The sequence below is a fragment of the Peromyscus maniculatus genome, chromosome 8, assembly GCF_049852395.1.
Source record: "Peromyscus maniculatus bairdii isolate BWxNUB_F1_BW_parent chromosome 8, HU_Pman_BW_mat_3.1, whole genome shotgun sequence".
NCBI lineage: Eukaryota > Metazoa > Chordata > Mammalia > Rodentia > Cricetidae > Peromyscus > Peromyscus maniculatus.
In genome coordinates, this window is record NC_134859.1 from 87,050,428 (window position 1) to 87,119,363 (window position 68,936).

The 68,936-nt window shown below is 49.5% G+C and overlaps 5 protein-coding genes across 5 annotated transcripts in view; all 5 read right to left on the reverse strand.

The window, feature by feature from the left end:
- Nucleotides 1-13,097: 13,097 nt before the first annotated feature.
- On the reverse strand, nucleotides 13,098-20,755 carry Krt32 (keratin 32). The gene is made up of 7 exons (XM_006992859.3): nucleotides 20,191-20,755; nucleotides 19,175-19,257; nucleotides 18,852-19,008; nucleotides 17,464-17,625; nucleotides 17,260-17,385; nucleotides 16,347-16,567; nucleotides 13,098-13,529 (listed from the first exon to the last, which is right to left on the reverse strand). Exons 1-7 carry the CDS (start codon nucleotides 20,731-20,733, stop codon nucleotides 13,400-13,402), a joined length of 1,422 nt encoding a protein of 473 aa, XP_006992921.2. The 5' UTR covers nucleotides 20,734-20,755; the 3' UTR covers nucleotides 13,098-13,399.
- Nucleotides 20,756-27,004: 6,249 nt separating this feature from the next.
- Krt35 (keratin 35) lies at nucleotides 27,005-30,567 on the reverse strand. Its single transcript, XM_006992861.3, has 7 exons — nucleotides 30,097-30,567; nucleotides 29,263-29,345; nucleotides 28,913-29,069; nucleotides 28,532-28,693; nucleotides 28,129-28,254; nucleotides 27,420-27,640; nucleotides 27,005-27,152 (listed from the first exon to the last, which is right to left on the reverse strand). Exons 1-7 carry the CDS (start codon nucleotides 30,565-30,567, stop codon nucleotides 27,005-27,007), a joined length of 1,368 nt encoding a protein of 455 aa, XP_006992923.1.
- Nucleotides 30,568-36,336: 5,769 nt separating this feature from the next.
- LOC102916456 (keratin, type I cuticular Ha6) lies at nucleotides 36,337-40,090 on the reverse strand. The gene is made up of 7 exons (XM_006992862.3): nucleotides 39,443-40,090; nucleotides 38,705-38,787; nucleotides 38,314-38,470; nucleotides 37,672-37,833; nucleotides 37,445-37,570; nucleotides 37,062-37,282; nucleotides 36,337-36,697 (listed from the first exon to the last, which is right to left on the reverse strand). Exons 1-7 carry the CDS (start codon nucleotides 39,899-39,901, stop codon nucleotides 36,502-36,504), a joined length of 1,404 nt encoding a protein of 467 aa, XP_006992924.2. The 5' UTR covers nucleotides 39,902-40,090; the 3' UTR covers nucleotides 36,337-36,501.
- Nucleotides 40,091-50,183: 10,093 nt separating this feature from the next.
- On the reverse strand, nucleotides 50,184-54,430 carry Krt13 (keratin 13). The gene is made up of 8 exons (XM_006992863.4): nucleotides 53,888-54,430; nucleotides 52,847-52,929; nucleotides 52,516-52,672; nucleotides 52,183-52,344; nucleotides 51,943-52,068; nucleotides 51,630-51,850; nucleotides 50,818-50,843; nucleotides 50,184-50,520 (listed from the first exon to the last, which is right to left on the reverse strand). Exons 1-8 carry the CDS (start codon nucleotides 54,368-54,370, stop codon nucleotides 50,444-50,446), a joined length of 1,335 nt encoding a protein of 444 aa, XP_006992925.1. The 5' UTR covers nucleotides 54,371-54,430; the 3' UTR covers nucleotides 50,184-50,443.
- An 11,307-nt stretch (nucleotides 54,431-65,737) lies between these two features.
- Nucleotides 65,738-68,936, reverse strand: part of Krt15 (keratin 15) — a 4,466-nt gene continuing 1,267 nt past the window's right edge. Inside the window, exons 2-8 of the mRNA XM_006992864.2 lie at nucleotides 68,497-68,579; nucleotides 68,221-68,377; nucleotides 67,645-67,806; nucleotides 67,421-67,546; nucleotides 67,022-67,242; nucleotides 66,597-66,622; nucleotides 65,738-66,133 (exon numbers count right to left, since the gene is read on the reverse strand). Coding sequence (XP_006992926.2) covers nucleotides 66,021-66,133; nucleotides 66,597-66,622; nucleotides 67,022-67,242; nucleotides 67,421-67,546; nucleotides 67,645-67,806; nucleotides 68,221-68,377; nucleotides 68,497-68,579 — 888 coding nt within the window. The 3' untranslated portion in view covers nucleotides 65,738-66,020. The remainder of the gene's footprint in view (nucleotides 66,134-66,596; nucleotides 66,623-67,021; nucleotides 67,243-67,420; nucleotides 67,547-67,644; nucleotides 67,807-68,220; nucleotides 68,378-68,496; nucleotides 68,580-68,936) is intronic.

The following is a 68,936-nucleotide window of genomic DNA, read 5'->3' on the forward strand; positions in this document are numbered from 1 at the left end:
CTGTGGGTGGCACCATTCCCTGGACAGGTCATCCTGGGCTATATAAGAAAGTTAGGTAAGCATGAGGCTGTGAACAACCCAGCAAGCATGTTCCTCTGTGATTTATGTTTCAAGTTCCTGCTTGAGTTCCTGCCCTGACTTCCCTCAATAATGGACTCTACTCTGTAAGTTGAAATCAACTCTTTCTTCCTCCAAATTGCTGTTAGTCAGTGTTTTATCACGGCAACCAAAATCAAACTAGGACAATGTCTGTATCACAAGAATGCCAGCAGAATTCTTTTTCAGCTGCCTCTGTTGCCCACACCCTTCAGCATCATATATCTCATTTGTTCACTTGATCAATACTGGATTCTATCCTGTGGCTCTGGAACTCATGGACAGGACATGTGTTATTACATCCATTGACTAGATGGAAAAGCAAGGCTCAGAAGAATAAGCAGGTTGTTTTAGAATCACATGCCTCAACGCCAGCAAATGCGCAGACTCAAGCTAAGTATTCTGACATCAAATGCAAGGTTCATCTTACCATAGTAGGTACCAGGAAGAAAGATGGCCAAAAGAAAGTCATTCTCTTCCTTTTTCAAGTAATCATTACAGTTTTTGATACCAAGGCACACTGATGACATTTCTTCTCACTGATGATTTGGCCAAGCATCAGTGGCTTTGTCAAAAATCTAAGCACTCCGACAGTTTAATCTTGCAATGATTTCATTTTCTCCTGCTTACAAAACAAATCTGCGTTATCTTCTACATGTAAAGATGTTGGGGTGACATAGGCTCTAATCTAGGATATATGTCTTTATCTTTTTGCCTCAATCCTTTTCTTCTCTTCCATGCTATATAGTGTCCATTTCTAGAGATGAGCTAAATTAACATTAGGAAAGAAAAGAAGTACCTACTTTCTCATTGATTCATTCATTCATTTAGCAAAAAAAAAAATTGTTTGTTTTTTATTTTGGTTTGTTTTTTGAGACAGCATTTCAACTATGTAATCCAGCCTGGTCTCAAATTCATGATCCTCCTGCCTCTGCCTCCCAACTTCTAAGATAGCAGTCATGAAGCACCATACTTGGTCCTCAAAAACTATTTATGAATGCCTACTACAGGCCAAGAATAGTGGCAGGTGCAGGGAAATGGAAAAAGAAAAAGGAGTCCCAAGACTCCCTTCTCTTGGAAGAAGCTAGCTTGGCATTGTCCACTTATATAAGCACCCTGGCATCCTCAGCCTTACTACGTAAGATCTCAGAGACACAAGAAGACCATTCACATTCGAAGCATCATGTTCTAAGCTCCAAGTCTGAAAGTATCCACACTTATGTAGACTCCAAAAACTCAAAAGACAACTCAAGAAGTCGAAGTTCCTTGAACCTTAATAAGTGGATTTTGCCTGTCATGTCTTTCTACCCTCTTCAAACCCAGTTAACCCAAGTTTTTCCAACCTCACTTTGGACTAGAGCCAGATGTGGAAAGAGGACTATCAGTCCAACACCACACTGGATTCGTGACATTTTTTTGAGTCTTGGGTGCGTTTCTTCAGCTCTGCATTCTTCCTCTACAGATGATGCACCAGGTAGCTTCCCAGGCATCTTTCACGGATCCCATGGTCCCCTTCTCATGGCCTAGTAAGCTGTTTCAGTGTAATCTCACAGATTCAGATACTTTTTGGAATGTTATAGGTCCCTGGCAACAAACAAGCAGCTGTGTGGCAGACAGAAGCTGGATCTGCCTAGGGGGCTGAACTCATCCAGTCCTGAGCCACATGTGCTGAGGTAACCAAGAAGCCCAGAGACAAAGACAACATCAGTAATGGACATGAAAAATCTTGATATCTTCATGCATCTTGAGGCTGCCAGGAGGTAGGATAAGCTAATGCAGGAGGAAACTACAGGGCTGTGTTGAGATTACTCAAACCAACAGAGAAGGCCAAACCACTGGTCAAAACTTCCCTCGCAGGCCATTTATATCCCATCACAACTTGGCTGGCATTGGTGAAAATGTTTTGGTATCATTGTCTTAATTATCTACCTAGTCTACCATCACCTTGTTACTTAGGTATTAGGTTTACCACCCTAGTCCCTCTCTTCATTAAGAAATGGTGAATTTGAGGAGCCACTTGAGTTTCTGATGATATTAGATTCTCCATGGGAAAGTCAAATTTTTACATTAATTTTTAGAGAAGAAAATTCTTTTAGCATCAGGTCCTTGCACCTTGATTGGGTATTCACCTGTTTATTGATGTACCACATGGAAACATGAATATTTATTCCTGTTATCCTTATAGTGAGTGACAGAGTACTCTCTGAGACTAAGCCTCAACCAGCCTAAAACTTTCTCCCTAACCCTTCACTGAGAGTCCCTCTGTGAACTCGATGACGTGACAAGAGGGATGAAAATGGAGCATGAAAGAAGGGAGCTTGAAACCCTTCCTCAGACCTATGTCCATAAAGCTTTCCATGTGGGACCTGACTTCAGACAAGTCGGTCTCTGGGGGCAGTGGCTCAGTTTCTTTCCTGTTTCTCTGTTTAAAAAAAAAAAAATTAAGCAACTCAAGGAGGAAAGGATTTATTTTGGCTCATAGTTCAAGGATACAGTTCACCATGTTGAACCTGATGGCAGGAGCCTGAGGCAACAGGTGCATCTGTGCTCGGAAAACAGAGAACGATGAATCTCTGTGTCAGTTAGCCTGCTCGTTTTTATTCAGTCTAGGACCTAAGCCCGGGGAATGGCACTACTCCCTTTGCGAGTGGGTCATCCCATCTCGGATAACCTAATCATGATGCTCTCCCACTGGCATGCCCAGAGGCTGACCTAATCAAGACAATCCCTGATGGGTGTGAATCCAGATCCCACCACACTGGCAATCAACATCAATCACCACAAGCATACATCTACTGAAGACTACAGTGGAGACCTGGGACCTTGAGATGCTATTTTTAAAACACCATGCTGCAACTAGGTATAGTGAGGCTGAGGCAGGAAGAGAGCTACAAGTTCAAAGCCAGTAGGACTATGTAGTGAGTTCAAGAACAACCTAGGCTACTGAGCAAAACCCTATCTAAACAAAACAAAGCAAAACAAAACACAGTATTGGACCATATAGCTATATCTCAGCCAGTAGGAGAGAAAAGTATGGAGTTGTAAACTACTTCCTGGACAGGATGGCTACATTACAGCTTACATTTTTTTTTATCATGGCTCCTACTGCTGGAAGACACAAGGAGTTCTGTCCTGTAAAGAACATCACCCATCATGCATTGCAGTAGATGCAAACACTTACAAGAATTGCTAGAACATAGTCCTAGGTGTTAAGAAATGATACCCTGGAAAATCATAGGTCAAGGAAACCATGAAGATCTAACAACAGACCAGGCCGAGCAAATCAGTTCAAGGTAGCCAACTCTTTAAGCTATGCTGAATGGGAACACCATCCTTTCAGCTCAAGTTAAGTAAGAAGTCATTTATATTTTAGTATATGCTTATTTATAGTTAAGACACACATGCTGAACAAATAAGGAGATACTGTTTTCTCTTTATCTGATTTTTAAAGTAGGATAACAGCACACAGTGCTGGCAGGAGTAGAAGTAAACGGGTTCCATCACATTTTGTTAACAAGATGTAAATCAAGGCAATCATGAGCTTTCAATCCTACCCTCAGTTACAGGGCCCGGGGGCCCACAGAGGCATGCTGTGAGCCTCAGAGATGCTTCCAGAGGCATCCTTGGCTAATCTGCAATCCATCCATTGGGGAGAGGCTTTGTGAAACTCACTTCACTCTGAAGGGAGATGGTTAGAAGAGATTTCAGAAGATGGAGTGGGAAAGCTGGAAGATCCTTGTATTTAAGACTCTAAAAAGGTAGGAGAGCTGGGCAGTGGTGGTGCATGCCTTTAATCCCAGCACTTGAGAGGCAGAGGCAGGCGGATCTCTGTGATTTCAAGGCCAGCCTGGTCTACAGAGCAAGATCCAGGAAAGGCTTCAAAGCTACACAGAGAAACCCTGTCTCAAAAAAAAAGTGGGCTGTGGATCTAAGGAAACCAGGTAGGGCCTGGAAAGGGCGGAAACAGCTGGTTAATTCATGTGTCACTGGAAACAGCCCTTCTCTTCCAGTGATGTACACTTCCCTCCTGAGCATCCCCTACTGTTTCTAACACTAACACTGAGCCCAGAAAGATATGGATCCATGTAAGGTCACTAGCAAACATTGAGAAGATGAAGTCAATACAGTCTAGGAACGTAATACAGATGTAGGTTTGGTTTTGCACGTTACTGGGAAAGGCCTGTGTCTGGACGGACACTTCTCTAAGCAGGCTTTGTCATCCTCCAGGGCAGTGTTCTCAACTTTCAGTTTTCTAGCCATTAGCATCAATATTGCCTGGGAACTTGTTAGAAATACATATTCTCAGGTCCCAGCCTGGACCTATTGTATCAGGTTGAAGCTAACAGGTAGGATTTGCACAAGTGTCTGAGGAACTAATCGGTGATGAGATGTGATAACCACTCTCTGAGCACAGAGAACAGTCCTGCATACAGGGCCAGGAAACATCAAGAACAAAACAGCCTGTCTATCTGCTAAAATGCAATGCAAACCACTTTCAAGCTTGGGAGTGCATGAGACCACCCTGGGCAAGTTCTAAGAAGTCTGATCCCCAGCCATGTTAAGGTCAATGTCATCAGTATCCTTGCAAGTAAAATCCAGATGTCAGCTTTCCAGAGAGCTCCGACTCCAGTGGAAGCTGAAAAGCAGTGACTTGGAAGGCTGAAAAAGGAGGATGGGAAAAGGCCTAGAGCGGAAGGTAATTCTTTGAAGATTGAGAGTGCCAATTCAGGCCTCCTCAGAGATTTTATTTAAGCCGAGGAACTCTCCTTTCCTCTTGGGGCAAATGAGGATTATAAAATCTGATTCAGGAGATATGGAGGAGAATTCACATCTCACAGAGTGAGACTTGCTAATGGGGCTGCTTGTCTATGAACAGCAAAAGGCTTTTTTCCCATTACTCATTGGTCTTTAGACAGTGCCTATTTATCCCACTGGTATAAATAGCAATACACCGAGGAAGAATTAGTAATGTGTTTGCTTACAAGGTCTTCCCCACACCCTTGAGAAGTCTGGACTAGAGCCCAGACATTGGGGCTCAGCAAAAAACTGCTCCCCTTGCTGTGGGGCGGATATCTTCTACATGAATGCCAGGATTAGAGCGTTGATTTGGATGAATGATTGAGGCCTAGGTGGGTAGGGCCCACACACCTGTGATACGTAGAGACTCATCTAGTATGTCAATCATCTGCAGAGAACAGGCATTCTCAGAGAGGGAAGAAGCACGTTTCGCCTTAACTCTTCTTTGGTATAGACGTCCATCAAGGGTGGAGCTCCCAAAGCCTTGCAGGGTGAATATGACACCCTACATGCAGGTGAGAGTGGGAGCTGTGAAGAGAAATTCTCAGACAAGATCAAGCTCTCCTAGAACCGAGAGGTAGTTTAGGTCTGGGGAACTCATAAGCAATCTTGGAGCCACCTCAGCCAGACTCGCAAGCTATAGAACCCCTTTTCTTGGTTCTCACTAAGTCTCCCCTGAAGCACCACTCTCCACCCTGGGGTCCTCTATCACTCTTGACCAGTGTTACATTAGAGGGGCTCCCTAGACGGGGTCCTAGAAATTTGCACAGTTCCCAAGGCCTGGTGGCCAGGCTGGAAAGATGGGATTTTTTTCCTCCTTTGGTCCTAGAGCATCCCATTCTGGGTTGCTGAACAGGCTAAATTGGGGGTTTATAAATGCTCTGCCCTCAGCCCCATCACTCACTAGGCATAGAGTCCAAAACTAGACACCCTGGGTCCCCATCTAAAAAGGAAAGCTCCAGAATAGACTATGCACTTGAACTCCTGTGAGCACAACTCAAATAAGAATCATATATTGCATATTGAAACTCAGAATATATATACACATACACACATACACACATATACACATACATATATATACATACATACATACATGTTGAGACCTGAATTTCAGGTGAAAATATTTCTCTCCATTCAATTTCACTTCAATGCCTCTCTGTCTGTCTGTCTGTCTGTCTGTCTGTCTCTCTCTCTCTCTCTCTCTCTCTCTCTCTCCCCTTCTCTCTGTCCAACACATACACACATAGAAATTCCTTTTTAATTAAGGGAAGCTTTATAATGTGGCAAGGAATCAACAAGGAAATGCCACAGCCCAACACATCACGGGTGCTCCAGGAACCTGTGCGCCAGCTCCCCCCTCACCCTGTTCCTCTGCTGAGTCATTGGCTAAAGAAAAACCAAAAGGAAGACATAGGAAGAGCAAGGGGACTCTCTAGGGAGCCACGTCTGCACTGCTACAGCTGGGCACCTGTGACAAGGGGCCCTGAGTATAGCACCTGGTAGAGGGCAGCCAGTGTACATCTCTTAGTCTCCTATCCATCTACTTTAACACAACTGCTGAGCAGAACCGGGCTAGAGACCAGTGTGGCCTTCTCCAGCACTGCTCTCCCCAAAAGGTCTTTATCTAGGAGTAGAGACAAGGCCAGCTGATGGTTAAGAGGGCTCTGTCTGCTGAGGATGCCACTCAAGCACAAACCAAAGGCCTGTTGCTCTTTCTGGTCAACCTTAATAGGCTTCTACCGTTTTCTAGCAGCTTACCCCTTCTCACGGTTCTCTCTAAGCACAGAGTCACTCACTCAGACACCCCTGCTGAGCCTCTTGCCTACCTGGACCAGACTCATCCTCCAACACCTGGAACAGCTGTTTCTGTGGGCCCTATATCAGCTGGCACAGGGCTGACACACCCAGGACCTGCCGTAGCAGAGGCAGATGTGCAGCCAAAAGCGTTCTGATCAGCAATCTTCTCTTTGTTCTTCTTTGGCCAGGCACTGAGATGTCAGCTTTTACTGAGAGAGTCCACAGGTTTGAGGCCAGGATAATTCAATCGGTATCTGTCTTTGAAATGGGTGCCGGGCTTGAAGGCTGGACAACCAATGAGTAGAGTTCTGGGGTTGCTGCTTGCCCAAGGCTACCTGGAATGGAGAACCTTCAAAGAAGTCGTCACGGAGGAGGGATCCTTGTGACATCTAGAGCCGTGATCCTAGGAAAGTGATTTGCAGATTACAAAAGAGCCAAGTGTCCAGCTATGACATCTCAGAGCCTTTGTTCACCCACTGTGAGAACAGGTTCAATATGTAAGCCATACCCCCAGCACTGCATATTCAGAGCAACTCTTGAGCAGTTATAGCCTCCAAGCTCATAAAAGAGTAGGTACCAGCATTTGAATTTTCCATTGCTTCTCTCTTGATAAGGTGTCATATTACCTCCTTAAGGATAATCCCTTTTTCTCTTTTCTTTTCTTTTTGTTTTGTTTTGTTGTTTTGGTTTGGTGTTTTGTTTTGTTTTGTTTTGTTTTGTTTTGTTTTGTTTTGTTTTGTTTTCTTGAGACAGGGTTTCTCTGTGTAACTCTGGCTGTCCTGGAACTCACTCTGTACCCCAGGCTGACCTCAAACTCAGAGATCCGTCTGCCTCTGTCTCTCAAGTGCTAGGATTAAAAGTGGGTGCCACCACTGCCTGGCTTACAGGTAATTCTTATTGAGGAAGTTCAGCTGTATCCTTTGAGTCCCTCCTAAGGTCTAGTGGTTTTCCCTCAGATGAAGCAGGACACTCTGCTGGCCCAAACCCAGGGGCCTCTAGTCTCAGGGGGAGAACCCCCAAAGAGCCTGCACAAGAACAAGGGTTATAAGGCTAGAGAATCCAGTCAACCCCTGTAGGAGGTATTTTCCTCATTGCTGCAACCAAGCCCCAGACAAGAACAACTTCAGGAAAGAAAGGTGTGTTTGGCTCACAGTTCAAGGGTGCAGCCCATCATGGCAGGGAAGGCCTGGAAGCAAGACCTTGAGACGGCTGGTCACATTGTAGTCGTAGTCAGGAAGCACTGAGAGATGAACGTGAATTCAGCTGCTGGGCTCATGTTCTCCTTTTTATTCAGTCTGGGACTCCAGCCAATGATACTGGGCTGTCCAAACTCAGGATAGGTCTTAATTAAACCTCTATTGAAACACACTCACAGATGTCCCCGGGGGTGTGTCTCCTAGGTGATTCTGAATCCCATCAAACTGGTAACCAAGATTAACCATTACATCCACTTATGCTTCAGAACCCAACAAGGAGCTGTAAGTTCCTCGGGGGCATGGAGCAAGTCAGTCACAGAGCCAGGGCTGCTCTCCAGGCTCCTAACCCCAGCATATTGTTTCCATGATACCATAATGAACCAATATTTCCTGTTAAAGAGCCAGGTAGCACGCCATACAGTCTCGGCACTGCAGCAACTCAACTCCACCATCAAGACTCAGAGCTGGCACAGGCAATATGGAATTGAGGGCTATGGCTCTGTTCCCAGAACATTTCATTAACCAAAACCGCATCAGCAGCCTTTGAGAATCCGCTATCTTGTGTAGACCCTTGTTCTACACAGCATGATTAATAAGGGTGAAAAATCAGATCCCTCAGAGTATGTGGGAGACCTTCCATCTGATGTGGTGACAGAGGGCTGAGGGAGAGCCTGGCTCTTGGTCATCACTCCAGAACTGGGCCCTAAGCTGGAACACTGGGGTCTCCACTGAGACAAGACTGAAAGGACATCTGGGTGTTCTGAAGTCATGCAAGGCTGCCCATGGGCTACTCTTGATGCTCTTGAAGCTTGGGCTTCAGAGTGGCTCCAAAAGATAAACCAACTGTCATTGTCATTGGGGGGAATCAGGAGACGGGAACTTGGCTGCCAGAGTAGATTATCTCTAACCACCTCGTTGAGCATAAGTATTGCCATAGGCTTTTTATCCCAATGACTCTACAAAGCAAGTATGGTAAGCCTGGAGGCTATGGTGCAGAGACCAGGAGATTTACCAAATCCACACAGCTTGTGAGTAGCAAGATTGGTATTCTAGCCCAGGATTTCTCAAGCCAAAGCTACTGATCTTCTCCATTGTGCCGAGATGTCTGTTGTATGTATGCTTCCTCATTACAGCTAAAAAAGATACAGTTATCTTAACAAGTTGTTCAAAAAAACAGACATCAAGTGACATAAAGGACTTTCTAGTTAGCCAATGGAAATCATTGCATTAGAATGTTAAAATTTACAAAACTCCGTAAGAGAATTTGTTGTTGTTGTTGTTGTTAACAGACTAGCCTTCAACTCACAATCCTCCTGCCTGTCTCTCAAGTTCTGGTACTATAGGACTGTGCCACCATGTCCAGCAAGAGAATTATTTTATTATTAGTGATTTCCCAGTAATAACATGGGAAATGTAGTTTTATCATCTCTGAGACTTTGTGTCCATCTCCTGATCTTCCATGAAGTGTCACCCTCAGGCCAGATCCTCAATGCTGCCAACAGGCCCTCACCCCCAGAAGAGGGACTTTTCTCTAGGACACTGAATGCCAGAGCCAGGCAGAAACTAATGACTTTGGGGAATTTTGTGTCTTTGAGAAGTCACACCTTTTCTTCCTCCAACCCCACTCTAGAAGGACTCCAACCATCTGTGGGAATTTCTCCCAAACATCAAATATGACCAAGTTCTCATTACTTTACTGTGTCCCTGCCTATATTTCCTATAAACCAGGGTTATTGAAGCTCAAAAGCTTTGCTATGAAGAAAGAAGTTCCTCTGAGAAACCCAGGTGAGGGACGTGTCAGGAGGGCCTGGTGCTTGTGGGGCATCAATATTTCCCAAAGCCCATGCCCGTGGCTTCTTGACCCATCAATAAGAGAAACAGGATAGGCAGGATCACAGTCATCTTGGGGGTACCACCCAGCCATGGAGGGCCCCAATTGCAGGTTTACAGCAGGAAGCACATTCCAGGCCCTGGTCTGTGGGATTTGGTTTCGCACTTTTAAAACTTTAATAGGCATCTGGGTGGTCAGACAAGTCTTGGCGAGTTGCACTGGCCCAGGAGTGAAGACGAGGGCCTGGTTGGATTAGACAGTATATGTTGGGGAAAGGAGCCTACAGAAGTCCCCAAATGGTGTAGAAGGGCAGCGACTCCTGGCTTACCTAGACTCCTATGCAACTGTTCCTGCTCAGCTCTCAGCTACAGCCTAAGGGATGTGCTTGCCCTCAGCCAAACATGCAAGGATCTGAAGGGGGTGGTCTCTGATTTTTGTTGTTTTATTTTGCTTTTCTTCTTTTAAGGAGACTATACGTGCAAGGAAGTTTCAGCATCTTGGAAAGAATATCTTCATTCTTAGGGAACCAAAGGACGGCAAAGGGGAAATGTTTATTGCCCTGAAATAATAATAAGCCTCGGGTTCTTGGAGAAATCATAAAGAACTTGGAGACATGTTGGACTTGGCCTAGAATCACTTGGCTTCCATTCTGTCCTGCTGGTTGTGTGTCTGTGAACATATCTTTCCTTCCCTCTGGGTCTTAGACTGCTCGTCTGTGAAATGGGAGAGGCTGGGTCCCATGGTCTGTTTGCTAGGCTCCTTCTGGTCTGGCAGTCTGGGGCAGCTCAGAGCAAAAGCACTTTCTGTGATTGTGAGAACATTGAACTTCTGCACTGTTCTCATCAGTAGCATTTAGGACAAGGCACACACAGCCACGTGGGGTTACTGCAACAGAGGGGCTGATTCCTCCCCAATTTATTTAATTTTACCTAATTAAAATTTTAGTAAGCATGTATGGCAAGCACATTGGACAAAACCGGTCAGGATTACAGAACCAAAGCTTTGGTATACTCTATGTAAGTGTCTCAAGCCAAGGATGATGTAAGAAAGTTTTGCAGAGAAAAGATTCCTGATCTGTGTGCAGTTATGAAGAATTCCAGCTCTACAGTCACCCCTCTCCCTCAGCACCTCAGCACATTGAAACTTTATCCACTTACCACAGCTAGTCCAGCAGTGTATTTGTGTCTCTGCTGTCAGGCTAATGGCCTTGTCTGCCAGGCAAACATGCAGGATCATGTCTAGAGAGCCCCCAGGCTGCTATGGGAGCCAGTCCACGTTTCATGATTTCTTGGCAAAGCCAGAGAACAAATACTTAATAAAACCCCACTCGGCTCATTAAGGAAGAGCTGTATGTTCCGAGAGCGAGATCTTGGCTCTTTCCTCCTTTACCTGCCATGGCCAGTTCACTGCCAAGGTCAGTCCCTCACAGAGTCTCTTACATTGAATCCTTCCCTTTTTCCAGGGTTGTCTTGATTGCCTTGTTAAAGACCCTGTTAATTCCTCCATAGACAGTTGGTGCATGGCCCTGTCTCTCAGCCATCCTGTCTATACTCTTTGGTGAAATGCTCTAAAATACCACTCGGGTCATGTCATTCTTGGACCCAAATCCTGCAGCAGGCCTCCCACTGTCTTTGAGAGAGAAGGCAGATTCTCTATGGACCCCCAAACCCCCGCTCAGCCCAATATCTTCTTCCCTTTGAGTTTTATCTCTATTAACTGTTCACCGAGGAACCTGCTGCTCCATTTATGGAGCTCTCAAATTATAGGTCTCTCAAATATAACCATTGGCTCCCTGAAGACGCTCACACTCATACTTATGCTCTATAGATCCTGTTCAACCTCCCCAGCCCATCTCAAATATCATTGGCTACAAGAAGCCTTTTGGTACCCCCAACTTACTTCCTCCCACCCCCAACCTACTTCTTCTCCCATCTTTGCCAGTGTTTATTCCTTCTTGGTAGGAATTTGCGTGGTACTTAAAACAATGATGCCATACAGCTAGGCTTGGGTTCAAAACTTTTTCCTTGCATGTAACCCTCAACAATGGATCTACTCCCTCTCTGTGCCCTGATTTCCTGTGTCTCAAATGAACACAATAGCAACTGGCCTTATGAGGTTGTCATGGGAACTACCACACACATTCATTTTGATGATATCCTCAGCAAATCACGACAGATAAATGCATACTAAGTGCTCCATGTGATGCTGGTGCAGGCCCATAATCTTAGCTACTCAGGAGGCTAAAGTAGGAGGGTGGCAAGTTCAAAGCCAGCCTGAGCAATTTAGTGAGACTTCTTCGTTAAAAAGGTTGTTTTTTGTTTTTGTTTTTAGAGGAGGCCTGGAGGTGCATATGGCTCCACAATGGAGCACTTGTCTAAGATGCATGAGACCCTACATGCAGTTGCCAGTAGCGCCAGAAAGGAATGGAGACAGCAATCACTGATGCTGTTCTTGTGGTTGCTTGGTCCTTGCTGAAGGAGTGGAGCCTCACATGCTCTGCTCTTGGCTCCCTCTCTAATTATAAGTGTCTAGATGGGGAGGAGCACTTGCATTGTTTTTCCTGGTATCCTCCATACCCAACTGTAGTTTGCAAACACTGAAGACTCTGAATGTGAGTTGATCAAGCATCTCTCAGTAAGTGTGTGACTTCAGGACAATCTTTTAACCCCTCTGGCCCTTGGTTTCCCCCACAAAAAAAGTGGAGGGTTTTTTTTTTTTTGCAAGATTAGGTGAGGCGAAACTAGAATTGTCTGGAAACCATCGTTTGGTTTAGCCAGTCTCTGATGCAGACCCCACACCCAGCAGCACTCCCTGAAGACCTTATGGGTATATGATCATATCATGCTGGCTAGATGGGACCAGGAGGTGGGTTTATTAGGGTATTATTCTTAATTGCAGTTGTTTGGCTTTGGTTTCTGGCACGGCCATCTACCTCCTTTCTCTCTTTATTCTTTTATTGCTTGGCTCTGGATTTCCTGGTTTAAACGGATTTGTGGCATGCAAGCTTTTTTAGTGAATACCCCTTGAGTCTGTGGAAACAAGAAGGGCCGTAGAGAGCTGGTTCAGTGATTAAGAGCACTTGATGCTCTCCCAGGGGACCTGAGTTGGGTTTCCAGCACCTATATGGTGGCTCACAACCATCTGTAACTCTAGTTCCATGAGGAATCCAACACCCTCCTCTGGCTTCCACAGACACCAGGCATGTGATGCACATACACACAAGACAGGCAAAACCTCATTTAAAAATAACTGATACTTTTACAAGAAGAGGCATAAGAATATAAAACATGGGCACTCTCTTCTTGAACCCAAATGAACAAAGTTGGCTCACGAATACACACCACCGTGAGAGACAAAGAAATACCAATTTTCAGGGCCATTGAGTTAAGTTTTATTTGCAGCTTAACTGAAAACAAGTGCACTCCAAGAAAGCATAGGAAACCGGAAACATCACCAAAGAGAACCTTCTGCCCATGGGAATAGAGGCAGCAGCTTTGAAGCAGTGAAGGCAAGGGTACTCCCTGCAGTATCAGAACGTGCTGCTAGTGTCTGCTTCCTGATTCTGTTCAGGGCTGTCTAAGCTGGCCCCACTCTTTTCATGGTCTCAGAACTGTGATCAGGCTTGGTGTGAGGAACTCAGGTCCCCCCAGGATCACCCGCGGAGGGATGCTCAGAGGCTTCAGTAGCGACTCTGAAGGCAGGGCGAGCAAGGCACACAAACAGTGCGGGGCACACAGACTGAGCGGGACACCCCAGGGGAGGGTGCACAAGGCTGGCAGGAGGGCGTGGAGCAAGGGTTGCAGGGGAGCCTGGGAGAAAAAGTCACAGAGGGGAAGAATTAGTGGAGGTGCCCCACTCATAACAGACCTTGACAATCCTACCCTCAGACACCTCTCTAATGGCTGTACATCTCCTCCACCTGACTTTCCATCTCCCTCATCTCTGCCTGTGCTACCTCTGTGGCCTCCCAACTGATCCCTACCCTCAACTCCGCTCTTACCTCTCCTTCTAAGCCCTGGCAGATGGATGGCCAGAGGGGTCTCCAGTAGACAGTAATCTAATCACGGCCCTCCCCTACCTCAGACTTTCAGTGGCTCCCACTTGTGCTTGAGACAAGCGTTAGCCTCTTTAAAAGACGTGTGTGTCCTACTCCCACCTCTCTTCACAATGCTCAGGTCTGAGCTCTAGCTTTCTGCTAATTCCTCCATGAGCTTTGCAGCTCAGGCTGCAGAACACAGGTCTCCTCTTTCTAGAACCCTCTTCCACGGCCACTCACTTAACTCCTTCCCTTCTTTAAAAGCTCAGCTAACTGTCACATAACCCCTGACCCCTCCCTATCTCAGTGTTAAATCCCCCAGTGGCACCATATAGTTTCTCCCGTGGTAATAGCTAATTATTTCGCTATGGTCCGTCTCCTCTACAAGACAGTTGTGGTATGTGCGCTCTGTACACCTGGCACAGAGCAGGTACTTCATAAGATTGTGTTGAGAAGAAATTATAAATGGGTGTGGGATGAGCACATGGCAAAAGGAAACAGGATGATCTCAGAGACTGAGGCTGGGGAACAAAACCAGGAACAACATACTAGACGCTGGGAAGTGACCAAACAGCTCAGAGGCCCAATGTGTAGCTTGAGGGCCACATTCACTCTTAAATGTACTTAACGTTGCTGGCACCTATTTTTTTTCCGATTTGTTAAATATATTTTAAATTTGGAAACTTTGAAGCTTGGAAAAGATACAAATCCCAGCTTCCCTTGCGCAGCTGGAAGACTAGCAGCACGGGATCTGCATCCTCTGTGTGGAAATGGCCTTAAGGAGACAGCACCACCCTCCCTGAGCACAGCACAAGCTCCCTGGCTGCCACAGTCCCCACGGGTCCCACATCCTATGTGGATGTTAACAACCTGGTCCTTGCAAACATGTATGTTTACGACACTTGCCTCAGTGGGATAAGATTCAGAGTAATAGAAAAACAAGACAAAATCCTGGACAAGAAATTGCTACAAGGGCTGGGGGATGTCTCAGTCAGTGAAGCGTTTATCATACAAGTGTTAAGACCTGAACTGGATCCCCAGAAACCTATGTATGATCAGACATAGTAGCATGTGTCTGTAGTCCTGGTGTCCCTCTAGTGTGAGGGGAGGCAGAGGCAAGACCATCCCCAGAAGTTTGTGGGCCAGCTAGATTGGTGTATGTCATGGTGAGCAAGAGACCTTGTCTCAAATGAATGGAAACCCTAGGTCATCCTCTGACCTGCTCATGCTCGCGCGCGCGCGCGCGCACACACACACACACACACACACACACACACACACACACACATTGCACACATGAGCTGTAACACATGCATTTCCACATTCATATATATCGACACATGCATATGTGCACATACATGCATGTCAATACACATTCAGGGATTTGGGGCAGGGGAGATTGGTCCAACAGCTGTTAGCACACACAATGACCACAAAACCCTATATCCAGACAGCTGCCAGGTCCGGCTGATCATGCTTGCAAGACAGTGGGGAGAGAGACTGCCAGTGATCTCCCTATTGCTCCTGAACACTGTTCCTGCCTGGCTCCCCTCCCACTCAGCCCTTCTTGCATCTCTCAGGATAATCTTCCCAAACAGGAGCTTTGAGTTTTCTTTGGCTCAGACAAGAAACGTCTAGCAGGCATCTGATAGTACCGAATCCAGGGAACCAAATCCTATTGTCTCTGCATTCCAGATGTTTACCAGCCAGTGGAGAGATGAGCTATTACTCAGGTTCTACCATTCTCTCAAACCATAAAGGCCTCTGATGTGCCACTGTGTCCTTTGCAGCTGTCTATGAATGAGCTACAGCTGGCCATTCCTGCCCTGCTGTCCACCAGAGTCAATCACATTAAGTTACCTCCTGTCTTTCCAACACCCCCAAACTTCTCCCACCAGAATATCCTCCAGTGGTCTGTCTGCCTGTGCCCTGACAGATGCAACAATCTGAAGGCAGATGCCCTCTCATCATCTACCTCAGTATTCTCCATGATGCCTGACACACAGTAGGCTCTTGAAAGGAGTTTGTGAGCTTGAAGTGAAGAAAAACGGACTCCTGTTGTGTGGTATTTTGTTCGTGTTCTGACAAATAAAGCTTGCTTAGAGTCAGAGGGTGGAGCTAGCTACTAGTAAACCATAGAGGTCTGGAGGTCTATACAGACAGGAGACAGGAAGTGATAAGGAAAGGCAGAGACAGGAAGTAATAAGGTGGGGCAAAGACAGGCAGTGAAAAGGCGGAGCAGAGACAGGATCTCAGCCTTTTCTGGTTGGAGGATTCAGAGAGGTAGGAAGTGACTGTGGCTGCTCCCTTGCTTCTCTGATCTTTCAGCTCTTACGGTGATATCTGACTCCTGGTTTTTATTGATAAGATTTATTAGATTTATGCTTCAGACTCCTCTGGACCAGATTAGGGATGGTGGCCTAAACATCATCACCTGGCTTCCTTTAGAGCCTGCCAGCTTTCTGGTGGCTCCTCAGTCTTGGCAGACTCTAAGCTCATGTCCCTTGAGTACTGGTAGATGGACCTGCTTCCTAGACCCTCAGCCAACCCTGGTGGACACACCCTACAGAGCCTCTCCCCAGATACTCACTTGCTGTCCTCGCTCTCCAGCAGGCCCCGGTATGTGTCGATCTCACACTCCAACCGGGCCTTGACATCCAGCAACACCTTGTACTCTTGGTTCTGTCTCTCCAGGTCACAGCGGATGTTGGCCAGCTGGGACTCCACGTTGGTGATCATGCATTGCATCTGGGACAGCTGGGAGGTGAAGCGAGCCTCTGTCTCCCCCAGTGTGTTTTCCAGAGAGTCTCTCTAAGGCAAAGGAAAGACACAACTATGAAGAGGCAGCTGCTTTCCATGGCCTGACGTGAGAAGAGCCATGTCTTTGGTGCTGTGAATGGCCCCTCTCCTCTAAGCCACTGTAGACACAGAAGTCCAGAAACAGGTCAAGTCATCTGTGCCAGGCTAAGCATCAGGTATGTGGTAGAACCAGAGTTTTAAACCCAAGTCCTGAATCTGCTCCTATATCCTAATTCCTTCTATTCAGTTTGGAGTTGGAGTTCATCAAGTATTCTAATATGACATTATGTTTTTCTGACACTTTTCACATGAGAGCCCTTAAAAATACCCAGGCCCAAGCAAAGCCTCCAGAGACTCTGGTTCCATTGGTCTAGACTCTAGACCAATAATCCCAACACCTAGGATTTTCTCTAGGTGTCAGAACTATTAAATCTCTATAGGTGACATTGAGAACAAGGGGTTGGAAGGACGGGCTAAGTAGATAACAGACATGTTGGAAGAATTATGTTTGACATGCAATATAGAACATGTCCCTTTATCTCTTGAGCTGGTTCCCGAGAGAAACCTCCCCCAAAAGAGTCAGCTGGGGGTACATCCATGGTAGCTGAATCTGGTTGTCCTCCTGCCCCTCCTAACATGGCTGCAGCCCATGCCCAGGGCTTTCCCAGATCCAGAGCTGAGAGGCAGCTGCCAGCAGCACTCACCAGGCTGTGTTGAGCCTGCAGTTCAATCTCCAGGGTATTGACCGTTCGTCTCAAATCAATAATGTCTGACTGGTAGCTCTGAAGCTGCTCAGAGCTTGTGGCCACCTGCTTGTTAAGCTCTTCCATCTGCAGTGAAGAAAGGGAGATGGCTGAGAGTCCCTTAAGACCCTGAAGAGCCCCGCCTCCTGGGAGAGATGTGCCCACCTGCATGTTGAACCATTCCTCTACATCCCTGTGGTTGGTCTCCACCATGGTCTCATACTGACATCTCATCTCCTCCAGCATCCTGGTCAGGTCCACGGGGGGTGCAGCATCTACCTCAATGTTCAGGCGGTCCCCAAGCTGTTGTCGGAGGACACCAACTTCCTGAAAGGACACAAGACCCCAGGCAGGTGTGAAAAATGCATACACAATAACAAGAGATGCTGACGAGCTCAGCATCGGGGAGTGGGGGCTTCAGGGACTGAGGTCTACCCTGCAGAGCCTCAGGGGTCTTCCAGCTTCAGCTGAACACCCCAGGTGACACTTCCTGTCACTTGGGCAGAAGCCAAGTTCAGGGGCAATTGTTTGATCCACTGGGACTAAGATGGGAAACCCACAAAACCCCTTCTCCTTTCCTCATCACGCTACCAGTCCTCTTCTGACTTTACTTGGTTGGAGGTCCAAATGAGAACACCCCCCCCCAGGCTTGCCTGCCAGTGAGAGAAAGTTGTCACTGAGGCTACCCAAGTATGTGATAATGCCTCATTAGTGACTTCTTGGTGCCGTTCCCAACTCTCTGGTTTAAGTGGGATGAGTCAGGAGCCCCAGGGCATTCAGTGAGTGCCTGGTGACTGATTGTTATTTTACATTTAAGCCTACGGAAGCCTAGCTGGAGTCCAGAGACACTTGTTCATTCAAATCCCAAGTGAAAGGTGTGAGAGTCGACCCAGAGAAGGAAGGCCAAAGAACCATAGAGCAAATGGTCCTTGCAGCACATGGAGCCCTGTGAGGAAAGGGGAGAGAAACTGCGTCTGTGGCTTCAGCTTGGGTATCTTATATACAAACAGAAGAAACAGAGGTGGGCAAAGACGGAGATAGAACAGAGAGGAAAAACACCAAAGTTCAGCCCTCAGAAGAGGAGGATCTCACCCAGTAGTCAGCCTGACAGACACAGACAGTCTCTGTGTACGTTCTAGACCATAAACACCCCAGGCCCCACTGCATCGTTCTCCCTCTGGGATGAGGCCCTCACCAGAAGGGCAAATGCAGTCCCTGCTAGAGAAATTTGGTAGTCACCCTGGTCCAGGAAGTTCAAAAGAAAAAGGTGCGCTTCTGAGCACCTACCAAGAGGTAGGCATTTCATGCCCTGGACCTGGGTCATATCCAGGATCCATATAGTATCATTAAATCTTCCCAATAACTCTGAATGGCAGTTAGCCCTGTTTCATAGGTGATGGGGATCAGAAAACATACATGAATCACATGAACTCACAGAAACGATATGTGGTCCACCTGGCAGTGTCAACCCACGTCTATCCAACTCCAAACCCTATACCCATGCCGCATCCCAGACCCACGTCTGCTTTACTTTTCTTAACTTTTCATCTCACCTCTTCATGGTTCCTCTTAAGGCACAGCAGCTCCTCCTTCAGGGACTCTACTTGAGCTTCCAGATCAGCCTTATTCAGGGTCAGCTCATCCAGGATCCTGCGCAGGCCATTGGTGTCTGCTTCTACCAGCTGCCTCAGGGACAGCTCTGTCTCATACCTACAAAAAGGTCGGGGTCAACAACCAAGGGGTGGAACGGTATACAGAACTCAGGGAAGGCCTTGAAATGCTGGCTCTGTCTAGCCCAGTATGAAACCAATGGAGAGCTAGCCTAAGAGTACATGAGGAAAAGACTCCCTACCTCCAAGTCCCCTGCCAAACTCACTTGGTCCTGAAGTCATCTGCAGCCAGCTTGGCATTGTCAATGTGCACGATCATCCTGGCGTTCTCTGCCTTAGTGCACAGAACCTGCCAACCAAGGCACACCAAGTGGGTCCATGCAGGATAAAAAGAAGGAAAAGAACACAGTGGAGATGGCCTGGTTTCATTTCTGTTGCTGTGATAAAATACCCCGACAAAAAGCAACATAGGAGAAGGATTTATTTGGCTTACAATTCTAGTTACAGTCCATCATTGAAAGGAAGTCAAACAACTAGTCACATCACATCCACAGTCGAGAGCAGAGAGAAATAAATGCATAGGTGTGTGCTTGCTTGCTGCTTGCTTGCTGCATGGTTGCTTGCTGCTTGCTTGCTTGCTTTCAGCTTGACTGCTCCACTCTTATACAGTTCAGTAACCCTTGCCTAGGGAATGGTGCCACCCATAGTGGAATGACTTCCCACCTCAATTAACACAACTTAGCATCACCAAGGAAGAGAGTATCAGTGAGGTATTGTCTACATTGGGTTAGTCTACAGTGGGCATGTCTGTGGAGGATTGTCTTAAGATAATTGAGATCCTCTGAATGCCCCATTATGGATGCTGTGAGCAATTTGTAAAGGAAGAACCCTGTTCTGTCTGAAAACAAGTCCTTGACATTTACTGAAAATTTAACAGATATAGAGGCTATGCCAAATGCTGGACCTGCATTGTCTACTGAATTCTCTTAAGTACCTCTTTAGATACAGACCATTATTCTCCCCATTCTACAGATGATGAAACTGATGTCTGGAAAAGGAAAAGGGCCTCCCAAAGCTATGCAATATGTCAATGATAGACCTGATAACAGTTCTCTTCCTGCATTAAGGGCTCTGGCTTAGTGTCCAAGTTAGGAGATAATCCTATGCCCTGGGGAGGTCTCTATTCCCTGAGCATAACTGAAAACATTAATGAGATTTATATCTAGAGTACTGGCTTTTCTGGATGGCTCTCCCAGCTAGTCTGTTCACAGCCCACCCTCACCTTCTGCTGAAGCTCCTCGATGGTCTGGAAGTAGGATTGGTAGTCGGGACACATGGTCAGCACCTGTGTCTGGTAGACATCTTGGATCTTGCCCTCCAGCTCTGCGTTATCCCTCTCCAGCTGCCTCACCTTCTCCAGGTAGTTGGCCAGGCGGTCATTCAGGACCTGCATGGTCTCCTTCTCATTGCCATTGAAGGCACCCTCACAGAACAGGCCATAGGTACCCATGGAGCTGGAGACGCAACTGGTTGGCCGGCGGTTGCTGGGTTGGCAGGAGCTGGACAGGTAGGTCTTGGAGAAGCCGTTGGCTGGCCGGTAGGTGGTAGGCATGCAGATGGAGGGCATGCACTGCATGGGCTGACAGACATAACCCAGGCACAGCTCTGGCCTGCTGCCCATGTTGCTGGAACAGATGGAAGAAGGTCGGGAAGTGCTCTGGAGAGAGGCTAGTAAGGTGTCAGTGACGCAGCAGCTGGATGTCATGCTAGGGAGGTCCTTCCCCCCAAGCAGCCCTGGGTATCTACAAGACTCCATCCCGCCCATGCCTTTTTATACTCTTGGAGTGAAGGGGCTCACACTGAATAGTCATCAGGGAAGTGGGAGTGTTGATGTTTACACTCAGTCCCAGAGGAAGCCGATAATTAATTTGTAATTTGGTTTCCAATAAGGAGTTCCTTTCCTCGTAAAAGAGGCCAAACTTGTCATTTGGCTAAAGCAGGACTCTAGGTCCTTGTCATTGGTCACTCGGGGGAGAGCATCCAGGCACATCTTCAAAGGGCCAGCCCCATACCTGGGCCCTCATTACCAGGGTGTGGCAGCAGGTACTGCCACAGCTTGTCTTCTGTTGCCATGGACCTTGCCCACCGCGCCCCCGCCTGCATCTGCCCCAGGGAAGGCTGCAAGACAGTAGAAGGGTAGATGCCCCTTTAATGAAAGCATTCCACGTGGGAAGAGACCTAGCCCCTTCTCAAGGAAGTGTGTGGGTGACAGAAGCCGCCTCAATACTGTGGTATAAACCTGAAGTGAGAGGAAAGAGACCAGAGGCTTCAGAATGCAGCTCATCCTCCCACCTATGGAAAGGACTTATCATGGAGGAGAGGAGGAAAGGAAGGAATAAGCACATAGGCAGCTAAGACATCTTAGTTAGATGCAAATGGGAGAGGGAGAGGTGAGGCACTTCTCCTCCGAAAGGCAGTTCAATGTCATGAACACCTCCAGGAGGCAGAGACTCTGTCTTGACTCTCTCTGAGTCCTCCACTTGAAGGCCGCTGCCCCCATGCCATGTTCAACTGATGTCTGTTGAGACTGAGGTTTAATAGTTGGAACTGGTTCTCCTTTTACTCTCTACAGTGGTGCATAGGGAGCGCTCAGTTTGGGACCCCAGTGAGTGGAAGCCCTCTAAATTGGGTCTCGGAAGAGGGATGCTCTATGCTAAGCCAGAAAACAGGGAGCAGGTGTCCCTGGTTACAAAGCCTTGAGCATTCCCTTAAAGCAGTGGTTTTCAACCTTCCTAATGCTGCAATCCTTTACTACAGTTCCTCATCTGCAGTGACCCCTTCAACCATAACATTATTTTCATTGCTACTTCATAACTGTAATTTTGCTACTATTATGAATCATAATATAAATATCTGATATGCAGGATATCTGATATGTGACTCCTGTGAAAAGATCGTTTGACCCCCCCGCAGGGGATCCCAACCCATGCATTGAGAACCACTGCCCTAAAGCAACATGATGAACCAATGCTTTGCAGTCCCAGCCATGAAAGCTGTAGGCTCACATACCTCACATGTTATATCGCCACTTTTGTATTCATTCCTGTATTCATTACTTTCCTCGTTGCTACAACAAAACACCTAAAAAACACACCTCAAAGAAGGAAGGCTTGCAGTCGGAGGGACTACAGTTCATCAGGGCAAGAAGGCTTGGCAACGGGAGCTTGAACAGGCAAAAAACAGAGAGAAATGGATGCTGATGCTCAGCTGGTTTTCTTTTTATTCCATTCAGAACCCTAGACCGTGAAATGGTGCTGCACATGTTCAGGGTGGGTCTTCTCACCACACTCTAGAAACACACACTAGAAACACCCTTGTGGACACGCCCAGAGGTGTGTCTCCTAGGCAATTCTAAATCCCATCAGTTGTCACCAGAGACTGACCATCACACTGTCTCCTCAATAGAAGTTGGGCTACAAGCATGTGCCCTACCTTTCCAATTACTTCCTTCGGAAGTGTTGGCAAGAGGACAGGAAGTGGAAAATGCCACCCAGCCCTCTCACTGTTTAAGAGTTCAAAATAGAAACCCTGCCTTCTGATGTGTGCTGTGACCTATAAAAGCCCCCTTGTCCCCCTGCGTCCCAGTTTCTTCATGAAAACGGACTAAAATGATCTCTCAAGAGACGGAGCTACAGCTCAGTGTTACAGTGCATGCCTAGCATGGGTGAAAACGTGGGTCCCACCCCCGCACTCTCATGACCCTCCCCCAAGAAAAGAGATCTTCCAGTGTGACCCCCTGGAACAACCATGATTTCAGTAGCTTTGTCTCAATGGACAGTTTAGAGGAGCTGGTGATGTCAGGTGGGAGGAGGCATGAGAACTACGCCAGCTACCCGAGCTGAGACACCTCAGCCGCCCTTCAGCATCATAACCAGCAGTTACTGGAGATATTTATGTGCCAGGCACGGCACCGGGTACTTGACATTAGTTTACTTACTTTGTCCCTTTTCTTGTTTTTTTTTTTTTCTTTCTTACTCTTTACTCTTTGGGACTCTTGCCACCCAGCTCCTACATAAAGACAAACAGTGTCTTATTCTTTCTCATGAATTATTGGCCTTAGCTTGGCTTATTTCTTTCTCTTTTTTTTTCAGAGCTGAGGACCAAACCCAGGGCCTTGCGCTTGCTAGGTAAGCACTCTACCACTGAGCTAAATCCCCAGCCCCAGCTTGGCTTATTTCTAGCCAGCTTTTCTTAACTTATCCCATCTGCCTTTTGCCTCTGTGCTTTTATCTTCTCTATTTCTGTATTTCTTTTTTTCTTATTCCGTTGTTGGTTGTGTAACTGGGTGGCTGGCCCCTGATTTCTCCTCTCCTCTCTCTACCTGCCAGTCCCGCCTATCCTTTCTCTTGCCTCACAATTAGTCATTCAGCTCTTTATTAGACCAATCAAGTGTTTTAGACAGGCAAGATAACGCAGCTTCACAGAGTTAGACAAATGCAGCATAAAAGAATGCAACACATCTTTGCATCACTAAACAAGTTGTTTCACAGAAAAAACAAATGTAACACATCTTAAAATAATATTCTACAACAGTCCCTGTTCATATTACTTTTTTTTTTTTTTTTTTTTGCTGTGATGAAATACCATGATGAAAGCAATTTAGGGAAGAGTTGACTTTGGTTTTTGGTTCCCAGTTTGAGGGAATAGTCCATCATGGCAGGGAGGTCACAGCAGTGGGACCTTGAGGCAGCTGGTAACATTGCATCTGTAGTTAGGAATCAGATAAAGCTGCCTAGTTCTAGTACCAAAAGGCCCGCCAACTAATGCACAGGCACCCAGCCCTGGCTCTACACCAGCATCAACCAAACAGTTTTCAGACATCCCAGTATGAGGCCAAATCTCAGGCCAACTAAACCAGGATTCCTGGGCATCAAAGCAAGTAAGAGTTGTCTGTTTTTTTATGTTGTTGTTTTGGGTTTGTCGGGTTTCTATTGCGAAGCTCTCCGGGTCATTCCCGTGTGCAGACCAAGGTGAAAACATCTGGCCACATGGAGACACGACTGTAATTTAAAAGCAAAGGCAAATGAGATGAGTAAAGGGAGGGTTCTATGGGATCTGGTGAAAGCCATCGGGGAGGGAGGTAAGGGTTTGGAGGGGGCTTCTGGTTCTGAGGTGTCAATGAGAAGACCATGCCTTATATAAAAACAGACTTCACTAGAGTCTGGCTCAAATTGTACTGCTGGCCACAACTATCAGAGCTGAAACCGATACTAACACATGTAACTTCTTGGTTTGTTTTTGGTTTTTTAGATTTTTTTTAATGTATGTGTAATGGGAGAGTATGCATGTGAATGAGGTGCCCGTGGAGGCCAGAGGGCATTGGATCCCCTGGAAATGGAGTTACAGGCTTGTGAGCTGCCTGACATGGGTGCTGGGAACCAAAACGAAACTCCAGTTCTCTGTAAGAACAATAAACACTTTACGGCTGAGCCAGCCCCATAACTTCCTGTATACTTTGGCTAGCCTGAGGTAACGGGGCATTGCTGCCTGGAAAAGCTGCCTCAAAATTAAATTCCAGCAGAGAAAAGTAGATGCCCACTCTCAGGGCATCCAAGAACGAGTCAGTGTTGGCCAGTTTCCAGATGCCAGCTGTATGCTCAGTAAAGTACGAGGGACATCACAGCAGAGTAAGTGTCACCTGCTCTGTTTTCCTCAGCAGAAAACTGAGACTCAGAAAGGGACTATAACCTGCCAACACTCTCCCACAGCGGTGAGGCTGGTAGACCATGGTGGAGCTGGAGTCCTAGGTCCCTCTGGCTCCATGTTCCCGTTCTGCACTCCACTCCTTACATTGATGGCACAGCCTTCTCCCATCACTAAAACAGATGATAGGTAGGTAGGTAGGTAGGTAGGTAGGTAGGTAGGTAGGTAGGCAGACAGACAGACAGACAGATAGAGATAAGCAGACAGATAGATGGTATATAGGTATGTAAGCAGATAGGCAGGCAGGCAGATAGCTAGATGGATGGATGGATGGATGGATGGATGGATGGATGGATGGATGGATGGATGGATGGATGGATGGACGGACAGATAGATAGGTGATAGATAGGTAAATGGATGAATGGATAGATGGATGGTTGGATGGATGGACAGATAGATAGGTAAATGATGAATGGATAGATGGGTAGACAGATAGATAGGTGGTAGATAGATAGATGGATGAATAGACAGATAGATAGAAGTTATAAGTAGAAGTGAGTGTCCTCCCTGTCTTATACCAAGGCCTCCCTCCCATGTAGAACAACCCCTGCCCATGGTTCTTAGGATCCTACCTCCCACATATTTATGCTCAGTATGGGTTTATTGAATAAAGTGAACGAGACAGATGCCTGAGGCTCAGCAAATTCAACCATTGTGTTCTAAGAAGATAGTAGTACAGTCTACCTAGAGCCAGGTTGTTGGCAGATACCAAAGGCCTCAGCCCTCCTGTCAAGGGGCTTAATGGGGAAGATTCTGCCGCATAATCAGAGGGAGCTGGAGCTATTCTGATGTCCTGGAGGGACAGATCTCAGTCCCAAATCAGTCCAGTACCTTCCACCATCCTGTGCTCCACCATGGAACCATGATCACCCTCTTAACATCACTTAGGTTCCTTAGCAGGTACCTCTGTCATCTTTGAAGAGCACATGTCCCTCTGGAGACAATCTGCCTTCTTGTGTAGCTTAGAAAGTGTACCCTCACCTCTGTCCCTTTCCCATTGGACTTGGAAGAAGACGGTGCTTTGCTTGGTCTTTTGAGGGGAGACATTCTGAACAAAAATGGCAGGCTGCAGCAGGGGATGCTGGGAGTTCCTGCATCTGGGCCTCACACCTCACTAGTTGCTAAGAGCACATGGGGGCCTCCTGGGTCAAGAGCTTCTGAGTTACAAGTGAAGTGAGTCCCAGCCCAGGCTCAGTCTCCGTTGCCTGCGTGTGATGGAATTGTGAACTTAGGAGTTAGGAGATTTCCTGAACTGGAAGAGTTTCAGGAAAGGGCTGCCAGGGAAGAGGGGAGTTAATATGAATGAACCCTAAATCTCTGAGGATAGGGCACATGCCACTGCTTTATGAGGAGCATGTACAGGCTAATCAAGTGACCCCAATTCTCTCTCTTACTTATCTTTATCAGACCTATTCTGTGACACCCCCCCCAGGGTTGCTATGTATACCAGAAGGAAAGAAGGTAACAATCGTCACCACACAGGGACCTTGCAGAAAGGTCTTCATCAGGGAAGCCAAGCAAAAAGCCTCACAGCAAGGCCTTCAGTTGACAAAGTGCTTGCCTTCCAAATACAATGACCCAAGTTCAATCCCAGCACTCACATTTAAGGAAAAAAAAAAAGAGCCAGGCATGGTGGTACATACTTGTAATGTCTATGCTTGAGAAGCAGAGTTAGGTAGATCCCTGGAGCTCTCTGATCAGCCAGTCCAGCCTATTTGGCAAGTTTCAGGGCAAAGAAATCCTGTCTCAAAGTGGGGGAACGTGGATGGAGCCCAAAGAATAACACCCAAGGCTATTCCAGACATGCACAGATGGCAGGGGTGGGGTGGGGTGGGGAACACTCCATTGCAGTCTTCTAACCACCCCCAATGAGAAGCATGGGGACCCTGTTATTTCCAGGGTCACCCTTGATCAAATATTCCCCATGCATCTGCCCAACAGTCAATCTGAACCCAAGATGGACACAAACCAACACGAAAATGATGTGAGTCAGTCACTGGGAGCCAGAGCAAACGGCTTTATTGTCCCACCCTGGGTACACTGTATTGAATTTCAGAACCTATGAAAACACACTCAGAAAGAAAGACTGGCCAAGGAACAGGTCCAGAAAAGAGACCCTGGAGCCCATTGAAATGATGAGGAGTCAAGTCCCGAAGGGCAACCAGCCTCAGTTGACAGGGTCTAAGAAACATTAAAGCATGCAGGGAGCCCTCTCAGGGCCTGGGCCTGGGTTCAGCATGAATGGAGAGATCTGGGCTGTAAGAGTTAGAGTTGGCTAGAGGCCATTTCAGAACCCAGAAGGCAATGGCCTTGACCCTCTGGATCTGTCCTTCTCAGAACCTGCCCCCTGGGCAGGGAACACAGACAGGGCGGGGGCTGTTGGTTGCACGGGCTGCTCCGGAGCTGCAGGAGACTGCTGGAAGGCAGGGGAGGCATGATTTGGAGGGTGAGTAGTCAGGGGCACACGGGTTGCAGGGAAGCCTGGGAGACAGAAGAGAGTCGGTTACTATCATACTCCAGTCCGATAACACTGAACAGATCCTAGACTATACAAATCCTGTCCCCTAGTTTTACCCAAGGGGGAATAGGTACTCAGAGAGGAAAACAGAACCAGCCAGAGCAAACGAATGAGTTTGTCCGAAGATCAAAGCTAAACCCCCAAGGTTCCTGAATCAGAGTATGTTCTTCCTGGGCACCATGTGGTCTCCCCAGAACTTTGGAGAGGTGAGATCATGCAGCCATACTCACTTGCTGTCCTCACTCTCCAGCAGGCCCCGGTACGTGTTGATCTCACACTCCAGCCGGGCCCGGACGTCCAGCAGCACCTGGTACTCCTGGTTCTGACGTTCCAGGTCAGCCCGGATCTCACCAAGCTGGGACTCCACGCTGCCGATCATGCACTGCATCTGGGCCAGCTGGGAGCTGTAGCGGGCTTCTGTCTCTACCAGGGTGGAGTCCAAAGCATCTCTCTGGGAGGACGAGGGTTGTGGGAAGAGGGCCAGGTTAGAGGCCAGAGAACTATCAAGGAAGATCCACTGGGTCTCAGTGGGACTTTGGAACACCAGAATGGAAGCTCAGAGAGTCACTGAGCTAGGAGAAACCACAGTCGAACACCACTGAAGACGAGCTAGCCCAAGCTCCTGTAGCCCCTTGATCTAGACAGCATTTTCTTCCTAGCAGTACCTCTGGACAACTAATAATTACACAAAAGTAGATCTTACATAAATAAAGGAGTCACTACCAGGACATAGAGGAGGTTACCACAGACCCTCTTGTCTTTCACCACAAGGGCAGTTGTGATGTGTTTCTGGCCTTCGCACCCTCCTCTCTACACAGGGAAGCCCTGAGCAAAGAATTTGAACTCTAGGAATCAGTGTGTATGGCCACCGTGTGGAAGCTGGGGGTTGCGTGCCTCCAAGCTTGGCTCAACAGCTGTTCTACCCACCCCAGTGCTTACCATGCTCTGCTGGGCCTGCAGCTCAATCTCTAGGGAGTTGACTGTGCGTCTCAAGTCAATGATGTCTGCCTGGCAGGACTGCAACTGCTCCGAGCTGGACACAACCTGCTGATTCAGCTCCTCGGTCTGAAACATACCCACACACAGGATCTGATCAGGAACCCTGAGGTCTCAGCTTCAAAGGTTACAGAGATCACTTGGAACCATGAGTATGATGAATCAAGGACAACCTTCCAGATGACCCACTCCAACCCATTCCTGCCATGCTTGCTGGAAAGACCGCATGGTTGCAAGATGGAGTCAAAACAGTTGTAAAACCATCTCTCTGGCTTCTGATTCAGAGCCCCAAGGACACTTGTAGATGACTTCACCTCTGCTGCACTGACTGCTTCCAGGTACCTACCTGGGTGTCATACCAGTCTTCTGCATCCCTCCGGTTATTCTCCACCAAGGTCTCATACTGGCACCTCATCTCCTCCAGAACACGGTTCAGATCAACAGGTGGAGCAGCATCCACCTCAACGTTGAGCCGATCGCCAAGCTGGCAGCGCAGTGAGTTCACTTCCTGTGACACAGATAGGGTCTGTTTCTAGGTGCCTGCCTTAGTACCCTATGCTGACCTCCTCTCCCATGCTCACCTCCTCCCCCGTGCTCACCTCCTCCTCCATGCTCACTTTCTCCTTCATGCTCACCTCCTCCCCCATTCTCACCTCCTCCCCCATGCTCACCTCCTCCCCTCATGCTCACCTCTTCCCCTCATGCTCACCTCCTCCCCCATGCTCACCTCCTCATGATTCTTCTTGAGGCAGAGCAATTCTTCCTTCAGAGACTCCACCTGTGCTTCCAGGTCAGCCTTGCACAGAGTCAGGTCATCCAGGATCCTGCGCAGACCATTGATGTCCGCCTCTACCAGCTGCCGCAGGGAAACCTCCGTCTCGTACCTGGAGACACAGAGCAAGGCACCCAAACCTGCAATCCCATTTGTATCAAAGTCAAGTCCAACCCCAGACTAGCCTGGTGCTGTAAGCTCTGCCCTCAGGCCTCAATGACTGAGTGCAGCTGAAACCCTGAGACCAACCATCACCAGCATCCAGCTATATCAGCCCCAGTTCGGGGACAAGCAGGACCACTCACTTGGTCCTGAAGTCATCAGCAGCCAGCTTGGCATTGTCGATCTGCACCACCAGCCTGGCATTCTCTGCCTTGCTACAAAGCGTCTGGGGACACAAAGAAGTGATTTCATGTAAGAAAGGATTGTTCTATTGGTGGGAGCTTCCCCCCGAGTCTGGCAAGAGCTGCCCATGGAAGGAGGTACATTCCCATCCTTGGATCTCAACAGCGTGGGGCTCCGTGAGAGATGACAGCTGATGTAAACCCTCAAGATCCCTTGCAATGTGGTGTGCCTATGATGTGTAGTCAAGGGCTAGAGAGAAGGCAAAGGCATATTACAGGAAATACTGCAGCGTGAGGGAATGACCATTCCTCCCACCTTCCTGTTCCCCAGGCCTGCTGTGGGTCCAAGGCAGGTCACTGCTAACAGGTGTGCTCTAGTTCTCTGGTCACAAATGCTCCATCTGAGCCCTTCAGGAATGAGGACTTACAGAGAAGGCATCTTCTCTGCTTTACAGATGCAGAAACCAAGCTTCACTAAATACACCAAATCCGTGTGGTTTGGCTTTTTTAAATGAGGACATTAAAATTCAGAGAGATGGACAGTGATAGCAAAGTTTACATGGCCAGTTAGTTAATACACTCCGTATTCAAGTTCTGAGTCTACTAATTGCCATCTGGGTCACTTAATAAGCCTGACCTTGAGTGTTCTCATCTGATAGGCTAAGATCATCGGGGAGAATAGAAGAGGACGTAGATATAAATAAGCTCTGTTCCCTCTAAAAGTTCCCCATGGGATCCAGGCTATTATCACACATGTTCTGGCTTCTAGACCTGAAGCCACTCCAAACCACTCACCTTCTTCTGGAGCTCCTCCATGGTCCGGAAGTAAGACTGGTAGTCGGGACACATATAGGGCACCTGCTGCTCACACCACTCTCGGATGCGGCTCTCCAGGCTGGCATTCTCCTTCTCCAGCTGCCGCACCTTCTCCAGATAGCTGGCCAGGCGGTCATTCAGGACCTGCATGGTCTCCTTCTCATTGCCAGTGAGGATGCCCTCCCCAAACCAACCTCCACTGGTGCCATAGCTGGTGGCAAAGCCTCCCGTGGGGAGGCAGAGAGCTGGAAGGCAGCTGGAAACCCTGTAATTGTTTCTACCCAGGCCAGCAGAACACACAGAGAAACTCCGGGCTCCCCGGGAAAGACTTGGCAGCTTGCAAGAGCTGCTGGAGTACATTGTGGTCATTCGAGTGGAGCCCCCTCCAGCTTTACCTGGGCTCTTGAGGGATCCAGAGGAGAAGCTGGCCTTGAGGCATTTGGAAGCCATGGCCACAGCAGCCCAGTAAGCGGTAGATCTCTGAGAGTAGACACCTCAACACAGAGAAGCAGCTCCCTAGCCTGACTTTATACCTCTGCCCCAGTGGGCGTTGGTTGGCCCTTACAAAGTCTTTTCTCCTCATTAAAGTTAATTCCACTTTCTATCAAAACCTCTCATTAGCCTGTTATTTAGCTACCCATGGACATATCCTGGCCTCATAAAACAGAATCCCCGTTGGACAAGTGGATATGGGGAGACTCACCCCCACAGCCCTACACCCTGGGAAGACCCAGTCTGCATCAGCTCTTCAAAGGGGCCTGTCATCAGAACCCAGACCTCAACCTCTTTGTTAAGCAGGCGTGGGAGTCCAGCCACCCATCTTGTCTTCTTAGTCTTGTCTCTTTTGATGGACAGTCTGGGGAGGGGGTAAAAAGCCTGCAAGTGGCTAGAAGGCAGGGGTCTTGTAGCTTGGGCAAACATAAAAGGCTCTTGAATAGACCCAGAAGATATGGCCATGGTGACCAACTGTCCCAGGTTCCTCTGAACTATTGTAGTTTTAATGTGATCCAGGGAACTTTTTGTCCTGAACAAAATGGGACAGTTAGTAACCTTCAACCAAAGAGAACCCTAACAGACACTCCCCTACTTCCTTGCCAGAAGTTCTGTCCTGGTTACATAGCCTCAACTCTAACCAAAATAATTCAAAGTCAGTTCCTGACCCTGTGAGAGCTGGAGCCATGTTTGGGAGGACAGGACTTTTCCAGCCCAGGTAGAAATGGAGGATTTCCTTCTAGTTGCCTGAATTGGCAAAGGGGGATGTGAGTGTTTGATTTATACATTTCCTCAGCAGGTACAAGGAACCTGAACCTCCGAGGCTCATCTCTGCTCTGGAAACTGGCTGACCCAATGCCTAGAAGGTTTGATGATGAGACATCCGACCAGTCCAGTATGTGAACAAGTGAGCCCTGGAACCAGGACTGAGGAGAGACGGGGATGGGGATGGAACGCCGTAGGTGAGAGCCTATGGGACGTGCCTTCTGCGCTGTCCTGTGGTTTGGGATTCTGCTTACTCTTCTAAGAATACTTGCTATCTTCCTACTAAGAAGCAGCCATGAGCTGAGACCAGCAGTGAGCCAGGTATGGTGCTCAGCACCTTCCCACGTGTACTCTCTAGAGGCCTGAACTCATGGTCCCCATCCTGGAGCTGAAGACATCAAAGCTCAGATATAATAAGAACTTGCTTAGCATCTCCAGCTTGTGGCTGGCAAAACCTGGGATTCTGTCCCAGGCTGCTTGATACGATAGTCTATGGAAAACAGAAAGGAGAGAATTAGAGAAGATCCACAGGGCATGAGGTTCACACCCTGGGATCCCAAGAAAAGCAACCTGACCCGGTAGTGACATCTGAACTTGTGGGCTCGAATAGCCCTACCATGAAGCACCTGACTCCACCTCTCAGGGTCTCCCTCGGTTTCTTCTTCTGTAATGAGAACAGATATCCATCCACGCCTGCACCCTGGGTCGCCTTAAGCATTAACTGAGCTTGGAGAAGCTCAGACAGCACCTGCTTGTGGCAAGTGCTCCTTGTGGCAGCAGCCAGCCCCTTCACAAGGGCAGTCTTGTTGAACTTGAACTTGGTGATGCCGGGCAGCTGTCATTAAGGAGTGGGGACAGATTCTAGGCACACAGTCCACTATCCCGTGAGCCAGGTAAATAGGTTTGGAACCCTCAGATATAGAACCCCCATGAGTCACTGCACCCTTCCCACCCTCTGGGACCCGGTGTGATCAGCACCCACCCAGCATAGTCCTAGGGTCTCACTGGTTGCCTCAGCCTCTCCTCCCTGAACCGTCATGCCTCGGTGCATAGATGCAGCTGAGCTGAGAGCCTGGTCGAGCCTCCTGGAGTATTTGTATTTCCCACCCATCCCCCTCCTAGGCCACAGTCTCCTGGGAAGGTGCTCTGGGCTCATCAGGGAAATTCTGAAGTCGTGTGGCCCAGAGAAGACCCGGGAATTCTGTATTAATCCACTCAAGCCTGGGGGTCACATGACTTCCTTGGTGGGGCTTTACTAAAGCCTGGGCTTCCTAGATAGGGACCAAGGGCTGTTGGCAGCTTTGAATACTCCTCCAAACCACCCTATTAATGGCAATAGCAGCGGGGCCCTCCATCACCCACTGAGCACCCAGAATGTGCCAGGACCTGTGCTCAGTCTTTCTACACATCCTCTCACTCAGTCCTCCCAGCATCCTCATGAGGCATGAGATTGGCACTATCAGCAACCCTACTGGATAGATGAGTACTTGCGGTGCTTTAGGAGCCAGCCAAGTAATAGCAGAGGTGGCAGATACGACTCTTGTGCAAAAGTGTGCAGTCCCCTTAAATTAAACCCCCAGCGCCACCTACACCCTGCATGGATAGAAGGATGCCAACTCCCACAGAAATCCCAAGGTGGGGCAATGAATAGTTTATGCAAGGTCCACAAAGGCTCAACTAGGAGATCATAGCCCTGCCCCTCCAGTGACTCCAGTCCTCAGACCTGTCGCACTGCCTCTGGGGGCTCAGTCCCAGCCATTCCTTCTCCTTAGAGCTCACAGCCCTCTCCAGTCCTGCTGTGCCCACCCAACACTCAGAACCCATGCAAGTGACTGGGAGAGACTCCCTTTGTCCCCTGTGACCTGCCAGCCTCTGTCTTGTGCTCCAGCCCCATCTTCCCAAGGAACCACCCTGGGGACTAACCTCATACTTCTTTTGAAACACCCCTGCAATGTCAGAAATAGTGAGGCCCTTCTAGATGTCTCCGAGTGCTCCAATGAATGCGAGAGTGAGAGCGTGAGTGTGTGAGTGAGTGTGAGTGAGTGCATGAGGGAGTGACTGAGTGAATGAATGGACTGTGTTACATAAAGAAACAAAGGGTTTTGGGGAGAAGAAAGCATAGAATGGAGAAAAGGAAGAAAGAACGAATGACTGGAGAAGAGGGGAAGGCATCCTTCTGCTGGTCCCACTCTCAGAGATAAGGAGGCAGAAACTCCAAGACAGGAACCAACTGCACCTGCCCCAACAAGCCGGGTCCCCTAGCAGAGAACAAAAGCCACCTGCTCAAGGAAGACGGGCCCATGAGGCAACTCAAAGGTGTGGCTGAAAAGTCCTGATAAGATGTTTTTAGATAATAAGATTTTTTAAAAAACAGATAAGTAATGTTTTCAGTGCTATGAAATAGTCTATAAACTGGGCTGCTCCATTTCTTCCCCCACTACCCCTTGGAATTTAAAAAACTAAAATAAAGTAAATTAATTGCCTAGAACCCCATCTCAGCAGGAACTAACATTGTTTAGAAGCCTCCTGATAATCTTTCCCCTCAAGATCTCTGTTCTCTGTCCAGATGTGCTCCACGCTGTCCCCAGAACATGGCATGAACATGCTCAGCCATGCCCTAAAATGCCTTCTCCCTTCTTGCCTCCTTTTTCTGCCCATCCTTGAAGGTTTCTGCCAAATCCAAATCTTCCCGGAACCCTTCCCTAATCACGCCGACACTCAACAATCTCCCCATGCTGGCAACTCAAACCCCTGTCCTGCCCTGACTCTTGCTATCCCCGAACTGATCCAGGGAGTGAGAGAAGGTCTGCAACTGGGTGACTGCTCCATGGGAGCCATGCCTGTTGTTCACAGTTGGTGTGGCCAGTCTCATGTCCCTGCTCCTCCCTGACTGAGCCCTGGTGTGTATTAGCACAGAATTTACTGGATGGGGTGGGGAGGTCTTCACGCCTTACCTTCTAATTTATTCACTGAAGCCTGAGTGATATACCAGATAGTGTATCTAGAAAGTAGAGACTAAACTGACCACCTTGGAAGTAACTGTCCTGTGTCATCTCATCTCTCTCCTAATGTCATGGAGAGAGAGATGGGGTGGGAGTCAAAAGAACCAAGTCCTGGGACTTTCGATTGTTGTGCCGCGTTGCACTCCAGTGTGTCTGTCAGTGGCCTCAGTCAAGGGTGTGTGGGTGAGGTTGAGCATTGGAGGGGTTCCTTCACTAACTCGAGTGCTCTGAAGGATTTAGTAAGAATTGAAGCAATGACACACGACCAAAGCAATTACTCACAATCGCACAGGGCTGTTTGAGCGTAGCCCAGAGACTCTTCGTTTTCATTCAGATCAACTCTGCCAAGCACCACATTTTGAGTGCTGACACACATCATCCCATCAGGGCTCCCAGAAGCTCCAGTTCGCAGATGGACTGTTGAGACTAAACGAGTCCCTGAGCATGCCTGGGCATGAGTTGGGGAGCTACAAAGCAGCCCCAGCCAAGACACTTCTGTTCTACCTGTGAACATCTCCTCCTAGGACCTAACTGGGGTACTTCTGCTGAACCTCTGGCTTCCTCATGTTTGGCTTAGTCACCAAATATATGGTAGCGTTGGCAGCACTACCTTGGCCTCAAGGAAGAGCCCAGAGGCAAAGGCAGAAGAGCTGGGTGATGGCCAGGACTCAGTCCCTCACTGCTGTGTGATCTGGTGTAAGTCACTCCCAGCTCTGGGTCTGTGTTCTGAACTGAAGAATGGGTCAAAAGGCAGAGAGGCCAACAGGGAACCTCTGACTTCTCAGAGGCCCTGCTTCTACTAGCCCAGTTCAACTCCATACACAGGTCAGCACAGCTCAGCCGGGCAAATCCATACGCCCTGAGCTCCACCTCCCATAGCAGTCTGGCTGTCCCGGGCACCACACTGTCCCCACCACCCTATACTTCCTGTAATTGAAATATGGGAGTTCATGCTGCCTGTTACCACAAAGGCCAATGAATAGAAATGGGAATCCAACCTATGTTGTGCTTTATTAGGAGAGATGGTAATCGGAAAAGGTAATGGGTTTATGTCACTAAAAAAAAAAAAAAAAAAAAAAAAAAAAGGCCTCTCATCTCATCTCCTGCCAGCAACTTCATAGGACATGGGACCGGATGAGAGACTAAAAGCTGTCCATCACTCTGGAGCTCGGTCGGGCTGTCAGATGCATTCCTGAGACTTGTGACGTCTGTGCCTCTATCATCTCAGTACTCCCCCCTCGTTCTGTGGACGTCTGTGCTCAGGGACTTCCTGAAATTCTAAGTCTAGTGGCCATCTGCCATCATCAACTTTGTGCTCCTCCCGGGACATCTGAGCTGGGGGTGGGAGTTGTTAGGACAGACAGACCATTAACAGTGCATACCTGCTAAGCTCCTAACGTCTATTCTGGGGTCCTCTATTACTCTCATATCCCCATATTAGAAACATGGATTTGCCGGACTCTCTGTCTTCACCTCCCAATTCACCCCAACTCCCCGCCATGGTGTGGTTGGCTCAGGCTAGGCCACCTGAGACTGGCACTCTCTGGTTGGCCCTGGGACTCATCTCTAGAGAACTGAACCATGCTGGGAAGTGGGGGAGACAGGAGCTCGCCAAGGGAGAAGGTAGGAAGGAATGGGAGATGACCACTGATCCCACCAGGCCTGCTAAAGAAGGCTGGAACCTTTGCATCTTCTCTGGCTATCATAGGGTAGGTGCCTACAGGCAAAGCCAATCTGGGAACAATGACCGGCACCCACCAAGATTGAGGTGGGGGTCAGTGTCTGTTGACCAGAACCTGAAGCATCTCCAATATTAAATATTTTCGATCACTCAGCGACTTTACTATATCCCATGCCCAAACACCCCTGGACACTAACCACGGGAGAATCAACAGAGTCAGCCGGGATCAGGTTTGCTATGCCAAGAGAACACTTTATTGGGTATGTTTCCAGGGGAACCTGGTTTGCATGGCGTAAAAAGCACAGTTAAGACCAGAAACAATAGATGAATTTTAGTAGAAAAACCTGCTAAGCAAGGAGGGCCCTAGGAAGGTGCAAAATCATTTAGCTGCCAAAAGCCACAAGGCGTCCTCCTTCCTGTGGCCTAGGCCTCACTTGTGGCCGGTCACAATGCACGGGGCACCACGTGCTCCCTGGAGGAGACAACTCTTCCATCTCTGAACTCCTCGGTGATGGTACGGATCTGGGTGCTGACCTGAGGAGCCGGGGTGCAGGGTCCAGCCGGGGTGCAGGGTGTAGAAGGGGTGTAAGGAACTCTTACAGCAGGCTTGCATTCCGTGGAACAAGGGTGGGCAGGAAGCCTGAAGAAATGAAATCACATATGATGCACTTGGCACTGGAGCCTTAGACCGATTTAGGGAATCATGCTGGACAGTAGTAACAACAATGAATGATATCAGAGCATTTCAATGACTCTGAAACCCCAGGGAAGGGAGGGTGGAGCTGTAGGAGGGAAGACTAGGAACTTCCACCAAAAAAAGATGGTTAAAGGTGGGCTTGTGCCTCGGCTTAGCATGTCCCCTCGAACATTTTTCAAAGCGCAGGACTAGAAGGAATCTTCAATGGCTTTAGCTTAATTACCTTCATCTTTGTAACAACCACTCAGCTCTGAAAGTGTGTCAAGCCCTTTCTCAGCCCAGCTCTGGGAGTCCCAGCATCACTCACTTGCAGTCCTCGCCCTCCAGCAAACAGCGGTAGGTGGCAATCTCCGACTCCAGCCGGGCCTTGACATCCAATAACACCTGATACTCATGGTTCTGCCGCTCCAGGTCACAGCGAATCTCAGCCAGCTGGGACTCCACGTTGGTGATCAGACACTGCATCTGAGCCAGCTGGGAGCCATAGCGGGCCTCTGTCTCGGCCAGGGTAGATTCCAGAGAATTCCGCTACAGTGGGAAAGAGGAGCGATTGAGGAGGAGGACCCACTCTCCTCGTATTCGCACACAGTTGTGATTAGGCCCTGTGACAGCGTGATGATGGCCAGCACATTGGTAAGTCAGAGAGCCTTCAATGAACTGTGGCCAGTCAGCTGGGCAGAGACCACCCACCATGCTCTGCTGGGCCTGCAGCTCGATCTCCAGGGCGTTGACTGTGCGTCTCAGCTCGATGATCTCTGTCTGGCAACACTGCAGCTGCTCGGAGCTGGACAGCACCTGCTGGTTCAGCTCCTCGGTCTATGGAGGAGAGACAGCAGAACAGGACGAGACCTGGTGTCTCCCCTCCACACAGTGACCCCCACCCCACAGCCTACACAGTCCTGGATGGCCAGCCCCACCTGAGTGTTGAACCAAGCCTCCACATCTCGGCGGTTATTCTCCACCAGGGTCTCATACTGGCATCTCATGTCATCCAGTATCTTGTTGAGATCCACTGGAGGGGCAGCATCCACCTCCACGTTCAGTCGGTCCCCAAGCTGGGAACGGAGTGTGTTGACTTCCTGCAGTGACAGACAAAACACGATGGCATAAGGCTGTGAACAAGTTGCTGGCTTGGTAGGTTCAGTGACCTGGGTTCAAATTCCCCTTCCTCCCTCGGGTACCATAATAGAGGAGAGCTGGCCTCTTGGAACGTGGCTCTCCCCATTGGTCTATCTATACCTAGCCCCTTCTGAGGAATGGGGGCATGACACACCAAGAAAATAGAATTATTATCAGACTCCATAATCCAAATGGAGTTGTAATGTCATGGGCCAGGGTGTAGTCTCTGCGTGACTGAAGGCAAATGACCTCACATCTTTACGACCACCTTCTCAGCTGTAAAATGGAGCTTACAGTGGGCTCTCACTCTTGGGGTTACTGTGACGGTGAAATAAGATATAAAGGGCTGCATGTACTTCCTGCCATACAATAAGCCCAGGGGTCAGCAGGGACTCCTCAACTGGATGGGGACCTTGGGGTTCAGGTGGCAGCAGCCTCACCTCTTCATGGTTCTTCTTGAGACACAGCAGCTCCTCCTTCAGGGACTCCACCTGAGCTTCCAGGTCAGCCCTACACAGGGTCAGCTCATCCAAGATCCGGCGCAGGCCATTGATGTCCGCCTCCACCAGCTGCCGCAGGGACAGCTCCGTCTCATACCTGCACACAGAGAACCCTGCCAAGTCTGCAGCCGGGGAAGCCCTGGGCCAAACTGCTGTGGCTAACTTGGAGTCAGAAACACAGTGGTCCTCTCCCTTGTCCCAGAAGGAATCCAGGGCCTCTGCCATGTCTTCCCATTTACAACTGTATCTGGCTGTATTCCCACCTCACCAGTTCCCAAAGCAGGGAACAGAGTTTGACACAGAGCAAACCTCCCCTGGTTGGGCCACTCACTTGGTCCGGAAGTCATCAGCAGCCAGCTTGGCATTGTCAATTTGCAACACAAGCCTGGCGTTCTCAGACTTGGTCAGTAAGATCTGAAAAACAAGAGGTTTTCCCTGAACTGGGGAAGGCCCCGCCATGTGAAGCCTGTGGGGTGGGGAGCCCAGCTCACGGATGCCTCTAAATATAGGTGACATCTTCAAATATCCAGACAAGGAGGGAGAACAGGCCCCAGGAGGGACACACCACTGGCCCCATTGGTCCTGGCTTCTGTAGCCTTCAGGGTGGCCCAGTAGGATAGATCAAGGTGAAGTTCTGATATAGCAGAAGTGGGTTCTGAGTCTGGATCCCACATTCAAGTTGTGCGACCCTGGACAAGTTGCTGAGCCTCTCAAAATTCAACCCCCTTATCTGTTAGATGGGCGTAGTCATACCCCTATCTCCAGGATGAAGAATAAGTAAGCCAATGGCTAGGAAGGTGTCAGGTTCGGTACTACACCTAGTGAGGACTAGGGACACGATCCTCCCCCCTCCCCCCGCCCCCGGGCTAAGACAATGAGGGAAGGAAGAACAGCTGGTAACAGGGTACAGAGACCAGCAGGGAAGCCTGGGTCCCCAGGGAACCAAGCCCCAGAGAGTGGAGCTCTCCTTCTAGAAGGCTCCCCTGCAAACTTCAGAGAGTGGCTGAGTCTTGGAATGGGAGGCTTCCAGGAGCTGCCTGGCCAGCTGGGAGAGGCCCTGGCCCGTTACCTTCTGCTGTAAGTCTTCGGCGGTCTTAAAGTAGGACTGGTAGTCCGGGCAGATGTATGGGACCTGACACTCGTACCATTCCCGGATGCGGCACTCCAGCTGCGCATTGTCCTGCTCCAGCTGCCGCACCTTCTCCAGATAGTTGGCCAGTCGGTCGTTCAAGACCTGCATGGTCGCCTTCTCGTTGCCATTGAAGCTGCCCTCGCAGAACCAGCCCCCGCTGCCGGCGAAGCCAGAGGAGTGGCACCCAGAGGACAGATAGGGGCCCGGCAAGCAGCCCCCAAGGCCGGAGAAGCCTGTCCTGAAGGAGGACATGGGCCCCACAGTGCCAACCAAACTGGGGGCCCTGCAGGAGCCCATGGAATGGATGGAAGACATCCGAGAGAAGCTGCTGGTGGTGCCACAGAGGCCCCTGGCAGACCCGGTGGAGAAGGTCGGGGTGCAGATCTGGGTGGCCATGACGCTAGCGAAGAAGGTGGCAGCTTAGGCAGGAGCTCAGGCTGTGGACTCTCCCGGCCTCCCTACAGTGCTTATATACACTCTCCATGGATGGGGTGGTGGCGTGTTCCAGGTCTTTAGCTCTTGGGAAAGCCCTCTCCAGTCCCCGAAAGCCTATCTCATTAGAATGTCATTTTTGCTATCCATCAGAATGTCTTTCCTTGTAAAAGGAAAAAAAAATTGTTCAATTGCGTTTGCTAAGTCAGGACTCTCAGCCATCGTCATTTCCTAGCAGGCTAAATTTTATTACCTCTTCAAAGAGTCTTTGCCCCAGATCTCATAAACTGGGAGTGGCCTTGCGTGTGACATTTGGTTTCTGTCCTCCCTGCTTGTCTTCCCCTGGGGAGCCCAATCTGTCCGTCTGTCACCTGTACTTCCACAGGTGTTCATCTATGCCTGGGCCACCGGAGCAGCGAAAAGGGAGTACAGGATATATAGTGGAATATTATTCAGCCATGAAGAAAAAGGAAAGTATAGACTTTGCAGGGAAAGGAATGGGATGGGAAGGGACTGTGTTGAGTGAGGAGACTCGGGTTGAGACAGACAAGCTCCACACAGCCTCTCTCATATGTGGATCCCCACGTCTAATTTTTACATATGTGTATTTACGTTGGAGTGTGTGTAGAGGCCAGACAACTAGAAAGGGACCCATAAAAGAGACTTTAAGGGACAAGGGTGAAGGAGGTAATAGAAGGTGTGATATGGATAGAGAAATGGAAAAGTGGGGTGAAAAGGTGATGATGGGGAGCAGAGAGATGAGGGGAAAGCACGTGAGGAGCAGAGTCAAGCAAAACGAATATGTATCTGTTTATATAGAAACAGTCCATAAGGAACCCAATGTCTTGTAAGCTAATTTTAAAAATAAAATAAGGACCAGAAAGATGGCTCAGCGGGCCTCTGAAGCACTTGCCTGACAACCTGAGTTTGATCCCTGGATCCCAAAGTAGAAGGAAAGACCTGATTTCTGAAGGATGTCCTCCGACCTACACACACACACACACACACACACACACACACACACACACACACACTGTAGCAGGGCATGTCTGCACTCACACACACATATCGTACACATACACCCACAATAATAATAATAAATAAATTTGTTAAAAGAGAGAGTGTGTGTAGGCCAGTGAGATGGCTTAGTGAGTAAAGGCGCTTGCGACCAAGACTGATGACCTAAGTTCAATCCCCAGGCTCACACGGTGGAAGGGAAGGACCAACTACAGCGTTTCCCTTTTATCCTCACACACGTACCAGGTTTGCATGCACCTGTGTACACACATACACACAAAATTTATTTAATGTAATTTTTAGATTTTAATTTAATAAAATCAAAAGGGAACTAGATGTGGTGGTGTTGGGGATTTTAACTCTTCCAATTGCTCCTCATAACAATCATGGATCATGCCCAGCAAACCTCCACCAACTGCGGTCCATTGCCTAAATACTCACTCACAGGAATCAGGGGGCCAGTGCTAATACTTCGATCTGAAACCAGTGCTCTTAGACCCCAATTCAGGGTACCTAGAATTTAGGAACAAGAGCTCAACATTCCGATACTGGCTCCATCAATCATTCACCCTGTGACACTGAGCATGTCACCCCTCTGGGATCCTTAGTGGCCTGGTGGGAACAGTAGAGATCACTGTGCTGTTCTGCCTACTTCACACAGACATGAAGAGGATCCAAAGACAGCTGCAAATGTGTGCTGAAAGCTCCTACATACTTTAGAAGTGACGGTTAGCCAAAAAGAAGTCTTTAATGATGATTTATGGTAAGACAGCAAAGGCTCATGGGTACGGGCACTCTGCTGGAGTTGCTGAGGTCTCTGTGCCCTCCCCCCAGGTACAGTTTGGTGCCCGTGGGGGAGGAGATCCCCCATAACCAATCCTTCAAACAGTTCATGAGCTGGTTATCATGTAATCCACCTGTTTGGAGCTATGGGCAGGGCTGGAAGACCATTTCCCTTGTAGTCTTTGTCTTCCCTAAACCTAAACCATTTAGACCTTCCTGGTCACTGAACACATCCCAGAGATGACCAAGAGCAGAGAAGGAATAAAAAGAACAAAACCAAATAACTCCCAGATGCCTAAGCAAATCAAGAGAGCAGACCCTGAAAATTGCGGGCCCAAGATAAGCTCAGTGCTTCCACCTCAAACCTTGGACTTTCCCAAGCATAGGAGATGCCCTGCTGGCTCTTCCTCCATACAGTCATTTTGCAAAGCTGGCGTTTATGGCAGCATTTATGTGCTTCTGAAGTTGTGGTTCTCAACCTCTTAAAAACAATTTATAAGCTTCTCTCTGAGATTACTCAGGGAGGATGATTGGCTCTGACGAACACGCCCAGTGCCGTAGATACCTCCACAGCTGTCTGAGAGTGGCCCCATGCAGCTCTTGCTGGTCGAGAGAGTGGGGGTCAGCCTCTGCTCCCTCAGCTCTAGCCGCCCCATCAACAGCTTCCTGATGGCTGCTCATCTCCCAGCTCTCCGGCAAGACCTAAATCTACCCTGTCCCAGGGCTTCTTGACTCAGCATTGCAGACACTGTGGGTTGAGCAATCCTGAGTTGTTCGGGGCTATCCTGTACACCGTAAAGTTTCTGTGATATTTCTCACCTCTACCACCTGATGCCACTCTCTTAGAGAAGTGGTATCTATCACCCTATCTGTCCCCCTCTCCTGGCATGCCACTTGCCCTGGGTTTCTGGGTGGGAGGGAACTCACCCTAACTCCCTGTTCCCTTGACACAGGGAGCCCAAGTGGGAGGCCACAACAGAAGAACCAGGCTTTCCCAGGCTGACTGGGCCTGCTCATTCATTCATATAGTCGCCCATTCACTCAATAGGTGATGGGAACCTACGTTGCACCAAGCTTCTTCTAGGTGCTGGAGAGGGATGGTGAAAAGGATGAAGGTTCCGTATTCACAGAGCTGGCCTACTTCTTGGCCTAGTTATGAGGACCAAAATTGCCTAGAGACATTTTCTCCATCTCCTGGGAAAGGGAGGGTGGTGATGTCATCCCCATCTGACAACTGCTGGACCATGAGCACAGAGCCTGGGTGATCAGACCTCCCCTACACCCCCATTTTGTCTTCTGGGAAAACCATGGCAGAGTTTGCTTTCTCTGTTGGCCCACACAGGCAAACGGTTTAACCCCCATAAATCCAATTTGCCTTGTTAACCACACAGCATTTATCATGCAAAATAGGCAAGACAGAGGCCTTCTCAAACTCTCTACACAGTTTTTCTAACATCAAACACGCACTATCCTTAGGAGCAGGAGACCTGGACTCTGGGCCTAGCTCTGCAACAATTCCCCCAAATGAGCCCCATGCACTGTGAGCCTCGGCTGACCCATGAGAACAGAGGAAGGGCCTCACACATCCTGCAGTTAGCTGCCCACAAGCATTCCATGGAGACTAAGAGTTGGAGGCACACGGCTGTGGTTTATTCTCTGTCCCCCCACTGCCCCTGTCCCTATCACTCATCTACAAAATAAAGAGGAGTTTTAGAGGTTCAAACATGGCATGATGGAGGGAGCCATTATGGGGTTAGGGAGAAACCTGGTGCTAGGGAAATTCCCAGGAACCCACAAGGATGACCCCAGATAAGACTCTTAGCAATAGTGGAGAAGGTGCCTGAACTGGCCTTCTCCTGTATTCAGATTGGTGAGTACCCTAATTGTCATCCTAGAACCTTCATCCAGTAACTGATGGAAGCAGATGTGGAGATCCACAGCCAAGGACTGGGCCAAGCTCCTGGAGTCCAATCAAAGAGAGGGAGGAGGGATTACATGAGCAAGAGGGGTCCAGATCATGACGGAGAAACCCACAGAGACAGCTGACCTGAGCTTGTGGGAGCTCATAGTCTCTGAACCAACAGCTGGGGAGCCTGCATGGGACCAACCTAAACCCTCTGCGTGTGGGTGACAGTTGTGTGGCTTGGTCTATTTGTGGGGCCCCTGGCAGTGGAACCATGATCCATCCCTGGTGCATGAGCATGGCTTGTTGTAATGTGACCAAGGAGGAAATGAACTATCCCAGCAGGGATCTTTTTTTCCTGCTTCTCCAGACTTTGCTCAGACTATGTGGGCCACCACACTACCATGGAACCCCAAAGATAGCAGAGAAATCAGATCAGACAGTAGCCCATGGGACAACCAGGCCACCTACCAATGGACATCAATGAGAATAAGGTCACTCAGGATGGCCTGTGGCTGTCCCTCTTCAAGCAGTCTGCCAGCTCAGACTTCATTTTTCTGGTTTTCTCATATCTCTTGCTTTTACCTTGAGGTCCACACACAAATCCTAGAAAATTCTCTACCCTAGATGACACCTGAAAATTGGTTCCTTGTCCTGACATCTTCAGACCCCACCCAGGACCCCACCTACAGCTAATCCTCATCTCCTCTACACCACTGTTCTTTCCTCTTATACCAAGGAATTTGTTCAAGCGTGAAGTGCCTGGGATTTCTGGTCCCTCCACCTGAGAAGCCTGGTTACTATATATTCTGCTTTAAATAACCATTTCCATAGCTCCTGCCAAATGTGCTGCCAGCTGATGCCAGATTCCAGTACTGACATGCAGGAACTGGTAGGCAAAGTTGAAGAATGCATGGTGGGAAGTAAAAATACTTACAAGGAAGACATTTCTAGCCATTCGTTTAATTTTTCAAAAGGATCCAATGTCTCACTGGATTTTGATGGTGAAAGACTCAGGGCTCTTCATAGACCTAGGAAGGACAGGGTTACCAGATTCAGCAAGCAAAAACACATTCAATCTTTGGGGGCATGGTTATGCTAAAATGTTACTGTCTGTCTCTCTGCATAGCCCATCCAGCTGAGCACACTGGGATCTGCATGGAAGCCCTCAGTAGGGATACATCATTATTTAAGGGCCTCAACCAAGCAAGATGCTACTGTCCCTTCCCTCTGCCCCGTCACCATGAAATTAGCTGATCCTGGAGACAGGTCAATTGACATCCCTTGGGAAACCATGACCTCTGAGTCCTCTATGTCCTGTCTCAGCGACTGCCATGTGTGTCTTCCCAGGCTCCCTGAGCAGTAGTCAGAGATTTGGGGGCTAAGCCGTCATCCCTCTGATCTTGACCACTTCAGTGACATTGTACTCTGATCCCAGCTTCCTTCCACTAGGTGACTCAGCCCGAGCAGGAGTCTCAAGTCTCTCTCTGCCCTACTTCCAATCTCTCAGGTGTCCAAACTTCTGCCACCCTCCACTGTCCCCAGACCTCACTGGACTGGGGACAGTCTGAACACAAACTAGGTGACCAAGGAGGTCCTTCACCCACTCCCTGGCTGCCCTTCAATGGGGATCTTCAGGGGAGCTGATAAGGAATGACATTGACCTTAAACAGTGGCTCCCTATTCAAAACTCTAGGGCCTCAACTCTCCAAGACCCTGCTATGGTTTTAAAACTCCCCCTGGGTCTAGCTTACCCTCACTAGGCCTTGAAATTCCCACTTTACCAAGTCCATATTGCTCCAGAATATCAACTCCCCAAACACACACACACACACACACACACACACACACACACACACACACACACACACACAAATTTCTCCCCCAGAAGTGACTTTGGTTATTGCTCTGGGCTTTGAAAGTCTGCTCAGAATGAGCCATGTGTCTTGCCATAGTGAGTACCCAAGAAGCCACTGGGCCCAGCAGAAGAAAGTCATACCTCTCCAGTCCTCTTGTGACCATGCTCTGCCTTCATGTTTCAGGACCCAAAGCCCTCTCCCTGAGGGCCAGCTCTTCCTGCACAAGCATGCTGACCAACAGCTCCCATCTGGAGACTAAGGCCTTCTGCTCAGAGGTACTAAGTTCTTGCTCCCCTCATTCAGCTTTTATGATCTGAGAATTCCACAGCACTACCTTTCTCCCCAGTGTGTTAGAGAACCTGTGATTTATGGGAGATGCACTGTCAGGCATACTGGGTCGGGGACCTCAGTGTCTGCGTCCCCTCCATTCAAGTATCACTTAACTGAACCACAAAGCAAATCCTCCCCCCAAACGCCCCATTTGATTGGCTCAGCCGTCAGCATTTACAGATGCCGGGCAGTCCACATAACAACATGCCTCCTGCTAACAGCAGCATCTCTGTGGCCAGGCCTGGGGCTCCGGGCTATCATTAACTGCCCTACACGGCGCAGGTTTTACTTTCAAGCTTCTCGGAGATGCTCAGATGAAAGCAGCCACGTGGCTGTTATGACCGATCATGAAAGCTGGACGGAGGATACGTGCCAGACACCTGCCAGCTTTACCAAAAGCCCATCCCCCAACAGGTGCCTGAATAAGTCTCAGCAGCCACCCATCCACCTGTCCCCTACCAAACTCCATGAGGGGACACGATGTGCCCATCTCTCCCAGAGCCCTAGGACAGCTGCTCAAAGGTATAGCTCATGTAGCCTGCTCTCCACCAGCAGTCCCAAAAGTACCATCCAAAAGGACATAGGCTCCCTGAAGTACACAAACCCAAAAAGTGGGAATAAAAAAAGGGGGGGGGTTCCAGTAGGGACATGGGGGACTCTGAGACAATATATCATCAGGCCCTATTGACTACACCTTGCAATGCCATCCCTTCCCAGGCTTGTTTCAGGCTTCCCTAGGGTGGGACAGTGGAACTCCTCTTCCAGGAAGGCTAGGGAAGTCTCACACTTCTGTTTGGATGGTCAAAGCTGCCACCCAAAATAGATGATCCAAGTACCAAAGGAGTCTCAGGCATGGACTCTGCCCTCAGTTTCACCTTGTTCCCCACGTGCCTGGCTGCCATACCCAAATCTGGGGACAGACAGAGAGAGCCTCCTACTGGGACCGAATCTAAGGCCCCGCCCCCTCTACCTTGGGTCTCAACAGGTGACCAGAGGCCTGGGTCTGCTTTCTGGCATGAGTCTGCCCTCTGCAGGGCCCAGGCAGGACAGACAGCCCCACAGGATGATGCGCAGACGCATACTGGTCCATTAACAGGGGTGGAGCCTTGAGGACAGGGAGGTACCTTTTGCTCAAGGAGAGAAGCCAGGAGCTTCTTAAGAACTGCAACATTGCACCACCATAGTACATCACCTGCCGTGTGTCAGATTCTCCCACCAATCCACCAACCCCCACCTGGGAACCTGACCCATGGTACATCACCTGCCGTGTGTCAGACTCCTGGACATCACGGCAGATCATCAATCCTGTTGACTCTTGTCATCTGAGTACTGGGGCCTGGCTGGGAGTCCTGTTCCTCTCCCCACGTTACTGAAAGTGAACCTATGACCCTTGACAAAGTACCCATCAGCATCTCGGGAAGCCTTTTGGAACTGTGGATCCCGTCCTTTGAACTAGGTCTGTCACTTAGGAGGTCTGAATCGGTCTTCCTGTATGTAAAATGGGTGTGACGGTGACAGCTCTTGAACTGGTCAACGATGAAGTGACGTGAAGCTGAGGAACAGGGTGGTGCACGCAACGTGCAGTGTGTTGGCTATTTCGATCTGGTTGCAACCCTTTGTCCTAGGGTCCCTGCCTTAACACACACCATTCACAGTCTGACACAGATGTGAGTCGGGCGCCACCAAGGCAAAGCTGTTTGCTTACTACCACAGCTCTGGGAAGCAGCCACAGAGCCTGGTGTGGCCTGGGCACGGAGGACAACCCCCCAAGGGAGGGGCAGTGTTGACCCAGCAGGTCTTTTCTCCCTCAAGTGTCACCCCACATGGGTGACTAAAGTGACAGATGGAGTCCTAGGCAGAAAGACAGGATCCCCACCCCACCCCTCCCACCTTCTAGATCAGAGAGCTGGGTCGGCCTTATTCCCAGCTCAGAAAGCCTGCTGAGTGGCCTGGCAGAAACACCTGCTCCTGACCCGCCCTGCCCAGGTTCCCCAAGACACATGATGGGGCCACAGGAGTCTTCAGTTGGGGCTCCTCAGAGTCCTCCCTGGGATCTGAGTGTAAGACTCTCAGGCCAGACTTAGGGGCCCAGCTCCTGTCACTGAATGACTCCCCTCATATTCTGTGGAACGTGCCAATACCAAGTCACAAAAGACTCTTTGGCCTCAGGGACCAGAACCAACCAGGAGCACTCAGCTTTGACTGGCTGGGGAGGGGGACCCATTTCTTCCTGGCCTTGGTATAGTGTGCTCACTATTCCCAGAGCCCCTCAGTCCTCCATCTAGTACATTCTTTCAGCTCCTGTAAATACACTAGGTATGAGGATGTGGGTGACCCTGAAACTATTTCTACCTTAAAGGGAGTCACAGAACCAGAGAGGTCATGACCAGAAGTGTTGTTTGGTGAGCAGTGACTTACTGTGTGTCATATGTCCTGAGCCCTCAACTTTAATAACCCACAGGGGAGGTAGCAATTAGCAGGAGAGGAAGTGCTCGGAGTTAGTTCCTGTTTGTCTGAGAACTCCTTTAAAGGTAGAGGCCATCTTTTTCTTTCTCTTTCTCTAGAATCATTCCAATGTAAGAATACAATAGCACTCAAGAGAAAACTACAGACTAAACAAATTTCCCAAAACTCAAAAGGGGTTGGGAGTAAAGGCATGGCCTGTTTTTCTGTAATGCTTTAGCTCCTGGCAGAGTCCTGGATGTTGAACTTGACCTGAGCCCCACCTCCTTCTATAGTGGAGAACGGAGTGGGCTCTCCAAGAGTGGAGAATAGATACTGTCTCTGCCTTAGCTAGCCCAGGCCTGCCTGAGTGACCCCTGCGTGCCTAAGCCACTTGCATGTGGCCTGCAAGTGGGAGGAGTCTAAATTACACCAGGGTGGGGTGGGAAACTGCAGAGGAGAGACAGGAGAGGGAGGGAAAGACCAGAGAAAGGGGACAGGTGGCAAGGGTGCCAGAGACCCTCCAAGCCTCTAGCTGTGTGACAAAACCCAGATGTCACCGTGGAGGCAGGTTCCCCAGTTCATGCCTTCTTCTCTTCTTTCTACAAGTACTAGCTAAATCTTCTCCAAGATGAAAAGACACAGCCCTACCCCTAGGGCCACACTGTCAAAGTGAGGACAGGTGGGTACAATCCTGGGAGCACCCAGGGCATGCCACACCATCTATCTGTCATGGAGAAGGGTCATTCATCTCAATCTGCATTTTAAGAAAAACCTCATTGTCTCGAATAAAACAAAGATGTGCTCTGGAGAGCAAGAGAAGGAGGGTCAGACTGTAGAGGTCTCCTGTAGAACAAGGGCTCTCCAGGTGCCCAACCACATGGCTGCTTCACCAAGAGCATTTTGAGATAGCAGGACCTTGAGGTTCACCAGGGAGGTTCTTGTAGGGGCCAGGTTTGGAAAGAGGCGAGAAGAGGTCAGATCATCTGACCTGTGGGCCTCCAAAGGATCCTGGCCTTTCCTTGGTGGCCATGGATATCTCCAGAGGCATCTCTAAGCTATAGGACTTTACATTTCAATCCATCACCCCAGCCTGAGTGAAGGACAGAGTCAAACTGGAGGCAGGGAGGCCAGTGAGGATATTGTAGTAACATGTCCTGAAAGTTAGAGCCAAGGAAGATATGGGAGCTAAAACACTGTCCATGAGAAGGACTTATGGAAGACAAGGAGAGAGAGAGACAGAGACAGAGGGAGGGAGGGAGAGAGAGAGACCAAGATGATGCTGTCTTGAATTTCCAGGTCCCTGAGAGTGGAACAGGGATGAAACAATCTAAGAGGGTGGCCCTATAGATCTGTAGAGTTTGGAAAGGGGTGCCCTATGAACAATAAGACAGGTGAATCTGAAGCTGAAGAGGCAGATGTAGGGGTCATCAAACATGTGAGTAATTAGGCCCACAGACATGTCCAGGATGGTCCAAGGGGAGAGTAAAGAGCAGAGAGAAAACATGTCAATTTGTGTAGAATAAGCATGGCCAGAGAAGGCTATGACTTTAGGCCGGGTCTGCAGAAAAGCCGGGGAGAGCAGGGAGATCAGAGGCTGGGCAGCCAGAGACCAGGGCAGGCTGAGGTTCTGAGTGAGTCATAGGCTAATCCACTGGGTGATTGAGAGTTGTAAGATCTTGGGGTGTGCCAAGGAAAACAGAAAAAGAAGGATATCTCAGGCCAAAATGGAGTTATCAGCCTGGAAGGCAGCCATTTGGGGCTGGGATGCCTGTTCTGGGCCTCCATTTTCCCAAGATCCCATCAGTGTCTAAGTTACCTGCTCAGCCCACCTGTACCCACCTCACCCATAACCCAAATCAGGCCTTGGCAGCGGCCACCCTCAGAAACCAGGCCGGAAACAAAAACATTTGCAGAAAAGCAGTAATCTTTATTGAATTATCCGTTCTTTTTAGTAGAGGCGTTGAGAAACCAGAGTAGGAAGAAAGAGCAGGGAAGGGAAGAGAAGGCCTCCAATCAGGAGAGAAGGGGGCGGGTCCATCCTCGGAGGTTGTCAGAGCCGTGGGTCCTTCGTCCAAACGGAACTGGCTTCACATTCTGAGTCTTCTCATCCTACACCGTCAACTCTCCTCCTGAGGCTGCTGAAGGCCAGGAAAGGGACTCCAGGCTGAGTTAATACTTGCGGAAATCCAGGCGACCGGAAGTGGAGGGGGAGACAGAGGCATTGGAGGAAGAAGCAGTGCCATTTCCTGAGACAGAGAGAAGACAAGATGCTCAGGCTGGAGAAACCCCACCTCAGGCTGAGCCAAGACCCCAGGAAGGCTCACAAGCTCCTAAGTAGTCAAGGGTGTGTGGGTGGGCATTCTATTATTGTCCTCAATGGTGGCTTTCTCCAAGACAACCCCATGGCTCTGTGGGGCAGAGACATTGATGTAATTGTTTCCACCCAATTCCCTCCATCTTTGTACTTGGGAACCAGCACTGCCTCCCTCCCAGCCCACCTCCACCCAAGTTCAGCAATTCAAACCACTGAGCCGTCTCCTCACCTCCAGCGTTGCTGAAGCCGGTCATCCTGGAAGGGGAGTAAGTGGGGAAAACAGCCATGAGCAGAGGGCAATAGAGGACAGGTGTTTCCTGGCCCTCTGATGTAGGGACTCTGTCACCTTCCAAGAACCTTGACCTGGAATCTTTTCTGACATTGTCTCCAGCCTGGGACCTTCTTTCCCCCCAAGGTATCTACAAGGCATGCTTGCCTGTCTAACCTGTCTTGCCAATTTGTCTGTATGAAAGCCCTCAAAAGGAGATACTATTGGTCCCAAGATTTGGGGTATGTGGTTCACTAAGTTCTCTGTCCCCCACCTTTCTCCTAAGCCCACAGGGATGGCTTAGTCTCTGCACATAGTATGAAAACAGTTCAGTCAACACCTTCTCTCTCCTTGGTGCAGAAGCCAAGCAGGCACTCTGTCATGGAACTTATGTGGCCATCACAGACCACTACCTTGACAGCTTTGTTTGGCTGAACCACATCCTAACTAACAGCTGTCCTGGATTAAATGTTCCTTCCACATCCCTTTTCCAGTCTATCCACCAGAATAGGAATGGTTTCCAGTCTATCCAAAAACAGGGACCCAAATTGGGATGTTCAAAGGTATTAACCCTGCTAGCCTGCCTCAGTTCCTCAGTCTAACTGGGGAGAGGGGGAGGGGCTCTGACCCCAGCTCTTTTGCCAGACTATTTAAGTTCCAACAGAAGCTCTCCCCTCTCTGACAGGAGGAGGCTGATCTCTAAGACCCTGCCTGTTCTGGCAGCCACTGTTCCTGCGACCCCCTTCTCAAGACAGCAGGTGCCAGGGACCTACTTGGAATCCTGGCCCTCGAGCAGGCTGCGGTAGGTGGCAATCTCCTGCTCCAGCCTTGTTTTGATGTCCAGCAGCATCTTGTATTCCTGGTTCTGACACTCCATCTCACTGCGGAGGTCACTCAGCTGGGTCTCGATGCTGCTGATGAGACCCTGGATCTGTTGCAGTTGCAGGGCGTAGCGGCACTCTGTCTCAGCCAAGGTGCTTTCCAAGCCAGCTTTCTGATGGGGCAACAAGGAAGAAGTTATGGGGAGAGCCAGTCCAGAGGGAGACCTAGTAGTGGGGGGTACAGGGCACAGGCAGCAGAGGGTACCATGCTCAGCTGGGACTGCAGCTCGATCTCCAGGCCCTGGAGTGTGCGCCTGAGCTCTGTGATCTCTGTCTTGCTGGTCTGGATCATGGCAGCACTGGAGGACACTTCCTTATTCAACTCTGCACTCTGATTGCCAAACAGAGAGAAGGGGTGGTGGGGTTAGCAAGAAGTCCTGACCAAAAGCCATGCCCCGCCCCCCACTTAGCACCACCCAGCTATGTGGGTTAGGTACATCAGTACCTGCCTCTGGAACCATTCCTCGGCATCCCTCCGATTCTTCTCAGCCAGGGCTTCATACTGCTCCCTCATCTCAGCCAGCACACGGGTCAGATCAATGCCAGGGGTGGCATCCATCTCCACGTTGACCTGGCCTACAACCTGGTTGCTGAACTCCTTCATCTCCTGTGGGGTAGGAAAGGAAGATGTGAGAGGCTCCCCCTTCTCCTTATCTCTGAGTGACAGCAGAAGGTTCTGGAAGAGTCTTCAGGACCCCACCGTGGACGGCAGTGTCAGCCTGCAGCAGAGGGCTCTCCTTGCTCACCAGAGGTGGCCCAGCCTGTCATCCCCTCTCACCTCCTCATGGTTCTTCTTCAGGTAGGCCAGCTCCTCATTCAGGCTCTCAATCTGCATCTCCAGGTCAGTCTTAGATAGAGTCAGCTCATCCAGCACCCTGCGCAGGCCATTGATGTCGGCCTCCACACTCTGGCGCAAGGTCAGCTCATTTTCATACCTGAAACATTTTTAAGAATTAAAGCAAAGCATAAATAATATTAGACACATCCCACCCCCCACACTGAACTCCTCTACGATTCCAAGGCCTTGGCTCCTGAATATCCCAGTGTCCTCCACCAGATTCTTCTAATGTAAGAGTCTGCTGGGATGGACCTGAGGAAAACAGACTCACTTGAGCCTGAAGTCATCTGCAGCCAGCCTGGCGTTGTCAATCTCCAGGATGACCCTGTTGTTGTCTGTGGTGGCTTCCAGAATCTACAAAACACAGGTGGAACACTCTGGAACTGTGCATAGAAAGCAAAACTCATCGTCTTAACTGTGCTTGAGTGGAGACAAAGAAAGCACTCTGTGAAGCGCGACAGAGGCAAGGCCAGCACCTCTCCTTTCTCTTGAGCATTCCTCATCAAGTCAGGGTGGGAGAGGCCAATGATGGACATTTCAGAGGAAACACCCATTCAGGACATCTTCCGGTAGTCATATCTCAGAACTGCTACCTGTCTAGGCCACTGTCTCCAGAGCCTTCCCCTTAAAGCCAGAAGGGGTTCAATGTGACTCCAGATATGTTCTGGCCATGTCCCTGGAGCTGGCCTCCCAGACAAGCAAAGAGGAAACAGGTCCAGTTGAATCTCTTGCCCAGACATTTACAGTCTAAGCATGAAAGCCTGTCCTTCCTAACTGGGGCTTGATCCAGGCTGATAGATTTCTGTTCTAACAAGTTGGTGTCACGGTGTGACAGATGGGCATCACTGAGGACTTCCAGGCCCTGTACCAGCCTGAGCCTCTGCCTCTACACCCAACTGAGTCATCCTCCACTGAGAAGAAGTTTATACATGGTTCTTCCAAAATAAACAGTGAACGAAGATGCCTTTTCTGTGTTGGTTTTAGCCATTCACAGTGAGTCTTTTAAAATGTCATGTTTCCAAATAACTCAGTAGGTTAGGCTATAGCAACTGAGTCACAAGTAACAGTTCAGGAAGCCATAAAAAAAATCGGCAGGAGTAACAACACCAATAAACAAGAAGTATGAGAGGAAGCGTCTGGGTCACAGCATAAGAAAACTTCAGTAGTTGAGACTCTTGGTAGTGTGGAGTTAGAATTTTCCCCTGCAAGAATATGAATTCCATCCATGCCTGGTCCTCTGTGACACTGCATGTCCTAGCTCTTGAGGCTCTGCCCTGTACTAAGAAAGCCTTCTTAGTATCAGAGGCCTCACCTTATTCCGGAGTTCCTCTATGGTCTTGTAGTAGGCGCTGTAGTCCCTCTCTGGACTAGCGGGGCTCTGCCTCATGTGCCAGTCGCGAATCTTCACCTCCAGATCAGCATTGGCTGCCTCCAGAGCGCGTACCTTTTCCAGGTAGTTGGCTAAGCGGTCGTTGAGATTCTGCATGGTGATTTTCTCATTGCCAGAGATGAGGCCACCATCACCACCTCCAAAGTCACCAAAGCCGCCACCAAAACCCCCACCAAAACCCCCACCAAAACCTCCGCCACAGCTACCTCCAAAGCCACCCCCGAAACCACTACCAGCCCCTCCACCAAAGCCACAGCTCATGCCACCTCCGTAGCCTCCAGCTGACCCTCCGGTGACAAACCGGGAAGAGCAGGTAGAGATTTTCCTGCCTCCTCCAAGCTGGCAAGAACCAGCCCCGAAACCACCGCCATAGCTGGTGGAGGAACTCTGAAAGCGGCAGCTCATGGCGGGAGCTAGAGTAAGAGCAGGAGCAGACAGGAGCTGAACTTGACCAAGGCCAAGGAGGACTGTGGCTCTTCCTCGCTGGGCATGCCTTTTATGCACCTTCCACGGGGGTGGGACACCCTCTCTCCTCCCTTCCCCACCCTCTGACCGGATGCCAACTGCACCTCAGTTCCCACAAACCCAGTTACCTCTGCTCTCCAGGGTGGGTTGTGTCTTTGGGGGTGGCTTTTTTTCCTTTTAATCCTCAACAAAAGGGATGATTCAGAGGGAGCAGTGTTCTGCTTGAGACTGTCGTTTTGACAACCCCGAATTCTACTTCACCTTTCCAGTTAGGAACCTCGGTCCCAGCCCTGCCCAGTATTAGAATGGGGACTGAACTGCAATGGTCTGCCAGAGAGCCTCCTCAGGGGAAGGCCAGGCTGCAAAGTGGCCCCATGCTGGGTGGAATCGCCTTAGCCCTCACAGCCCTTCTTTCTGCCTCTAAAACATCTGGCTGGAATGTTCTGGAAACCCCTTAGCACTTCATCTATGCCAATGCACCCAACACTTCTGATGACAAACTTTGTTGGTCTTGAAGAATTAACCACCTTGAACATGTTTAGCCTGAGAACGAAATGGGTCCAGGGACTGGAGAGTTGACTCCATGGCTAAGAATACTTGCTGTTTTGGGCAAGGGCCTGAGTTCAGTTCCCAACACCCACATGAGAGCTCACAAATGTCTGTAACTCCAGTTCCAGGGGAATCTCATTCCTTCTTCTGGACTCTGTAGGCACCAGGAACACTCATGATGCGTGACATACATGCAATCAAACACTCATGCCCATGAAATAAAAATAAATAAATCTAGAAAGAAAGAAAGAAAGAAAGAGAGAGAGAGAGAGAGAGAGAGAGAGAGAGAGAGGAAGGAGGGAGGGAGGGAGGGAGGGAAGGAAGGAAGGAAGGAAGGAAGGAAGGAAGGAAGGAAATGGTTCAAAAAAGAAACTAATAAGAGACCCTAGGGGACCCCAGAAAGCAAACACAGTTGAGGAAACTGAGGCATGGGAAGAGGAAGTAACCCCACTAATATGCTCAGAGCCTAAGTACTTTACACTCAATTTCTTTTTTTTTTCCTTTAATTTTTCAGTTACATTTAATTATTTTGTGCACTGGGGGAACACATGTACTGCAGTATGCTGTGGAGGTCGGAGGACAACTGTCAGAAGTCAGCTCTCTCTTTCTACCGTGTGTGTCCCAGGAATGAAACTCTGCTGAGTATCTCTCCAGCCCTGTGCTCAGTTTCACCCATCTTAGCAGCAGCCCCAGGAGGTAACATTTATAATATCCCCCACTTTATACCCAGAAAACTGAATCTTAGATAGAACCAGAACTAAACCCCAAGGCTAGTTCTACCCTAAGACTCATTTTAGATCTATTTTTCACACAATAAAGTTTATAAAGCCTAAGTGTCTAATTGCCTTGTCACTTATGCACGCTCCTGTACAACCGCTATCCACAACTGAGTACTCGTAAACTCATGGTACCTTTCCTGAGAATCCACCTGCAGCCCACACCCCTAATAAAATCATTCTTCCAACGTCTGTCACCAGAGATGAGTCCGTAGGTTCTCCACCAGAGGCTACTTGACTCCCCAGAGGACATTTAACAATATCTAGAGTTGTTTGAGTTGTCACAAACCATTGGATGATGGTCCTGATGTGCAAAGGGTAGAGATAGGGGATGTCACTAAATATCTTGCAATGCTCAGGAAAGTCTCCGCAGCAATGAATTACCATACCCCAAAGGTCGACAGGGTTGAGGTTCAAAAGCTCTGGGTCAGTCCAACACATTAGGTTAATAAGCCATTATTCTGATTGTCTTAGGGCACCTTCCAAATCTGCAAAGGTTCTTGGGTTCCTGAGCAGGGCCCTCTCTCATGATATCTGCTTCAGTTTGTAAGCATTTGACTGAGAGACGCATAGAAGGTTGTGTCTTGGGGGCTAGGGTTAGGTTCTCTTCTGAAGACCCCAGAGTGTGGCTAAGAAGCTCAGGGACTGCACAAAGACACTGGTAGAGAAGGCCTTGCTGGTCCCACTGGAAGAAAAGGTCTTGAAGGGCCCCTCTCAGAACCTTGGATAGGAAAGAAGTTTCCAGGGCTGAAAAGGAAGGACTCAGCCTGGGACCCCAACCTTCCCACATCAATGGACCACAGCTACTGTGAATGGCCTCTTAGGAACAGGGTTTTGAGCTACAGGAGTATGAGAGCTTGGTAATACCAGGCAGGGGCTGAGGAGAGATGGCACAGGTGTGAGACCATCCCAGAACTCCCTGTGCTGATTCAGCAAGACTAGAAAAGAGAGCCCTGAGTCGGGACATTGTCACCTTTGTGTTCAGAGGTAAGGAAGTGGACCTGTGTTCACCCAGAAGGCAGGTGGTCTTGCCGGAGCAAGACCCAGGGTGTACTGGGGTGTTCAAACACCACGATGAGTCCAGGATTTGGGCTGACCCCTGACCCTGCCCAGCCCTCCCATCCCAAACTGATGGCTCAGCTCTCTCACTGGAAAGGCATGATTCAGCCCAAAGCAAGAGCCCTGGCTCTCTCGGTGAAGGATCAAAACTAACAAAAAGGTGATTAATGAAACCTGCCTGGCCCGAGGTGATGATGCCCCAATCCTCCTGGGTTGACGAGCAGGTTGGGGCCAACGCCTCTAAAGGTAACAATGTCACAGATCCTCCAAAGCCCTGGCAGAGCAAACATGGATGGCCATGACATGCCTCCCCTCACAGGGTCAGGGCACAGCCTCTCCCTCCCAGAAGGGACTCATGGTGTCTTGCTACAAGAATGCCCTCCACCTACACATTGTGACCCCCCAGTGCCTATGGGTACAAACCAGGCCCTTCGAGGGGAAGCGGAGCAGAGACTCATCTGGGTTCCCAGTCCCCATCTCAACACTCACAAAAACTCATGCTCACTTGTCTGACAGTTTTCTCCTTGGCTCTTTGATAAAACAACATGAAACTCCATCCTAAGGTCTCCAGCTGTTTCAAGAGCAAGAGAGAGAAAGCCACATGCATTCACCCCCAAGCTTAACACTAATACGTTGTCATTTAGCCTCATGTTAGGAGAGGGTGATTGGTGTTTATTGTTTTATTTCTTTACTTTTGAGACAGAGTCTTATGTCTGTAGCCAAGGACCTTGAACTTCTGACCCTATGTGTTTACTTCCTGAGTACTAGGATCACAGGCATGACCCACCATGCCAGATTATTCCAGGCTAGCAATCAAAACCAGCAGTTCACACATGCAAACCAAGCTCACCACTTACTGAGCTACATCCCCAGCTCAAGAGAGGATTTTTCAGATGAAGCAGGTGAGGTTCAAGAAAGCCAATCACTTGCCCAAGGACACCTTGAAGCCAAATTTTGAATCTGGCTTCTGATTCTGTCTATCCATACCCAGGGGTGGGGTGCTCAAGTCTTTGAGGAGTTCATTCCAGGATAGTGTGATTTATAGAAAAATATGAACATTTAGGGAGTTTTGTCTTGGGTTCCTGGCACAGAATTAAAACCCTTAATTTTTGATCCATGGGGACACTGGGGACACCTTTTGTCCTCATACCTGGTCTCCAGTGTTAGCCACAGACAGTCTCCAATCTCTCAGCTTTTTCTGATAACAGGAGCATCATGGTAGATGGTGCTGGGTGGGCTCATGGATGGGGGCTGGTCACCGGACTGACTTTCAGTCTTACCTGCCCAGCCCCCCTCCTCCAGGAAGAGGAACGCAGCTGGAGGCTGTGTTCATTAATCACGCCTGTGTGATGAAATCTCCACTCAAATGCTAAAGTATGCAGTTCAGACAGTCACAGTCGACGAACGAGACCATGCCTATGTGCCAGAAGGGTGATGTCCGCCAACTTGATGAGGACAATAATTCCTGTACTGGGGGCCCAGCTAAACCTCATCTATGTGTTTCTTCCCCCGACTGCTCATTTGGGGGCCTTTAGCAACCATGACAATGTTTTCCTGGATTCTGTGAGCTCCTCTACCCAAGAAGGGAGTCTTGGGGATCCATGACTTACAACCAGGTGTGACAAATGTTGCTGTAAACCTGGGGACTGTGCTGCCTATAACTGTCATCTGAAACAGGGTTTCTTCAGTCTTGTGGGCCTGAGCCAGAGCCTTTGGGGTCTGTACTAACTCCAGGGCTGGAGAGACGGCTCAGCCGTTAAAGGCTGGGTCACAGCCTTTGGGGTCTGTGTTAACTCCAGTTGATGTCAGAACTGCACTGACTGGTGTGATTTCCAGAGGGCATCACAGAAACGCTTGTTGGGGGGAACACCCCACACAGCAGGTCACATGCATGCTCTGAGTTGGTGAGATTAGCAGAAAAAAAGGAAGCGAACCCCATGGGCATGCCAGGGCCCGAAGCACTAAAGCTAGTCTGAAGTGACTTGGGAATAGTGCATGCCAAACAGGTACCTCTGAGGAAGGGGGACTGTCCTCTAGGCCTGAATCAATGGTCAGGAGGGGTCTACTCCTCAGTAGAGTCCTCTCCCTGGTGGGAGCCTTGGGACCCCTTGGGAGGTGGGTCAGCCATTCTCCACTCAGATTTCACTTAGGTCAAAGTACACACGCGGTGTTGAGGGGCTTGGGAGACGACTCGGCAGGTAAAAGCAGCACTTGCTGCCCAAGGCTAAGGACCTGATTTGGGATCATCAGGACTCATGTGTGAGACAGACACACAAAGTTCTATTACCACAGTCCTCCTACAGGAAAATGGGACGTGGGCACAGAAGACTCCCAGGAAGCGCGTGGGCCAGCTGGACTGACAGCAGCAGTCACAATCAAAAGGTCCTGCGTTAAACAAAGTAGATAGTGGAGACCAACACCCAAAACTGCCCTCTGACCTCTGCACAGCACTTCCATTCACACATGCGCACCTACACACAATCAATAAAATAGACACTATGTTGAACATTCTATCTGCATGATCTTATTTCAGAACAACTCTGCTCTATATACCATACTCTTATTCAGCTGGGGCAACTGAGGTACAGAGAGGTTAACTGCATTGCCCAAATTCAAAATCTCGGCCATCAGTTAGGATGTAGCTCTGCTGGTACCATGCTCGCCTAGCATGCATGAAGACCAGGATTTAAAGGTATAAACCAGGCACGGTGGTGCATGCCTGTAATCTCACCGCTCAGGAATTCAGAGTTCAGGGTTATCCTTGGCTACACAGTATACTTGAGATCAATCTGGGATATGTAAGAACCCATTTCAACACAAACAATCTTCTCCAGGGTCTGCATGTAAATCATTTGAAGTCTTTAAAGTATTATTCACAATCATTTGGCAATAATAAGCACATTATTTTCCTGAATTCTGTGAGACTGGTAAGGAGGGAGTCATAGAACCCCACAATTTGTTACAAATGGGGCAGAAGTTGTGGGAGGCCTGGAGACATGCTGCTTACAGTTGTTATCTGAATTAGGGTTCTATCTTGTGGGACTGAACCCTAACCTGTGAGGTCTTTCCTTTTTCTTTTTTTGGAGGGTGGGGGTGTTTGTTTTTTTGTTTGTTTGGTTGGTTGGTTGGTCGGTTGGTTGGTTGGTTGGTTTGGTTTGGTTTGGTTTGGTTTTGGTTTTTCATGACAAGGTTTCTCTGTGTAGTTTTGATGCCTGTCCTGGAACTCACTCTGTAGACCAGACTGGCCTCAAACTCACAGAGATCCACCTGCCTCTGCCTCCCAAGTGCTGGGATTAAAGGCGTGCGCCGCCGCCGCCGCCACCACCACCCTGCTGTGAGGTCTTTTCTAACTATGGTTGTGTCAGAATTGAGCTTGTGTCAGATTTCCAGTAAACATCACAGAATTTCTTGTCATGTGATCTCAAAGAGGAGAGGATCGTTGTTCGCTGCTTTATTATTTTACTTTTGAGACAGAGTGTTTTCATAGCTCAGGCTGCTCTCAAAAACATCATGTAGTCCTGAATGACCTCAAATAAATTACATAGCCACGGCTGATCTTGAACTTCTGATCCTCCTACCTCCACATCCCGAGTGCTAGGATTACAAGTGAGTGCAATCACACCAAGTTTACTCTGTGCTGGGGCTCAAACCCAGGGCCTCATGCATGCTAAACAAGCTCACTACCCACTGAGCTACATGTCCAGCCTGGGATGTTTTTTTGTTTTGTTTTGTGTTTTTCAAACCTGTTTTTTCAGATGAAGCAGGTGAATTTCAGATAAGCAATTCATTTGTCTTAGGACACCTTGAATTCAAGTTTTGAATCTCAGCTCTTGCTCTGTCTACCATACTTAGTGGTGGGGTACTCAGGTTTCTGAGTTCTTATCCCCCATGCAAGCACATCTGCTGGCCTTTCCAAGCTCAGCCATCGCTAGTATCTGGACAGTGGATGGTCCTGCTCCCCATGGTGGCCTATGACATTAATAGTTTGCAGTATCAGCCTTTCCAGTGGCTTTGACTGATCTGAGTTCCTAAGCCCAGGGGTTTATGGGAGTGCTCACTCAGTGAGGGACTGCCATAAGAACTGTCCCACCTAATAACCTCTTTTCACATTTAGGAAAACTGAGGCCTGGGACAGTAAGAAACAAGAAGAAATGCAAGCTTCTCATGAACCTCACAGTGAAACCATCTCTAAGTTGGTTTCAGCATGTCGTCTTTCCAAGTCTCTGACCCTCAACTATGCATGTCTTCACCAAATTGCTAATGTGCAGAGCCTTCCCTGGCTTGTACCCAGTCCCCTGGCTTCTACTTCAGTGTCCTGCTTAGACAGGGTCTGTCTTCTCTCTCTTGAGAAGCAGACCTTCCTCCTGACAGTCAACCCAGGCCTTAAGGCAGCTCTCCCTCCTCACGAACACCTGCTTCTTACAGAACTATTCATAAATCACTTCAAACTAGCCTTGGTGCCTCGGGCCCTGGCACGTCCACAGTGCCTAATTCTAACACAGGCTTTATGTCAACACAGGCTTCCCAGGGACTCAGCAGGGTCAGCAAAGACTTTGGATGAGAGGAACCTGAGTTTCAAGCCTCCATTGGCCACCAGGTAGCTGTGTGACCTTAGGAAAGTTGCTCAACCTTCCAAGGCCTGAATGGCCACAACTGAAAAGCAGGTATTAGATGAGTGAGCACATACGGCTTATCAAATGCCTGAGATGCAAAGGGCATGGAGCAAGGAGAGAATTGCCGGTGAGGAAATGCAAGCTCATTGTTAGACGGCCGGTCTGAAAATCCTCCTGGGCCCCCACCCTGCACTGACACACAGCTTCGCCTTCCTCCCTCTCTGGCCCCTGCATAGCACACATAGCAACCGAGCAGGTGGCAGGTGGCTCCTATATCACTTCCTCTACCCTATTTGAGGACACAGTCCTTGGCCACCTCTCCGAACACAGCTCCTGGTGCAGAGAAGCCTGAGAAGCTGTTTGGGAGCCTTTGTCTGTGTGTGCAGGTGATAAGACAAGGCACACAGAAGCAGCATTCAAGGAGCTACCCCAGCTCCCAATCTTAGGAGCAAAGCTGTCCTGCTGGACCTCTTTCCTCCCATTGCCCTTGCAGGTGACCACCACAGAGACACACTTCCAAGAGACCAGAGACTATCCAGAGCCATGTATCAGGCAAGATCAGTGAAGGAGAATGAGCTCCATGTACAGGGTCAGCAAATGCTGATGTTTGACCCACACAGAGGGTCCTGCAGAAGGTCCAGTGCCTGGTTCTTCTCCAAGGTTCCAGGTCACCATGTCCAGCCATACTCTTCATTACACAGGTTGGAAAATTGAGGCCCAGAGAAGGAAAAAGACCAGCTTCAGTCCTCTGGGAGATTTGGCAGACATATCTCATGCCTGCCCTGGGAAGGCCAACCTGAGCTGAAGACACACCCAAGGCCATAACCTCTCTCTGTAGGGATGGGAGGGGGATCATCTGCTGCCTGCTTCCTCCGGTTGGCTGCAACCCAAGCCTGACCTCAGCCCAGGACAGACAGAAAGTGTACCTCTTCTGCTCAGAAACTATTTAAGGGCTCATAGGACATGAGCCACCTCAGGGTACAGGCATCCCCAGGGACAAGGCAGGAGACAAGTTCCAAGAACATCTTGACAGCCCCATTGGGGATCCCAGGAAAGCAGAATAGGTACTCCAAACCAGCATGGTGGCTCACTCCTATAAACCCAGTCGTCAGGAAGATCAGGAGTTCTAGGTCATCTCTCTCCTCTTCTCCCTGTCCCGTCCCCCTCTCTCTCACACACACACACATGCATACACGATATTTTCACGTTTATCTTATTACTTATTTGTGTGTCTATGTGAGCGAGGTTGTCCTCGGTGCACCAATGGAATTCAGAGGACAACCTATGGAGGTTGGCTCTCTCCTACCATGCGGATCCTGGAACTCAAACTTAGGTCATCGGTCTTGGCCACAAGCCGCTTTTCCTCGCTGAGCCGCACCACCTGTCGGAAAGGCAGCTTCTCCTCCTCCCTAGACTCAAGGTCCAGCTGCAGGAGAAAGCTAGCAGATGGCACCCTCAGTCTGAACCCTCTCTTGCCTTAATACTGCAGCTTCTGCAGAGGTGGTTGTTGCTTGTTTGTTTGTTTGTTTGTTTGTTTGTTTGTTTGTTTTGCAAACTGAAGACAGAAAGATACAGGTGCTATGAAATGTTCTGTATGTCCTGTGGGAGCCCGTTCTTGGGTTCCTCATGGCTTTACCCAGCAGGTCTGCATAGAGGATGATTAGGACCACAGGCCTGAGTGCAGGTGTCTGCACTTGGCTGTGCTGGGGGATGGTCTGTATGTCAAGTTGCTCTGATTGGTCAATAAATAAAACCTGATTGGCCATGGCGAGGCAGGAAGTATAGGCGGGACTCTATAGAAAACTCTAGCTACATACGGGCTTGGTTCAGAAGGTCTGAGGCCTCTCCTTGGGGGCCCGAAGGCCTGTGAGCAGAGCAGGAACAGGGCTAAGCTTCTGCCACGTGGGCCAAAGGAGGCTTGGTACAGAACCTGGCTGTTCTCAGGATGGGGAAAGGCATGGATTGCAGTGAATGTATTAAGCATCCTTCCATGTGAGCATAAGCCACGGCATAAGAGACAAAGGCCTTGCACCAGGACAATGTTTTGTTTTGTTTTGTTTTGTTTTGTTTTGTTTTGTTTTGTTTTGTTTTGTTTTGTTTTGTTTTGTTTTTGTTTTGTTTTGTTTTGTTTTGTTTTGTTTTGTTATCTTTTTGGTTTTTTGAAACAGGGTTTCTCTGTGTAGCTTTGCGCCTTTCCTGGAACTCGCTTTGGAGACCAGGCTGGCCTGGAACTCACAGAGATCTGCCTGGCTCTGCCTCCTGAGTGCTGGGATTAAAGGCGTGTGCCACCACCGCCCAGCTGCACCAGGACAATCTTGCTGACGGTATTTCTTTATGACATTTGAACAGGCTGCCTGGAGGTCCCAGTGAGCACGTGTCTTTAGAAGGTTGTGTCTCAGTGTCTGCTACCTCCTGTCATTGGGGGAAAAGTGAGGATCTAGGATCAGAGGGACTTATCAGGACCCAGTATTCCCATTTCTGGCCTGAGACCTCATTCAAATTAACCTCACATTCCTGGGCCTCCATTTCCTTTTCTGCAACCGGCCCTGGAGGCTGACAGCCCTTCACAGTGCTGTTGGGACACTTAATGAGATCGTATCATGGGAAGCCCTGCCCGTGGCCAGCACAGTGTAGACACTCCTTAAATCCCATTTCCTGCCTTCAGCCTAAGGAAGTCTGGCCTCCCTGTGCTGTCTGGAGACACACTGTCCCTTCAGTCTCCTCAGAAGAGCAAGCACTATCTCGGTCAAGGGTCTGTGGAGAAGGGGCTTTGCCCATGCACACAATGCCAACCCTCTCCAGGGGCTTGGTGCTTCCCTTAAAGACCAGACAGAGCTTCCCCCAGCCTTCTCCTCCCAGCAGGACTAAAGGCTTCTCCCTCCCATCCCCAGCCCTCACCCAGACCTGACACAGCCCAACTGAGCCACCCGGCTCTCTCCACTCCCTCTTCCCACACTCTGTGCAAGGCAATGGGATCTGGGCTCCAAGGACATAGCCCCAGATCAGAGGCAATCAGCAGGTGTGTGTGTGTGTGTGTGTGTGTGTGTGTGTGTGTGTGTGTGTGTGTGTGTGTGTGTCTGTGTGTGTGTCTGTGTGTGTGTCTGTGTGTGTGTCTGTGTGTGTGTGTCTGTGTGTGTGTGTCTGTGTCTATGTGTCTGTGTGTCTCTGTGTGTGTCTGTGTGTGTGTGTGTCTGTGTGTGTGTGTGTGTGTGTGTGTGTCTGTGTGTCTGTGTGGACACTGCTACTGTAATGGGCCCTGGGAAATGCTGGGAATGGGGAGCAGGCACAGAGGTCTGGATCAAGGAAGGCAGCGAGGGCTAGAGTTGCTTTTGACCTTGGGAAAATCAAAGGGGGCTTCCTGGAGCCAGTGTCTTCCCCTCTAGGTGACTTGTGTGACCTTTGGAAGGAGATGTCTGCTTCAAAGGGACAAAGTACAGCTTTTCAGAGGGACAGAGATGGGCTTGGCTGGTCATCCTGAAGGCTAAACATGCCTCACTAAACAGAAAGGGATGTTCAGTGTGTGAGGTAAGGACAGAAGCCAGGAACGGGGTCTCACAACAAGCTGCAAAGGGCCATGGCCTAGGACCCCAGAACAAGACCTGGTAAATGAGTCATGTAAGTATGAGATGCAGTCCATCCCTGATGCTTACTGCGCATCCGCCAGGCTACCAAGCAAGCCCTTCATCTCTACAGCAGCAGGGTCCTCACTGCTAAGACGGGAAGGACAACCTCTGACCACCTAACATGGTGAGTATCAGACACGGGAATGAGTGTGCCTAGCACAGTGACAACCAAACACTCGTGTGCAGGCGTCACTTGAAAATAATTATTGAACGTGTGTCCTATGCTAGGTGTCCCAAAGTACCCCAGGGAACCGTCCCAGCCCCACTTCCACCCCTCCCTGTTCCCCCATCCCATGTGATGTAGAAAAATGAGCCACCTTTTGGGGCCACAACCCTCTGCACACTCAAGAATGAATGAATACACACTCAAGGCAGTGGTGGCGCACGCCTTTAATCTCAGCACTCATGAGGCAGAGGCAGGTGGATCTCTGTGAGTTCAAGGCCAATCTGGTCTACAGATCAAGTTCCAAGACAGCCAGAACTACACACACACACACACACACACACACACAAAAAAAAAAAAAAAAAAAAAAAAAAAAAAAAAAAAACCTGTCTTGAAAAAAAAAAAAGAATTATGTATGATTGTACAAGGAGAAAAAAACAAAACAGAGAGAGGTACGTGTCAGAATGGTGACCTCCTCGGAACTGGACGCCACCAAGAAATACTGAACACATGACCAAGGGGCATTTGTGAAAAGAAAAGTGATTCTTTATTGAGGGAACAGACAACCATACAAAGGTCAGTTGCTTCACGCACCTCTCCGCTCAAAAGGAAGCAGGGAAAGGTACAACAGGAAGAGCGTGCAGAGCCTGGAGCTGGAAAGCAGAGAGACTCTCTTCATCAGGTCACTCTCCGAAAGCATGGACTGGAGTCTGCTTTTCCAACCTCTCTGGCCTGCACCTCTCTCAGCCCAGGGAGAACAGGGGGCATGGGGGGAATGGCAAGGGTCTTTTCTCCTACACCAGACACTTAGATTTCTCTCTTACGGGAAGAAACCACCTTTCCATCGACTGACTCCTCCACACTAATGTGGAAGTTGCTGCTGCTGCTGCTGCCGCCGCTGCCTCCACCTCCCAGGGAGGCTGCAGAAACAAAAAGCAAGCTTCAGCATGGGGGACTTCCGCAAGCAGGCTTAGGCTCTGGGAAGATGGACAGCATCCCTGTGGAGAGCCACTGGCCAGTCCCTCTGGAGCTGCCAGGAGGTCTGATGAACTACTGGTCAGAGGTGAGAGCTGGTAACCCAGCAGTGAATGATACAGGGGATTTCAAGCTGTGCCTGAACAGGAGTTACAGTGAGTATCACACCAGCTTGAAGGTGAGATCAGGAAGGAAAGCCCTGATCAAAGCCTGCTCAGCCTGAAATGTTCTCAGGAAACTTCTAATCTCAATTCCACCTAGAGTCCGTGGGAAAAGGGTATATTCTGGAGCAGGAATACCCTGACTTATTGGGACATCTGTCTCTTCCTCCTTCCTCCCCACTGTAAGTAGAATGGTGCCTCCAATACTCTGCTCCCCACCCCACTGAAGGGCTTTACCCTCTCTTACCTTCCCTGGCACCAATACCAGCCATCCTGAAAGAGACGGGACAGTGGGTGTTAGCCAAGGAAGAAAGCTCCAGTCTCCCGAAGGGAACCCCTGGTGGACACTGAGCGATCCTCTCCAGCCCCCACACCACACATGACTTTTCTAAGGGCTAGGACATCCTGGTGGTCAGTCCCTTGGGTCTGCCATCCCAAATAGACAGAGCAGGAGCTGTAGTCGTGCCCTATCCATCATTCACAGGAGAAGCACAGGTCCAGGGAACAGACGTGATACACCCAAAATAACAACTAAACACCAGAACAGACTCTAGACTCCTTAGGTCTCATTCCACTCAACAAAGCAGCTCTCGGGATACCCTGTTTCCCTGATGGTCCCAAACACAAGCCCATTTGTCCCCTTCCTTTCTTTCCCTGCACCTGAACACCTACTTAGCATCCTGGCCCTCGAGCAGGTTGCGGTAAGTGGCGATCTCCTGCTCCAGCCGAGTCTTTATGTCCAGCAGCATGTTGTACTCCTGGTTCTGAGCCTCCATCTCACAGCGGAGCTCGCTCAGCTGGGTCTCCAGGCTGCTGATGAGCCCCTGGATCTGCTGCAGTTGTGTGGCATAGCGGCACTCCACCTCTGCCAGGGAGTTCTCCAGCCCAGCTTTCTGGTAGGGCAACAGATCCATAAACCCATCAGGCTAGAAGGCAACCCGCTGAAGACAGAGGGTTAGGGAGGATGAGATGGAGTGCCCGGAATGACCACTGTGTGGGATGGGGGTTGAGGCTTTACCAGCCATGGAAGATGGGTACATGTATCACCCAGGAGGGCCAGGGTGGCCGTACCATGCTGAGCTGGGACTGCAGCTCGATCTCCAGCCCCTGCATGGTGCGTCTCAGGTCTGTGATCTCTGTCTTGCTGGTCTGGATCATTTCTGTGTTGGAGGCCACCTCCTTGTTCAGCTCTTCAGTCTGCAAGTCACACATGAGAAACATGAGCCTCGCAGGCCTCCTCAGAGGCCTGTGGAGTGGGGAGGCGGGGAGAGCAGAGCTGAGGGAGTCAGACCCACCTTACTGAAGAACCAAGCCTCTGCATCCCGACGGTTTTTCTCTGCAATGGCCTCGTATTGTTCCCTCATCTCGGCCAGCACATGGGTCAGGTCCACCCCAGGTGCTGCGTCCATCTCCACATTGACCTGGCCAGCCAGCTGACTGCTGAACTCCTTCATCTCCTACAAAGGGGAGAGTGGGGGAGGGGGGGACACCATTTTAAGACAAGGCTATAAAACAGACCTGACATCTGGAGTCTTGGGGCTAACTGACTCTGTCGCTAATTTGCAATGTGACCTTAGCACATCACACCACCCTATCTCTGGTCCCCAATGGATCACGTGGACCCCTCAGCTCTGAGGAGCTCTCTTGCTCCGGGTCCTATGAAACAAGGACCTCGAGATAATAAGCCCACAAAGCAAACCAATCCTGCAGTTCACACCTGACCTGGCCTTGGGTCCAGATTACCAGAGAATAGTGTCCCTTCTCATCCACGGGGCCCCTGGGGTACATTTCTGAACCACTAAGCCTTCAGCGGACTGTGACAAAAGAAAGACAATCCTGCCATTCTGCCTCCCACCCTGTCCTGCGGTCACCTCCTCGTGATTCTTCTTCAGGTAGGCCAGCTCCTCATTCAAGTGCTCAATCTGCATCTCCAGGTCGGTCCTAGCCAGGGTCAGCTCATCCAGCACCCGGCGCAGCCCGTTGATGTCGGCCTCCACACTCTGGCGTAGGGCCAGCTCATTCTCATACCTGGGGAGTGGAAAGGAGCCCAAGTCAGGGAAGGTGAGGGGCCCAGGTTTCTGAGTCAGAGAGGAGGAAGGCTGGGTAGCGGGAGTGCTGTAGACAGCGGGGAAGCAATGGGAACTCACTTGAGCCTGAAGTCATCTGCTGCCAGCCTGGCGTTGTCAATCTCCAGGATGACACGCGAGTTGTCAATGGTGGCAGCCAGTATCTGCAGGAGACAGAGAGCTGTACTTAAGGGCTGCTGTTTTTAATGTCCTATGCCCAAGTTCCCCTTTGCCAACCACTCCCCCGTCTCCACTCCCTGTGCGCTTTCGTAGTGCTAACCCACACTACCTTCCTGTGACACCTTCAAGGCATAGAAAACTAAGGGGGCAGCATTGCCTGGGATTGCCTGTGGGACATGGCTAGCCAAGGCTGTGCTGCAGTGGATGCAGTCGGCTCTGGCAGGTAAGGGCTCTCCAGAGACACTCTCAACCAGCCTACTTGGGCACAGCTCACAGTGGCAGCCTCCTGCGTGCCTTGACAGGGCCCTTTGTCTCCAAAACATTGCAGCCATTAGGAACTT

Coding starts and splice junctions, on each gene's coding strand:
- Krt32 (XM_006992859.3), bottom strand. CDS start 20,733: ATGGGCGGGATGGAGTCTTGTAGATACCCAGGGCTGCTTGGGGGGAAG. Junction 17,386..17,463: donor AGGAATGGTTCAACATGCAG/GTGGGCACATCT, acceptor TCTTCACTGCAG/ATGGAAGAGCTTAACAAGCA. Junction 16,568..17,259: donor TGCAGGCTCAACACAGCCTG/GTGAGTGCTGCT, acceptor CCTTTGCCTTAG/AGAGACTCTCTGGAAAACAC.
- Krt35 (XM_006992861.3), bottom strand. CDS start 30,567: ATGGCTTCCAAATGCCTCAAGGCCAGCTTCTCCTCTGGATCCCTCAAG. Junction 28,694..28,912: donor TCAAGAAGAATCATGAGGAG/GTGAGCATGGGG, acceptor TCTGTGTCACAG/GAAGTGAACTCACTGCGCTG. Junction 27,641..28,128: donor TGCAGGCCCAGCAGAGCATG/GTAAGCACTGGG, acceptor TCGTCCTCCCAG/AGAGATGCTTTGGACTCCAC.
- LOC102916456 (XM_006992862.3), bottom strand. CDS start 39,901: ATGGCCACCCAGATCTGCACCCCGACCTTCTCCACCGGGTCTGCCAGG. Junction 37,571..37,671: donor AGGCTTGGTTCAACACTCAG/GTGGGGCTGGCC, acceptor TCTCCTCCATAG/ACCGAGGAGCTGAACCAGCA. Junction 36,698..37,061: donor CTGGAGGGCGAGGACTGCAA/GTGAGTGATGCT, acceptor TCATTTCTTCAG/GCTTCCTGCCCACCCTTGTT.
- Krt13 (XM_006992863.4), bottom strand. CDS start 54,370: ATGAGCTGCCGCTTTCAGAGTTCCTCCACCAGCTATGGCGGTGGTTTC. Junction 52,673..52,846: donor GCAGATGACTTCAGGCTCAA/GTGAGTCTGTTT, acceptor AAAATGTTTCAG/GTATGAAAATGAGCTGACCT. Junction 51,851..51,942: donor TGCAGTCCCAGCTGAGCATG/GTACCCTCTGCT, acceptor TTGCCCCATCAG/AAAGCTGGCTTGGAAAGCAC.